At 31.3% G+C, this 70095-nt stretch overlaps 6 protein-coding genes across 6 annotated transcripts; 4 read left to right on the forward strand and 2 right to left on the reverse strand.

The window, feature by feature from the left end:
- The first annotated feature begins 4243 nt into the window (after positions 1-4243).
- On the forward strand, positions 4244-5365 carry LOC114186996 (ethylene-responsive transcription factor 3-like). Its single transcript, XM_028075093.2, has one exon. It carries the CDS (start codon positions 4687-4689, stop codon positions 5308-5310), a length of 624 nt encoding a protein of 207 aa, XP_027930894.2. The 5' UTR covers positions 4244-4686; the 3' UTR covers positions 5311-5365.
- An 8701-nt stretch (positions 5366-14066) lies between these two features.
- On the forward strand, positions 14067-20434 carry LOC114188209 (zinc finger (CCCH-type) family protein / D111/G-patch domain-containing protein). Its single transcript, XM_028076771.2, has 4 exons — positions 14067-14221; positions 16269-16577; positions 18079-18139; positions 19084-20434. The coding sequence occupies exons 1-4, from the start codon at positions 14096-14098 to the stop codon at positions 20076-20078; spliced, it is 1491 nt and encodes a 496-aa protein (XP_027932572.1). The 5' UTR covers positions 14067-14095; the 3' UTR covers positions 20079-20434.
- Positions 20435-29928: 9494 nt separating this feature from the next.
- On the reverse strand, positions 29929-30815 carry LOC114188482 (uncharacterized). The gene is made up of 2 exons (XM_028077054.2): positions 30200-30815; positions 29929-29996 (listed from the first exon to the last, which is right to left on the reverse strand). The coding sequence occupies exons 1-2, from the start codon at positions 30813-30815 to the stop codon at positions 29929-29931; spliced, it is 684 nt and encodes a 227-aa protein (XP_027932855.2).
- Positions 30816-33415: 2600 nt separating this feature from the next.
- LOC114188483 (uncharacterized) lies at positions 33416-34267 on the reverse strand. The gene is made up of 2 exons (XM_028077055.2): positions 34176-34267; positions 33416-34049 (listed from the first exon to the last, which is right to left on the reverse strand). Exons 1-2 carry the CDS (start codon positions 34265-34267, stop codon positions 33416-33418), a joined length of 726 nt encoding a protein of 241 aa, XP_027932856.2.
- Positions 34268-50953: 16686 nt separating this feature from the next.
- LOC114187469 (aspartyl protease family protein At5g10770-like) lies at positions 50954-55880 on the forward strand. Its single transcript, XM_028075730.2, has 3 exons — positions 50954-51194; positions 53986-54423; positions 54547-55880. The coding sequence occupies exons 1-3, from the start codon at positions 51023-51025 to the stop codon at positions 55383-55385; spliced, it is 1449 nt and encodes a 482-aa protein (XP_027931531.1). The 5' UTR covers positions 50954-51022; the 3' UTR covers positions 55386-55880.
- Positions 55881-63280: 7400 nt separating this feature from the next.
- LOC114186936 (uncharacterized) lies at positions 63281-68622 on the forward strand. Its single transcript, XM_028075013.2, has 4 exons — positions 63281-63768; positions 65135-65584; positions 67099-67420; positions 68326-68622. Exons 1-4 carry the CDS (start codon positions 63364-63366, stop codon positions 68460-68462), a joined length of 1314 nt encoding a protein of 437 aa, XP_027930814.2. The 5' UTR covers positions 63281-63363; the 3' UTR covers positions 68463-68622.
- Positions 68623-70095: the final 1473 nt, after the last annotated feature.

Raw genomic sequence — 70095 nt, forward strand, 5'->3', positions numbered from 1 at the left:
AACGTAGAACAACAACGAGAAAAAATTTAGAGTGTAGGAAATATTAGAACTAGCACCAACCAAATCTATAATGAGTTTCATCTTCCATCACTTGAGACTTTGGTTGAAGGGAGGGCTAAAAGGTGCAAGAGAGAACTAGTTTGGATGGTTGATTATGAAAGGGGAGAAGGTCTATCCGACGAAGACGGTCAAGATGCAATGACAATGACAAAAGATGATCGATTGATATTTGCAGAAGCTATCAAAAGTAAGACATGGAGAGATGCAATGGAAATAAATATGAAGGCCATATTAAAGAAGAAAACACAGGATTTAACAAATTTGCCAACAGGAGTAAAGCCAACTGGTGTCAAATGGATATTCAAAACCACACTCAAAGAAAATGGAGAAATTGACAAGTACAAAGCAAGTTGGTAGCAAAGGGGTACGCATAACAATATGGAGTGGACTATATATAAATGTTCACACTGGTGGCCAAAATAGATACCATACCATAATACTCTCGATAGTTGCTTAATAAGACTGGAATATTTTTCAGCTAGATGTAAATAATGCATTTATGCAAGGAGACCTCAAGGAAGAAATATATGTGCAAAAACCTACTAGTTCTGTAAAAAAAGGTGAAGAATAAAAGGTATATAAGCTAAGAAAGTCACTATATGTGCTTAAACAAGCACTAAAAGCATGATACAACAAGATAAAGACATACATCATACGTAATGGCTTAGAAAGGTGTTAATATGAACATACACTGTTTACAAAATAAAAGGGAGGTAACATTTGAATTGTGAGCTTGTATATATATGATTCAATGAAATGATGAGAACATGTGTGATGATTTTAGAAGTTCTATGATGTTAGAATTTGACATGTTTGATTTAAGAAGAATGAGATACTTTCTTGGAGTAGAAATTTTACAAAATACACATAGAACTTTTATGTGTTAAAGGAAGTATGCTCAAGATGTGTTTTATCGGTTTGGCATGAAGGATTACAATGCAGCCAAGAATCATTTTTTTTTTGTACAAAATTGTTAAGAAATGATGTTGAGATCAAAGTGGATGCTACTCTATTCAAACAAGTGGTTGAGAGTCTCATGTACTTTACTGTAACATGACCAAACTTAATGTATAGAGTCAACCTAATTAGATTTATGACCAATCCTACAAAAGATTACTAATTTGTAATGAAAAAAATACTGAGATATTTAAAAGGCACAATCGAGCTTGGTATATACTACAAGAAATAGGAGAATACAAGCATAGTAGCTTATTGATTTTGTCGGAGATATTGAATATAAGAAGAGTACTTATGGGTTTGTATTTTTTCTAGGGTATGGAGTTGTTTCATGGTCTTCTAAAAAGCAACTAGTGGTAACATTATCTAAAACCAAGTTGAATATATAACAACTGCATCTTGTGCTTGTCAAAGTATTTGGATTAAGAGGATATGGAGACTCTCAGTTTCAAAAATCAGAATAACATTATGGTTTTATGTGACAATAATTTAACTATTCAATTGTCTATAAATCTATCCTTTTCATGGAAGGAGTAAACATATAGATCTAAGGTTTAATTTTTTAAGAGACCTTGTTAAAGATGGAAGTATTGAACTTAGTCACTGTAACACTAAAAATTAGATAGTTGATATAATGACCAAGCCATTAAAGCTATAGTAATTCCAAAACCCAGGACCATGTTGGTTGTAATTGAAGTATCAAAAGTAAATTAAATGCTTTCGAGCATCTAGTTTAAGGGATGAAGTGTAGCTAAAATTTAGCTCTCAACCTAGGTAGTTTTTCTAACCCGCGTCTTTCGCGTGAAAGTAGTGGATTTTGCTATCTTTATATTGTTTCTCTAGGCTATACATTTATATTACTTACCAACATTCAATAACACAATTTCATACAAAATTTTTAGAAAATCTTATTTTTGTTCAATAGAAAAATGTATAATTTTTTTAAAAAACATGATAAATATATGTTTGCTATTGTTTGAATTTAAATTAAAATTATATTCATTAAACGTTGTCAAAATAAAAAATTATAAATTATTATCATCGTAAAAATATTATGCTTAGACAGTTCATTTATAAGTATCAATAGAATATTTTAAAATATTTAATATAGATATGTGTCAAATATGAATATATAACTAAAATTAAAATATCAATGCATTTATATATATATATATATATATATATATATATATATATATATATATATATATATATATATATATTTACACTTTTTTTTCAAGTCAACTATCGTGCCATTGAGTTAAATGAAATTAAGATTCTATTGACTCACACAAATTTGGAATATCATGGATTCAACATTTTTTTGAATTAATGTGTACAACAACTTTTATATTGGATTTTTGTTTTCAAATGTCAAATATAAAAACTTGTTATCAATCTTTATTGTTTTTTTTTTCAATATCAATACAGAGAATTTTTAGTTAATATCAACCTAGAAGTCAATACAACAATTTCTTCAAATGATTTTAAACATAATTTCAATCAACTGAAATACATGTATAAAAGATAAATACCACGGACTAATGAAAATGTAAAAAAAATTCTTTGACAAACATGAATTGAAATATTTTAAAGATGTTTGATAGATTAAGATATTATCAACTAATATTTTTTAAATTAATAAATAATTTAATATAAATATTTTTTTGTATTTATTGATGTTCTGGTCTAAGTCCATTCAGATAGTCATCCGTCAGCAACAATCACAACCATTACGTTTCTGAGGTATTGTTTGTTTTGGAACGTGGAGCTCCGTCACAGTTTTGTCCTTAAAAAGCGTCTCGAAGAATGGAAGAAAATGAAATATTTAAACTGCGTTTGTTTCTGACTTACAAGTAACGTGAGATTTATTGGATGTATCGGAACAAAACATAAAAATCAAAATTTAATAATTTGAATTGCTTAACCCATATAAAATATTTTAAAAGCAAACTATTTAAAATAAGAAACAAATTTTTAAATTATTTTGCAAAGAAAGAAATGTATCCAATAATTGTTTGACATGTTATATAAACAGTTTTTATTTTTTAAAATATATAAAATATTGGTGAATGTTGCCCGGAGAAAAAGCTTCTCCGAGAAAAGAGAAAACGTGTTTGAAGGATTTTTTAATAGAACTTTGGTTACGAAAATGATCATCTTTTGTAACATACTACAGAAAATGCATTATTTTTATTATACCCTCCACGGAATTTTCGACAAAGCATGTATTATGGAGAATTTTTTGACATGTGGACATTGTCAACATGTTCATATTTTTATATTTTTAAAATTTCAATTTAAAATCACAATAACCAAAAGGTATATAATTTTCTTTTTCTATTTCATTAGACAATATTTTGTTTGTGAATTTAGACAGAAAGTTTTCATGTTGAGAAAGATACATTATGCAATAAGAAAACACATAATGTTGGTTCTAACCTTATAAGTAAATTCTATATTATTTTATTTTAATCATGATTAAATGTAAGAAAATACTTATTTTTTTTTCTCTTGGTTGAGAATATTCTTGCCTTTACTCTACATTGTATATTCAGAGAACATAATTCATTCATTTATGACTTCCTTTACATGGTTGAAGATTGTTAAATGAAGGATTCACAATAATTAAAAATTAGAAAACGTATTCATGTGGCTGTGAATTTAACTTGATTAGTGTAATGAAAATATAGAAGAAACAATAGAAAAGGCAAGTGAATTCCATAAGGAGAAATATATTTTTATTTATCCTTTTCTTTTCTTTTTATTTATTCTATTTTTTTTATCAAGGAAATGCCGAAGCCTTCTCGTCATTTCACAACCTCTCACATTAAATTCCATTGGTTAGAAGAGAAAAAAAAAAAACCAGTACGTGTCCCAAAAAATATTGAAAACCCACATTCTTTTTCTAAAAAAGGACGAAGAAAAGAAAAGAACCTGCTCCATCGATGAGATGCTATATAGGTGCATAAGTTTAATCGAGATTGAGAAAAAAAATGTTTTTCTAATCCATGGATGATAAATAAGTTTAAACAATTGTTAAAATTAAATTAAGTTTCTATGTTTTGTAAATAAATATTTTCAAAATTGTTATCACAGTTTTGTATAATCATTACAAAAATTAATAGCAATAAAGATAAGGAAGGGTTATTTATTTATATTTATTTAAAAAAAATGGAATGAAAGGTCATAACATTACAACCACAGCTGAGAAACCCACAGGGGAAGGAAAAGAAAGAAAAGTAGAAAACTACACTCTTGAGGTCCATTCTAAATCTTATTAATATATTTTTTTTGGTGTAGATGAAGATCAAGAGAAGGTGTTGTTGTGAGTTGTGTTGTTTTGTGTTGTTATGGTGCCTTCCTTCAACCACATACCCTCTCTCCCTCTACCACCCATTTTCATCTTTCTCTCTCTTCTTCCTCATCTTTCTTTCTCTCATCTTCTCAATCTCATCACCACCATCATAATCTTCTCCAACCTTCAATCCCTCAAAACATCACCCTTTAGGCATTAACCCAAAGGACCCTTTTGTCACAAACATTTCACCCTCCAAAGAAAGGTCAAAGGCTGCAACTTTTCTCTATCAATCTCGCATTTTTCATCGTTTATAGCCCGGTTTTGGTTTCTGGGTTGTCTTGGAATTCCAAAAGATTCGAACTTTGAACATGGGTGGTGGTGGCGCCGCTGGGGAATCCGGTTCAAGGCCGGTTTTTTTCAAAGAACAGAAATACCGCGGCGTCCGGAAGAGACCGTGGGGCCGGTTCGCCGCCGAAATCAGAGACCCTTTGAAGAAAGCCAGGGTTTGGCTCGGAACCTTCGACTCCGCCGAGGATGCGGCGCGTGCGTACGACGCGGCGGCGAGAACCCTCCGGGGACCCAAGGCGAAAACCAACTTTCCCCTCCCTCCGCCGTTCTACCACCCCGATCCGTTCACTGACCACCGGTATTTCGCCGGGCCTGGGGAGCCCTTTCACGATCACCGGCAGCCCACCTCCAGCGGCATGAGCAGTACCGTCGAGTCATTCAGCGGCCCGCGCGCCGCCGCCGCCACTGCGAATCCCGTGACCGTCGCTCGGAGGTACCCCCGAACGCCGCCGGTAGTCCCCGAGGACTGCCGCAGCGACTGCGACTCTTCGTCCTCCGTCGTGGAAGACGGCGACGGCGACAACGCTGCATCGTCGTTTCAGAGAGAACCGTTGCCGTTTGATCTTAACGTGTTGCCGTTGGAGGATTCCGACGTGGGAAACGGTGTGGATAATGATATGTTCTGCACCGTTCTTTGTCTCTGATGATGATGATGTATTGGTTCGTCGAAGGAATTATTAATTTTTTTTCTTCTCTTTATTGATTTTTTTTATCTTTCTCTTTTTCCCCTCTCTTTTTTACTATGCGGAGAAAAATGAAAAAGAAAAAGAAAATTATGATTGATGATCAGTTATGAAGATTATGGTAATATGATCTTAATTTCTGTGAGAGTAAATATTCAAGATATTGTTTTTTTTTTCAAATTTCTTCACTTTTTACTTTATTTGTTTGTTTTAAATTATCTAATGGACGTGGATGATGGATGAGAGGCCAAAGAAAGAAGTGGTAGGAGAGATGATTTACGTTGTTGGTATGGTGTCTCTATGTATAATACGAGTTAAGAACAAAAATTAGTTTTCATTGATGATCAATGATCTTTCATTACATTTAGAGGATTAGTTTCTATTTAAGGCTTGAATCTTTTTGCCCATCTTGAGTTTTACTATTGAATGCAATTGATAGTTAATCCAACGCGTATAGGTTCAATTGAATTTGAAAGATTTGTTTTTTATTTTCTATTCGGAAGAGGGTGTTTTAAAAGAGCAACCATTGTTTCTCCAAATTTATGTATGACTTAAATGGGTGGACAATATAGATTGGTCACGAAAGAAGCCGTTTTTAGGGTTCTATGGCATAGCTTTTTTCCATAACCTGATTTAGGGTTAAAAAAGATATTAAGAAGAAACTTTGTTAGGTGAGAGAGGTAGATGGTGATAATTTCTTGTTTCTTTTTCTTATTCTTATTGTGGGAGCAATGGCGATTTGAAAAAGAACAATCATGGTGCCTTCTTCAACACTCAAAGATGTTTGGCAGGGTGGGTAATCTGGATTTTAGGCGGTGAATGATTAGAAAGAGAGAGAGATGCTCTCTGTTTTCTGGATTTTTAATAACACAAGTGTAAAAAAATTTACATTTTTATGAGACAACATCAGAAACAAAAACTGAGACAATCTAAACGATACTATTGAAACCAATTACAATAGTTTGGCAATTGAAAAACTTTTGTTGTCTCTTTCCCAAACTACATGAAATGGAACTTTCAAGGTAGCCTTCACTAACCCTAACATATATTCATGGTAGACGAAGCATTCGGGGCATTCTCACCTTGGTGCACCTCACTTTGCCACAAGTTGTCTTGTTTGGGTTGTTGTCTAGCACACCTACAAACATTATCTAAATGTGCTAAAATTGAACACAATGAATTGCCATGTATGACTTCTTGTGGTTGAATGATGACCAATAATGTAATGGTGGTTTATTGCTTTGTGCTTTCTCAATCTACACTTGTGCAAATCAAGTTTGTGTGAGGTTTTCTTCGTCGATTTGAACATAAAAGTAAGAAGAAACCCAAAAGAGAATATTTTTATGATGCCCGTCATATTCCTTTGTCTAAATGCTTTGTGATTGTATGGCCACTAGTGTTTTGCTCTAATCTACTTTGGCAATCAAGGAAAGTAGTAAAAAAAAATTAGTGAAAAATATTTTCATTTAATCTAATTATTGTATTTATTTAAAACCATTCTCTCAATCCCACATGCACATTGTATAGCTAGTTTATGCAAAGAAAAAGGGTTTTATTCTCAACGGATTATTTATTTGAACCAAAAGGGTGGGAATCATTTAGTCACAATCTTAGATTAATTAGTGGTCTCTAATCTCGGACATTAAGTAAGAGTTTGAATTTGATTTTTGTCTATATTTTTTAAACAACATTAATTAAAATATTTTTAATTTTAATTTAAAATTCTATTATTATTAAAATGGGTTTTATTTGTTTAAATTGTAAGGATTTTGTGGTTGTGATTAGGGTTTAGTAAATTGGGGTTGGACCACTTAGAAGGTTTAGGTAATTTTGTGTTGGTGTAATAGTTAGGAAGGTTGGGGAGGGGTGAAGAGAGTGTGGTCACAAAAATGGTAAATGTGTTTGTGATCATATCATGGGCTCCATATGCATTTATTGTAAGAAGCAACACAAAATGTGGGTCTAGAAACATGCACCACACAGTATATTGACCCTTGTTACTCAAAAAGTGAAACATTAATTCTTCAAGGGTCACCATGTGTTGGACCAGAGAAAAAAGTGGACAGGGTGAGCCTGCAATCATATTAATGAACAAATAAATAAAAAAGGAGAAAAAGAGAGAAATAGAAAAGACGAAGTGAAACTAACTCAGTGGTGTTCTTAATAGTTGCTATGAAATGATAATTATCTTTGGTAAATATCATACTAATAAGGGATGGTTTCTGATACTAATATTTTGATACACACTGAAAGGAAAAGATAAGGGAACAACATGTGTTTTGGTGTTGCTACAATGGTTTCATATATCAAGTCATATATATTGCTTTCTGATGAAGTTAAAAATACTGAATTTGAATTAGAACCAGCAAAATGTTTAAAGGCTCAAGTAACTTTTTGGCTCAGACATTTAGGAGAATTCAATTTTGGTTTTTATTGAAACGTTTTTTAATTTTCCCATGCTATAAATTTCCGTCTTTTGATAATGTTGGGCAACTAAAATAGTAATAATCAATTTTTGTTGGAGTTATAGTTTTATGTTTTTAGGTCTCTTTTAGAGTTTAGTTTGACTTTTTCTTTTCTTTATTATTTTCTTCTACTCTTTGTTGAATGTGATATTTTCAAATTTCAATCTATTTTTTTTCATTTGTTTAGATATCTTGTAATATTATATCAGTTGAAATTTAATTTTGTTTATGTTTATTTTTTTCTCTTTTTTTTGTTTCTATTTTTTTTACTTTTCACTAAAATCATGGTCGTTTCACCTAAATAATCCCCAATCAAGATCTAACTCACCTTTTATTTTTACATCATTTTAACGGTTCAAAACTTGTTCTCATATCTTAGCCTTTACATCACAACAATTACACCACTTAGAGTAGAGCTATGCATATAGTCCTTTATGTGAAAAACAAATAAGTCTTTATCGACGCCAGTCTTTCGAAATTACCTTCGATCGACGTTGCTTCGGTACTTGGTCACTTTCAAATAGCATTGTCATTTCCTCCTTGTACAACTTTGTTTCTAAGGAGATTATCACCGTCATCCTCTTCGTCACCACAACACAATAAATTTGGGAAGATATGAAGACTAGGTTTTCGAGTAAGAATGACTCTTTTATTTTTCAACTCCTCTGACAACTTGTGTCTCTCCAACCTTAAGTCCATCTGGGAAGAACTTTTGAGTTATAAACCACAATTTCAGTGTACATGTCGTGGTCTTTAACAACTCTAAAACCACACTGACACTAAGTACATTATGTCCTTCTTAACGAGGCTCAATGAATCTTTTTCTCAGATCTGTGACCAGATTCTCCTCTTTGACACTCTTCCACCTATTGGGAAAGTCTTTTCCCTTATTCTTCAAGAAGAAGAACAACGTGAGATTATCAACACTTTTTCATTTGCCCTTCAAATCCCTTATTTTATTTCTTATTTCCACCCACAAATCTTCTGTCGACAATAATAAGAATAAACATTTCAAGAAATCCTAACCCAAATGTTGTCATTGTGATTTTATTGATCATACAAAAGATAAATGTTACAAGATTGTGAGTTATCCTCCAAACTATTTCAGGAATCGCACTACTAATATGGTTAATCAAGATGATTTTCAAAATGAACAATCTTCCATTGATAATTCTTCTTTAACCCCTTGCTCAATGTCAATAATTGATTTAATATCTTATTACCAAAATATCTTTGTTTGATGCTACTTTTGATGCTATTGCTACTAATGTCATAGGTAATAATATAATTTTTTTTTCTGATTCTAACAAATCAATATGAATCTTGGATTTTGGGGCTACGACTCATTTGTTGCAAAAATCTATGTACTTTTTACGTTCCTATTCATGATTCTCATGTTTTATTACCTAATTCCATGCACATAAAAGTTGAAGGGATGTAATATTTAATTATGTAATGACATTTTTCTTTATAATGTGCTTTTTATTCCAACATTTTGTTTCAATCTCTTATCTTTATTGACTTTAATTCCTCTTATGTGTGTACAAATTATTGTGATAGCATCTCCTATGACACATGGCATAAAAGATTAAGACATATTTCTAGTTCTATTTACAAGTTTCTTGCTAATAAAGCTTCTTTGAGTATTATTGATTCTTTATACCATTGTAGCACTTGTCACTTCTCTAAACAGAAGAAATTACCTTTTCCAAATTCAAACCATTTTAGTTCACATTGTTTTGATCTTGTGCATGTTAATATTTGAGGTCATTACTTTAGTGGAGGATAAAAGTCACTCCAATTGGATTTACATGTTTAAATACAAATTTGATGTTTAAATACACATTTGATGTCTTCAACTTATTCCTCAATTTTTCTCTTATGTTGAAAAACAATTTCAAACTACCATCAAAGCTTTATAGTTTGACAATGCAAAAAAGTTTGCTTTCAAAGATCTATTTTTCAAATAGAGGTATTTTATACACATTTTCTTGTATTGAAAGATCTCAACAAAACAATGTGGTGGAAAGGAAACATTTGAACATTTTACATGTTGCTCGCTTTTTGATGTTCAAATCTAATTTTCCTATACAATTTTGGGATGAGTGTATTAAAACTGTTATTTTTCTTATGAACCTACACCCAGTCTTAATCTGGGTAATAAATCCCCTTATGGGATATTATTTGATAAATTGTCTCATTACTCTACTTATAGGACTTTTGGCACATTATGTTATGCTTCCACCATTCTCTCACATACACATAAGTTTAGCTCTAGGGCTACTACAACTGTCTTAATAGGATATCCTCATGGTTATAAAGCTTATAAGCTCTTTGATCTTAATACTAAAGAAGTTTTTTATTTCTATAGATGTTAAGTTTTATGAACATATTTTTCCTTTCAAAAATAGAGACATAATCTTATATTTGTGATATATTTTCTCCTATTTTTGCAACATGATTCATGATATTGTTGCTAATGATAACAATCTTGATAATCAGGTTACTGAGAATAATCCTAGTGATCACAATATCATCCAGTCTTCTCCCTTTTCCATTCACTACACCCTTACAAAACTACTACACCACCCCCCCTATTTATTTTTCTGATTATCACTACTATAATGTCACCTCCAATAATAAAAATCTCTATCCTATTCAAGATAATATAAATTACAACAGGATTTCCCGTTTTCACACCAATTACATATGTCAAATTTCTACAAAATTTGAACCACAATCATATGTTAAAGCTGTTAAGTGTCCCTATTAGAAGGCAAATATAATTGTTGAGCTTCATGCTATGTAATTAAATAACACTTGCTCCATCACTCTTCTTCATCTAAGTAAAAAGCCCATTAGTTGCAAATGGCTTTTAAAATTAAAATTAAACTTTGATGGTTCTGTTGCTAGACTTAAGGCTAGACTTGTTGTGGGTTTACCCAACAATATGGTAATGACTTTCAAAAAACTTTTTCCCCTATTGCAAAGTTACTTCTCTTTGAGTTCTATTGTTTATTTCTGCATCCCAACATTAACATCTTGCCCAACTTGATATTAATAACGCTTTTCTCAATGGAAATGTTAAAGAAATTTTTATGACTATTCCACAAGGTTGTAATCACAATTTTTTCCTCCGATTCTAATAAGACTTTAGTTTGTAAACTTCACAAGTCTATTTATGGACTTAAACAAGCCTCTAGAAGCTGATTTCACAAATTTAGTTCCGTCCTTACTTTTCATGGTTTTGTTTAGTCCAAAAATTACTGGTCACTTTACACAAAAGGAACTAATTCCACTTTCATAGTTATTCTCATTTATGTGGATGATATTGTTCTTACTAGTCCCAACTAAGACTTCATCAACTATGTTAAAACTCTGCTTCAAAACAATTTCAAACTTAAAGACCATGGAGATTTAAAATTTTTTCTTGGCTTGGAGCTTTCCAAATCACATGTTGGAATTTTTATACACCAACACTACTATGTTCTTTCCATACTTGAAGATTGTGGTATGTTTGCATGTAAACCCTCTTCTATCCCTATGACACTGAATCTCAACCTCTCTTTTACCTCTAGTCCTTCTTATCCTAATCTAGGTGTTTATAGACGTTTGATTGAGAGATTAATTTATTTAACTATCTCTAGACTTTATAGTTGTTTTGTTATACACAAACCCATCTCTAGACTTTATAGACGTTAATTTATTTAACTATCTCTAGACTTTATAGACGTTTCTAGTCCTCATACTAAACATATGAATGTTGCTTATTTTCTCCTTAGATATTTAAAATATATAGTGTTGGACAAGGCCTTTTATTCAAAGTAAATTCCAATTTTAAGTTGCATGTTTATGTTAATGAGGATTAAGGTTCTTGTCTTGATAGTATAAAATTTACTACTATTTTTTTTCCTAGGCAACTCCTTAATTTATTGGAAAGAAGAAATAAAAGACTATTGGAAAATTTTCATTTGAAGTTGAGTATAGATCTCTTATTGTTGTCATTGTTAAAATTACTTGGATCTATAATTTACTTTTTGGCTTTCATATTTCTTCCTCCTTTGTAGTAGTTTGTTATGACAATAAAGCCACTGTCCAGATTGCCACTAATCCATCCCACCATGAAAGAATAAAGCATATGAAAATTGATCTCCTTTATATGTCGAAGAACAAATTGCTAACAGAATCATAAAACTTATCCATGTTAGAAAGCATCATCAAATTGTTGATGTCCATACTAAAGCCTTGCCTTGCTATAGTTTTCTTAATATCAATTCCAAGATGGGCATAGACAATATATGCCTCCCATCTTGGGAAGGGGCTATTGGAGTTATGATTTTATGTTTTCAGTTGTATTTTTACACTTAGTTTGGATTTTCCTTTTCTCATTTTTTTTTCTTATCTCTTTGTTGTATGTGACTTTTTCATATTTCAATCTATTCCTTTCTTCATTTTGCTTACTTTGATATCTTATAATAATTTTTAATATGTTCATTAATCTATCATAAAATAGTTTAAATGAACACATAATTGATTATCTAAAAAACACAATAAAAGCTAATATTTTTCTACTTCTTTAAGTATGTGAAAAAGGAATACCTAATTGATCCACTCAACAATGTTCTTCTTATGAGATATACATGATACATGTATGGTTTAACAAAGTGTAAAATTTGAGTAAATGATCGAGATTTGTTTACCACTTATGTATTCCATCTACATTATTTATTATTATCACTTACATCGGAACTAATCACCCCAAGCATTACAAACATACATACATATACAAGTATATTTATATTCCTTTTTTAAAAAAAATTCAAAAAGAAATTTTCATCTTTTTATAAGAAATCAAACATACACATGTTTATCCATATATAGAGATAAACACATACACAAAACATCTAAACAATTATTATTATTATTATTATTATTATTATTATTATTATTATTATTATTATTATATAGTAATTTCTCATATCACTTATGAACTTATCACTGATAAACACTACAAGAGAATTGCATATAATTGCCAGACACAAATTCGTCAGTAAAGTGGGCATCGGTAAACTTGACCGACATACGTAGAATTATAGACAGTTACACATTCGTCGATAATTATTCGTAGGTAAATATATTCTGTAATTACCGATAAATTCTGGTCATCGGTAACACTCATCGAAAAAATGCACAATTGGATCACTTTCTTATTCCTCTTCTTTTTCCTTTATTTCTTTATCTTCTTCCTTCTCTCCTCCTCGCCATTGTCGGCCCGCCATGCACTAGTGTACCTTTAGGTCATCCTCCTCCTCCACGTGAAATAATACTCTTCCTCCTTCACCTCTAGGTCATCCTCTTCCTCCTCTTTCTCCTTCTACTCGTCTTTTCCTTTTCCTTTTCCTCTTCCTCCACTTCTTCCTCTTCTATCTTGTCTTCTCTATTTTTTCTTCTTTATAAATTCAAGAGAAAAATTTATAGAAAATTATTTATTTTTACATTAAATTTTGTGAGACTAATTTAATTATTTAAAAAATTATATTTTATCTAAAAAAATTAAGAGCTTTTATTTATTTTTTATTAAATTATTGTTGATTTAATAAAAATAAAGATATTGTTGAATGACTAATTTTAATTCATGTAGTCAAGGATTTTTGTTGTTGGTATTAATAAATTTATTTTTTATTTGAATATTTAATATTAATTTAATTATGGTTGTAATTATTATTATTTTTTATTTTAATATTAATTAACATTTCTTCGAATAATGTTAAGAGAAAAAAAAACTTTGAATATTAATAAGAGAATGATCTCTTACACAGATTATGTAAATTACATCGTTCGTCCATTTAATAATTTTTCTAACAAAAAATAAAATAATAATCCTCTCAACACAGTTAATATAACAATTTATTCAAAGACTTGTTTTTAGAAAACATATAGAGTATTTACTTTTTGAATTTATGTATAAACAAAGACTACTTGGAAATTATTGTATAGATTTAATCCTTATATTGCAATCACTAAATGTTAAATTTATTTAGATATGAAAAAAGCTCAAAAAATATATATTTTAGAAATTGAAGGATGACATCCATGAATTTGAAAGTATGAGGAAAATAATTACAGAGCCAAAAATATATTTTCTCCTTAATTATTAATATTTTGTATAATAATAACTAGATAAAACTTCACATTTTTTTAACATAATTATATATACTAATAGCAATTTGTGTTCCATTATAATAAGAGCGTGTATAACGTGGTTGTATTTGGGTGTGGCAATGGGTAGCGAAGAAGAGAGGGTTCTTGAGAACCAACTCGAACTTCAATTGCAAGAGCAAAGGGATTCTCTCTCTGCTATCGATCAAGCTCTCCTCTCTGATCCAACCAACCCTGAGCTTCTCGCGGTACCACACACTCTCTCTCTCTCTCTTGTTTAATTATCAAAATTTAATTTTTTCAACAATCCTTGACAATTCCTGTCCCTCTTCGATTTCCCAATTCTTAATTGCGTTGGAATTTTACATTTTGCTGGATTTTCTGATTTTTAGCTCGAGGGCTGTTTGCTTCTGTTAAAGATTGAATCTTTCTGAACAAGTGGGAATGAAATGGGGTTTCTGTATTGTTTTTAATTAAATTTACTTGATATCTTACATGTATATTTGCAATGGTAAATGGTGTTGATGTTTGAGGGTGTTTTTACTGGTTTGTAGAAATTGATATTGTAGTTGGCAAAAGTGGCGGAATATGAAGTTTGGGATATGTGCTGTTTTGAACATATGTAGATTTGTGACTCCTAAAATTTCTATGGTTGTGGTATTAATTAAATCTATTGCTATGTCTCAGACCTGCATTTTCAAGTCGTGCTCTGATAGAGAGAACCATGCTGAGTTCATTGATGTTTTATGTGTATAAAATGGATTGGTGTGCTGTGTAATGTTTGCTACTTTGGTCTTATGTAATTCAATTAGAGCAGAGAGTCTTTATTGTTAAACTTAAAACCCAAGTAATAGGAATAGTCTCAAAGCGAAGTCAGGTGGGGAGGACACCTTGTTTAGGCATTTCTTGTTAAATGAGGTGAATATCACTGTTGTCTTTGGTGCACCTTTGTGGTATAGGTTAGGCTCACCTTTAGTGCGTTAGTTGTTGATGCTTTAGACTCTTAACAACAAGAAGATAGGTATTCTGTACATATTACAGATGTTACATTTGTGCAATACTATACTGCAAACACTCCAATCTTGTTTGTTATTTAAGATCCGTTGATCTGCGTCATTGTAATCCACAAAATTAGTTATTCTAGTGGAACAGTGTCCCGTCCCGAGCTAGTATCCATACAATTGTTGCCAAGGTTGTCAGATTTGTGTATCTTACATTGGCTCCATCTACCTGAGAACAGGTTTGGTTTGAGAATATAGATTTTTTTTTCCACTTTGTTTCTTTCCTATCTCAAGAAGTCCGTGTAGGAAACGGCTTTATTTTGTGCTTTCAGCCTTTTTTTCTATATAAATGTTAGAAAACAGGAAACAGAATGAAAATTTTTCCCTTCATTATCGTTGATGTAACCTTATATTCTAAACAATATATAAAATTACACAAATAGGCCATAGTGAATTCACATTCCTAACCAGTATTTAAGTATGTTCTGTTTCAAAATTCATGATCCCATTTACATAAATATGTTTGGGGCTTCTAGTAAATTACAAGTGAGGAATGACAACACCAAATCATAGGAGAGAAATTGAGCAAACAACCTGCACAGTCAGACAGAGGGTAAGTAGAAATCCCCAAACTCAGTCCAAGTTGAATTGACAAAGCTCAAGGGCCCTGAACTCAGTCAAAGTTGTGTCAATCATCGTAGTTACATAGTGCCATATCTTGGCTAAGGTCGCATTCTGTAGGAGGAAAGTCATACTGAGTAAAAGGAAGATTATTTCAATTGGGTAAGGTAAATTAGGTTTGACCTCACTTGCTGGGTGCGTATAATCTACTGGGAGTGCACATTTACATGTTAGCACTCAATTAGCAGCATATTGACACAGCATATGCCTAAGACGGACTTATTACTGTGTATGTGCTGGTTAGGTTTCTGTTATAACAGCTTTACATTCAGTTATGCAACCATATTATGTTTGAAGTAGTTACTGCAACCATATTTTTGTTGGTTTGTCAGAGAATTCGGTTTCAATATCTTGTAACAGCTTTACATTCAATATCAATGTATTGACTTTTTAGATCAGATAAATTATCTCTCTATCTCTCTCTATTCTCATCTCTCTCAAATTTTTGTGCAAATTGTGTAATTATGTTCTACCTGGGACCAGTGTCACAGAATCTGGTGTAACACATTGAATTGTACGATTCTATGACCTGGGCATGATTTTGACCACAATCAATCTAATATTTGAGGCTAGTTTTATACTTAAGTCTTTTAGAATTTCTTTGATATCACAGGTTCATGAGGAGCTTGTCCAGGCAATTAAGGATGCAGAAGAAGGACTTTTTCACCTAAAACGTGCACGATTGTTACAGGAAGCGGATGCTGTTCTGCATAACACTAATATTTTTGCTGAAGAGGAGAAAGTGGAACTCCTTGATCCCACAGATGTTGAACCAGAGCCGTTGGAGGAAAAATGTCATTCTGTTGGATCTAAATGTAGATTCCGTCACATAGATGGGCGCTGGTACAATGGTCAAGTGGTGCAATTGGATAATTCAATGGCGAAAGTTTCATTCCTTACACCTACGTCTGAGAATATGCTGGTATGTAAGATTATACTGTGCGAAGTATTGCCATGTTTTCTCTTGGTGACATGGTATTCTTATGGTTTTAACTAGTATAGTTTCTCTTCCCTTTATGTTTCCTCGACTATAACTAATTATGAGAAAATAAGGGAGTTTTTATGTAACAACAGCTGCCAAATCTGGAATTGAATTCAATTGAAAATTAAGAAATTAGGCATCAAAGGTTTATCGTGGGCATTAAACTATGTTTTCAACTTTCCTTGGATTTGTGTAGTAGTAGAAAAATAAAACAAATGATAAGGTTTACTGTCTTCAATTACCTCTTAAGTCTTAATATCCCCACATCATGAATGTGATTAGCTGCATGTTGTCATAGTTTAAGCAGAAGTTTTCAGTAAATACCTGTGAATTGTTTGATCTTTACACAATGTACATCTGCTGACATGTGAGTTTCTGAACTCTAATAATGAAACCAACGACACAGAAAAATCAGATAACTGGTGAATTTTCTTTTAAATGGAATTCCCTATATTATTTCTACTATGATGCTAGGACTTCTGCCTCTATATCTTTTCTGTACTTGGTATTTCTTATCCTCAATCATATCTTTGTACTGAAATCTCTTTCCAATGCTACTGCATCTTTTATGATAAAAGGAAACTATATTCCTAAGATTCATATCATAATATGTTTCAGTTGCACTGCTATGTGGAGTTGTGGACAAGTGTTCTTAATTTGATTTGATGTCGGGACAGTTTAGGCTCTTCTCTTCATATTTAAATTTATTTATTAGCAACCCTTTTTTACATATTGTTTATATCATGCGCGAGTGTTGTGTTAAAGGTAGATTGGTGATCATCTTGACACAGCTGAATACGGTCCGAGACTAGGTGTTTTATGCTATTTTGGCTTTCAAATTTTTTTCTAGTGATTTGAAAACTTAACTGCAATATTTAAGACGAAATCATTTTAATTGAATGATTTCCAATTTGTATTAGAGGTGATACGTTATACATCTTATTAAATATTAGACAATTGATATAACATCTTTTTAAAATGAACTCACTTATTAAGCAAATAATATTTTTAAACAAGTTTCATACAATAATCTTTCTATAACGAATGAAACTTTTTTGCTTGAAGTTTCTATCACAGTCAATAAGAGAGTTCTGACTAGTTTACATTGGAAGTTACAAAACCCTTTTAACCTGACATATTTGCGTCCTCTTTCTGCCTTCCTTTCATATCCCTATCTCACCTTCTTAGTTGCAAGCTATCTCAAGGGTTTCAAGTATCCTTAACTACAATTGCCTTATATGATGTAAATCAAGAAAGGTCATTCAGATTGAACATTTTATGAATAAATTTTTTTTGAGTGAAGTGAAGGAATATGAAATTGCTACTCATGTGAAGAAGTTTTCTTTAACATTGTTATTCCGCAGAACTACAGGTTCAGATTATTCAATAAAATCAATTGTTTTTCATGTCATTTTACTAATACTAGAACACCAAAGTGCAGATGTGCAAGTTCTTTTTACAACAACGATGTCGATTTGGTAGTAACTGTCGCCTATCACATGGTAAGCTGCTGAACAAATTGAACAAAATTGTGTTGAGGTGAAATGACATAGACCTCTTTGTAATTTACTGTCACTAAAATTTAGTTTCACTTGCACTTTTAAGTGTAAATATTCAGTGAACATTTGGAACCAGGCATCTTGGATAATTTGTTGAGTCAAGTCCTATTAACATTTGGGACGGTAGTTCATAGTTTTAAATTAGGGATCCGGGTTTTTAATTACTTGAGTAGTCACATAACTAGGCAAATGAGCATAAGATTTTTTTTTTAAATTGTGATTTTTACATTGTGATGCTTTTCCATAACGATATGTAGTTGGCTTGTGTACCTAGAGAAAGCTAGTATATTTATTTCAACCTACAACTACTTTCATTTAGACGTTCTTTGTGTTTGTCGATTTTTCTTTTTTTGAATGAAAAAAATAACAATCATTTCGTGCTTTAATGTTTACGGAAGCTATGTGACATTATTCATACTTCACTCATTGAATAATTTCGAAAGGCACAATAACATACTAACATTGGGGGATCAGACCAAGAAAGCACGGTTAATCCAATTGATTAATCTTTTAACTTTTGTTGAATTTGAAGGGTTAGAATTTCTGTAATTTACTGTTTGGATGCTGACACTCCTGCAAAGCCTTATTTCTACTGTTAGTTTTTAAAATGAATTACAGTGGTACCCCTGAAATTTGATTAAATTACATTTGTACTCTCTGTTTTAAACTCTCTTAATAGGGGATGTAAGTGTAATATGTTTTGTTTAGAAAATAAGTGGTTTGTGTAGAACTTTTAAAAAATTGGGGTCCCAGTGTAGTTTGTGAAAATCTCGGAGGTGTCATTGGAATTTACTCTAGTTTTTATTGTTTCAGCTGATGAGCTTTGTATTCGACAAGCTTGTTTTGTTAAATATGTATGATAACTCATGTTGTGTCTACATGTACAGGAGTTGATGTTCACTTGTCTGCTCTTAAGAAATTTGTCCCTACAATCTGGAAGCAGTCCCTTGTGGGGTCAAGCATATGGGCAGTCTCAACTGCAAATGCAGGCACTTGGAGAGAAGCCGAGCTCGAGTCCTGGGACGAAAAGGCTGGGGTTGGACAAGTTGTTTTCCGAGATGATGGGAGCACTGTGAAACTTGGTGCAGAAGAAATGGCACTGTCTGAGCACGCAGAAGTGAGTGACTCAGAGAGTGATTCCAGCTTACAGCAATCTGAGTCCAGTGACTTTGAGGAGGAGGAGGAATCACAAGGTTTAGGATTTCTGGAGAGTACCAATCTACAGAGAGGAGTTCAAACTGAAACTGCAAAATTTGCCACTTGGGAAAACCACACCAGAGGCATAGCTTCCAAAATGATGGCTAATATGGGGTACAGAGAAGGAATGGGTTTAGGTGTAACGGGTCAGGGAATGCTGGACCCCATACCGGTGAAGATGCTACCACCAAAGCAATCCTTGGATCATGCTCTGGAGTCTCACAAAAGGGAAGAGAATGAAGACAAGGAATTGAAGAAGAAACGGAGCCGAGGTGGCAAGAGAAAACGTGAGAAGAAATTTGCACAGGCAAATCGTGCAGCAAAAGAGGAAGAGGAGTCAACATCAGATGTGTTTGCATTGATAAACAATCAGCTGGCAATGCACAGTGAGGCTTTCGGCGGTGGATCAACAAAGAAGCATCAAAGTAAAGGTTCAGAGGAAGGTAAAAAGGTGGATAGACGAGCACTGGTTGCTTATGAAGAAGATGTGAAGGATTTGAAGATGAGGGTTGAAAAGCTTGAGCAAATTGTGAATTTGAATAAGAAAGAGAAGGCTGTGTATGAGGGTGCTATGAGAAAACTAAATGAAACACGCAAAGCCTTGGCTGATGCTGAAGCAGTTCATGCCTCTGCTTCAAATGCAGTTGTTAGCAAAGAAAAAGAGAAGAGATGGCTCAAGTTTTAGTTAGGAGTCAATACTCTGCTGTGTTTAAGTTTATGTTGACCTAAAAGTGAAGAGAAAAAGGAAAGAAGAGGTTCAAAATGTGTTATCACAATGCCAAATTCTCTGCAACTCTCATCAAACACTTGCATGCAATCCGGGAGAAAAAACTATATTCTTTTAAGTACTTGATATATTGTTTTAAGTACTAGGTTCCTAGAACAGAAGAAATGAAGGAAGAAAAAGAAAAAGATAGATGGTGATGTAGGTTATGTTTTTTGTGGAAAACACCCCACAACTTCTAAGTTCATCTCTCTCCTTTTGTTTTCAAACCTAAAGTTCTAGGTCCACCGTAAAGTCCAAGTTTATTTCATTTACTACTTCTACATCTTAATTTATATTTTTACCTTAAAACACAAATTGCATACCTAACTAAAACCATTTAAATTAAATTTAACTATCACTTGTAAATTATTTCCTTTACACATATTTACTTATACCATAGTTAAAAAAAAATCATGTTCACACATTTGATTTTTTATTTATTAAAACTCCATAATATTTTTTATATACTAATTTAATGTTATTTATAATATTTAAAAATTAAAATTCATCTTAAGATTAAATAAAACACGGAAAACTTCCATAACTTTTTTCTATTTTTTAAAATTATTTATTATTTTTGTCTTTATATTTTTTTTATCTGTCCTCATAATTTTATATTCCTCTCATTAAATGTGGTTAAGATTACAAGGATTTGTAACAGTGGAACTCAAGAAAAAAATTGAATTAACAGTTTTAAAAATTAAAATAAAATTTATATAAAAAATTTGTATAAGTTAGTACATTTAATTTTTTTTATTTTTTTTATAAGTAACTTAGAAAAAAAATCATCTGAAAATTTTTAACTTCTGTTTTGTCTAATAATGGCATGGACATCGATGTTCTTTGCTCCTTGGATGTTTGAATGCAAACAAAAACAAACCTGCGGAGTCACGCAACCTTGAATTGACCCATGGACCACCATGTTCACAACATGATATATGATGTGTTTTACATTCTTTTAATTATTTATAATTATTATATGAATAAGAGAAACAAATTATTATTTTCTTACAAGCATTTCATTAATTATAATAATAAAATTTCTTTTGACCACTTTTATAAAAACAATGCACGGGTATAGGTACTACTTTATCTGCAAAACTCTAACTTATTATACACTCATAGATTTTAGATAAAAATTTTTGGTTATTTTTAATCGAGTCTTATTAAATTTCGTTAAAAATTTAATATTCTTCAGCCAAGGTTATTGTTTTCTTTTTAACTTTTATATTTTTCAACTAAGTTTATTGTTATTTAATTTTTATCCATTAACCGAGTGAAATATTTATTGCGATCTTTTATATATATATATATATATATATATATATATAATATTTATAAAGTAAAAAATATAAAGTTATGTATTTAATATAAAATATTATAATTACAATAAAATAATAGTAATTTTTTTATTAAAAACATATTAAATAACAATTAAATTAAAGGTTATAATGATAATTCTAACAGTCACATCAATTGTGACTATAGTAACAATCTTTTAGTCCTTTTAGGTGAAAAACATGACAAATTTCTATTTTTAATAAAAATAATAAAAATTCATTAAATGATAATATCATTTTAATAATAATTTAATCGAAGATATATCTTTCCAATCGAATACATCCTCAAGAAAAGTTAATAAGTAAATTTTAAATTTTATTGGACCAAAATTTAGTCTAATTTGTAAGATTAGATTTATATTCGTATATTTACTTTAAATTATTTTTAATATAACAAATAATACATAATTTTTTTTTAAAAGAATAAAATGTTACTTTCTTTAATACATATAATTTTTTCTAATAATTAAATAAAATATTAATAAAGTATAAGTCTTTATATATATATATATATATATAAAGACTTATACTTTATATATATATATATATATATATATATATATATATATATATATATATATATATATATATATATAGAAGTAAAAATTTAAAAAATATCTTAAATATGGTATAACAAAATAAAACCTATAAACACTAAATCATCCCATGTATACAACAGCTACTAGTTATCCTGGCTACTTCACTTCTCGTTGCTCAAATTAAATATTTGTAGTCACAATTTTTATTTCATAATAAATGTTAATATATGTACCAACTGTTTACTTTAAAACTTTGTGATGAAAGTTTGCAAAATATATTATCTGAATAAAAGTTTTCAGAAAATAAACATTAGTGCTTATCTTAAATAGCATCATGTAAAAACCGTTGATGAAGATTTTAAATTAATCTTATTATAAAATATTATACGAAACTATCATATTTCAAATTTAAAAGTTACATATTTTATTGTATCCAAATGAAATTTTCGTAACTCAATCTTAATTTTTAGTATAAAAAAGTGATACATGTTTAAAAATAATAATTATAATGCAGTACAAATAAGAGTTTTACTTTTTGCTATAAACTCATATAATACTTGGTGCAATAAACTCATTGATCCTCTCATATATATATATATATATATATATATACACGTTAAATTTGACATTATTTTAAAATTTACTTTTTCAGCATATATTACATATTAGTTGGGTTTGGTGTGATAAGATGGAGATTAATGATTTACATGATTATATATGCGCTAACATAACAGATCGATGCCTTTGCTCTTAAGGAGTGAACATGTTCAAATAGGAAAAAAAAAAGTTGATAGAGATAGGTTGTTAGGGATTTATAATTTGCTTACTCTTTTGGGTAAGGTCAAAACTATGTACATAATTTTTTTAGAATATTTGTTTTTTATTTGGTTAAACATAAGAACTTAAAATAATTTAAATTGGATCATGTAAATAAATATAAATAATACAATAGTTACTATTATGTTAGATTTTATTATATTTTGGGATTATATATTCATTATTTAAAATTTAAATATTGTTTTATCATGAACTTTCACGTGAAATTGGAATTTGTTCTTATATGATATTTTGATATTTTTGGTGTCAAAACTTTACCAATGAATGGATATAGTTATTTTAATACAATTACCTTCGGTCTGAGATGACCAATCTCGACCTTCGATTCGAGTTGACCTGTCCCGACTTTCAATCTGAGTCGACCTATCTCGACCTTCGACTTAGGTTTTCATGTCACGACTTTTGGCCCGAGTCGGCCTGTCTCGATCTTTGGCTTGTGCGGGTCGGTCTCGTCCATTAGTCCAGACCAGTCCGTCTCAATCTTCGGCTTGGGCTAGTCCATCTTGACCTTCAGAACAAGCTGATCAGTCTCAACCTTTAGCTTGGGCCAGTTTGCCTTGACTTTCGACTCGAGTCATCTTATCTCGACCTTCGACCTGAGTCGACCTTTCTTGACCATCGACCATTGACCATCGGCCCAAACTGAATCATCTTGGCCTTTAGTTGGGATAACCTGTCTCGATCTTTGGCTTAGGTTGACACGTCTCGACCTTTGGCCTGGGCCATCATGTGTTGACCTTCAGCCTGGACCGACACGTCTTAATCTTCGGCCTAGGCTCGCTCGTTTCTACCTTTAGTTTGGGCCGACCTGTCTCAACCTTTGGCCTAATCGGTTAGTCTCAATAATAAGTCTAAATCGGCCCATCTCAGCCTTCGACAAATCTCGACGTTCGACCCACTTTGTCTAGTCTCGACCCTTGGTCCGTGCTAACACTTCTCGACCTTCGGCCCGGACTGGCACTTCTCGACCTTTGGCTCGGACTACCACTTCTTGACCTTTGGTCTGACTCGTCTCGACCTTCGGTCCCTACCAACCCGTCTCAACCTTCAGCCTGGTCTACCCATCTCAACAGTTGACCTAGATCGACTTGTCTCAAGCTTCGACACGGACCAAAATGTCTTGACATTCGGCCCGCGCCAACCTGTCTCAACCTTCGGCCCGGGTCGGTCTCCCTCGACCTTCGGTTCAGACTGGCCAGTCTCGACCTTCAGTTCAGGCCGACCCGTCTCAACGTTCAACCTCAGCCGACCCGTCTCGACAATGTGCTTAGACTTACTTGTCTCAATCTTAAGCTCAGCCTGGCTTGACATGACTCAGCTCGAACTTTGACTCAAATTTAAAGTATTAATTTTAAGAGTTAATTAAAGTCTTTCAGTAAAAACACATTAGCCTTGACCTTAACCTACTTGAGAGGATGTTTTGGTTTGAGGTTTTTTTTTTGCCCCCTCATTTGGGACCTCCTAAAAGAGGAAGTTAATGAAGGGTGTGATTGAACTAGGCCATGGGCCATTGACCAAATATGTCACTTTTAATTTCAATATAATGGAATAATGTCCCAAACAACTAAATACCTCATATTTTAAAGAATAAATATCATAATGTCATCAAAATGATGGAAAAAATAAAACAACTATGAAAATTAAACAAAAAATTATGGATAGTTAAAATTTGTACTTTATAAATTTATAGTTTTGCAAGAAAATAACTAAAAGTGGTCTTTTATAAGTGAAACTTAATTATTTTATTAATAAAATTTGAACTTATAAATAATAGAATGAGTATAGTTTTATTTTATAAAAAATACTACATCTCTAAAATTATCTATTTTTTTCTTTCGTCTACATACTAAGTTTGTGATTTATATGTTAATCTCTTTGAGCGTTAGAGACCGTCATAGGAATTTTGATGTAGAGTAGAAGTTTTTTCTTCAATAAGAATTTTCACCAAAGTAAGTTCATTTTTGTCATTTTCTTGAGTCATTTTGGAAATTTGCTTGCATAGGGAGAAATGTTTGCATGTGACTCTTTTGGGTTTTAGATGAATGCTTGTCTGTCCATGATCACTAGGATGTGTTTAGATTATTAATATGAGTTTTTTTTTGTACAAGTAGAGTATCATGTGAGAATTATATTCCTTGGAATTTAGTTGAAATTAGGATTTGATCCATGTAAGAGAAATTAGTTATTTTCTCTTAGTGTTTTGATGAATGATCTGATGGTAAAGATATTATGATAATTGCTTTTGTCATAAGAAATGTAGCTTGTTAACTTTATTGTTATAATTGAATTATCTTTGAGTTTGTTGAGAAATTTAATATTGAGGTGTTGGTATGATTATGAGAGTATTGATAAATTGAGATATACCTTTTGAGTCGATTGGTTCTATATAAAGTCATTTTTTCAAATAACTAATTATTACCCTTTTGGAAATAAGCATTAGGCAAAACACTCAGTTTGAACCATATTGACCATCTAATAAAATATGTGATGTTTTTAAATTATGCAGACACACCGAGTGAGTCAACCAAATGCTAAGCAAAAGTAAAGTTTTATGAATCTAGAGTGCTCAAGTCGTTTTACTTATTGGGCGAGTCAATACTTGTTGGGCAAGCCTTCTAAAAAGGCTCCCTAAGGGTTCTCTGTCTATACGTGTGTTTGTGTTTTTCATTGTGTGTGTTTGTCTTCTAAGATGTGTATTGAATGGTAATTCAATATATGATTATTCTAACTCTGCACTAATATCATACTTACATTGCCATAGAGATAGATATTTAAGTGGTGAGGATCGATGAAGGTTCTTATATTTGGAGTGCAGTATAAAAAAAATCATATCATGTAGGTAGCAGGGATTTACCCTGTCATATAAGAAAGACTTAGGTTCTGATATGTGACTATATATGAGTGGCAAATCATATGATAGGTGCAGAATTTCTCAGTCTATATAATACACCACTCTTCTAGAAGTAGAGTCAAATTATTGGTAATGATATAGGTTTAATTTGAATTGCATTGTGAGATTGATGGATGCGATTTAAAGAAATATGAATTTTGAAATGTTCAAATTATAAATGGTTTTTTTATTTTAAAATATCACAACTTATCTTGTTTTTTTGTGTGATTATCAATTATTATGATCACGTATTACATGAGAACAAAATACCTAAATTGAGATTGAAAAAATATATAGTTGTGTAAAAATATTTAATTCCTCTTAATAATATATATATATATATATATATATATATATATATATATATATATATATATATATATATATATATATATATATATATCCACACACTTTTAACATACGTAACATATTAGCATTACTTTATTTACCTTATTTATATGATTTTTAATAGTTTATTTTATGCATTTTGTTGGTTTCTTTTACTAATTTATTTGTTATTTTGTATTTTTAATTCTAAAAACATATTTTTGCACAATATCAAATAAATCCGATTACAATACTGATATCTTTATTTATAAAATATTCGTAAACCATCAATTTATAAGATTAATCACATGTCCATAACAAAGATTTATACGGAATGAAGTGTTTTCAAAATAAGTAATATTTTTTTACCTCACATAAATATTGGATTTCATTTTTCTTTATCTATTAAAAAATAGAGATGTCAAAAAAGATTCATACCGCATTTAAAAGTCACAGAAAGAAAATGAATATTACAAATAGATATTAGCGGATAACATGTACAATTACGGGTACCTTTTATACTCACATGTTAATGGAGTAGATACAAGTATCATAGTATCCATATCCTAGATACGAGTACCCACTAAACTATATATATATATATATATATATATATATATATATATATATATATATATATATATATATATATATATATGGAGTTTTTCGTCCTTGATGCACAATATGAGAATGGAAAATACCATGCTTAAATCAAGGGTTTGAACCATAATTGTTTTTTCATAAGATGTGATAAAAGTTAAAACCTTGATTTTGAATGAGTCATTTTTTATTAATTAGTTCTATTATGTAGAATGTCGTTTAATATTTGCTTTTGTAATTTTATTTGAATTTGTATGAATTTGAGTTTATTTGAATTTTGTTTGGAAGGTATGATAGTGATGTATTATATTTTATTTGAATTTATGATTAAAATATGTTAAATATTTTTAGATTTTTTTTAAAATACTTATAAAAACCCACATATATTACAAAAATATGCGGTATCTGCATAAATAAAGAGACATATACGAGATAAATATTTATCCAACAAATAAAATATAAAGAAACTATTACTCATATCCTATCGGTCCCGATGATATTCCTATTCAAAACAATATCCCTAGTAAATTTTGTTGAATAGAAAGTAAACAACATTTACAAATGCCTAAGATAAACTCAAGTAAAATATTCTCATACCATTTACTTTTATAATTTTTTTATTAAACAATATTACTGCCTCGAAATTAAGTAAGTTTGTAAAAGCTTACTTTATGTAAATAGCAAAGATATTCTATAAGTTTTAATTTCCTATTTTCTGAGTTTCAATATACACTACGCCTTTTTTTTATAATGTTTACTTTAATGTAAAAATGTGATAAAACACACATTCTAATTAACATTTTATTTAACTGTTGGCAATATGCTTCTAAAATAGAAAAAGTATTTTTTTTTATAATCCTTTTGTCATATAATCCAATAAAAAATATTTACCATAAAAAAGTCTTATAAGACTGAAAATACTTTTAGAAATGTTTTTGTAACATCCCATTTAATAGTCCTTTCAGCTATTAAACAAAACATCATATTATGATAGAGCAAAGCAAATCGACAGAAAGACATACAAAAGTTTAATACAGTCGTCCCAAAAATAATCTATTTTCAATCCTTGTACTACTATCAGAAGCAGAGTTAAAGAAAAGTACGACTTATACATTCCAAAATGCTCTATTCTAAAAGCACAAGTCCATAAACAAAGGAACACTAGGAGTCACTGATCAGGTCCGGTCTGAGGGAGACGTACCATCACCTGTATTCTTCTCTGCTCACACCAAGTAGTAGGTGGTCATCGCAAAAGAAGATATTCAAGGAAAAACATGCCAAACAAGAAGGGTAAGCTAATAACTCACATAAAGAGCGGTGAAGTCACATAAAAATATATATATATAATAAACAAACAAATTTTACACACATTGTAAATTAAACCAAGTCGCTACTACAATACATACAAGTACCCGACTCTAACTCAATATCCGGATTATGTAAGCAAATTGGATCTCTTGGTAGCTTGCACTTGTGAAGGTTCCTAAACTCTGCAGAGTTTAGGCTCAAGGGGTTATCACCCAACCACTCCCAAGGTAAGTCCCCTTCGCGTCTATGACTGATCGGGTCCATAGACTAGGACTTCTTGCTACTCCTCACGACATAACCCACTATGCTCTACATGAGTCTTAATGGATTATTGGAGCGTCAGGATGCCAACCAAAAACGAGTAAATGCTTACACACACTAAGTACTTTGCCTAGGAATTCCCATGAAATCCTAGTTCATCTCATCCCTTCACAATTCTCATTTCACCAACTTTCATCATACAATTATATGCATACACTACAAATCATCAACATCCAACACAATGGCAGACCTAGGTTAGGACAAAGGGGAGCCATGGCTCCCCCAAACTTTTAATTTTATATATATATATATATATATATAATTTCTAATATTTTTATTAAGTTATATATATTATATATTTTTATTGTTTAAAAAGTAAAATAAAAATTAATGTAATGGATTAGTAACTGGATTAAAGAGATTAAGGTTTTATATCTGGTTATAAGGTTTATCCACAACAAGTTATAAAAAAGTATGAAATAAAAGAAAGACAAATTAGGAAAAAGAAATTGAAGAACAGAGATAATAAATATGCATACTCACACGATCTCATGAATAAGTATCCTAATATGATATATGCATGTTAGATTTATGATTCTTCCATTACAATATTTCTCCCAAATTAAGTTTCCCCAAATTAGTATGAACCCTAACTATGATTTTAGGAATTTTTTGTATGAAATTGGCATAAACCTTAATTATATTTTCTCAAATTAGTATAATCCAACATTATAAAATGTTGATATTTTGTATTTTCAACTACATACAATGAATTAGTTGAATACTCTTGAATTGAAATAAAAAATAGAATACTCATTTATGTGAATTCAACAAATTAAAAAAATTAAAAATTGAAAAGTTTGAATTGCATGATTTAAATAAAGAAAATAATTTTTTTAATTAAAAAAATTATATATAAAACATCTAATTTGGCACCCCTACATATTTTCTTCAAGTTCCGCCACTGATCCAACATACTGTAAGCAAACATTATTTATTTTCCATCCATTCAACCATCATTCATTTAAAACAGGGAAGAAAACATAACTCTGCAGTACAATTCGCCTAAGCTAGCGAATCTCGCCTAGGCCAAGAAGTAGTCTCGCTTAGGCGGGCTACCCTCGCCTGGGCGAGACCCTTTACAGTGGGCAACTCGAACACCTGAGTGAGTTCTCGCTCAGGCCAGGCTGGTTCGCTTAGACGAGGAGATATCTTGCTGAGGCGACCCCAGCTCGCCTAGGCGAGACCTCGCGCAATAATCAGAGGCAAATTCCATGATATTCTCGCTTAGGCGAGAGTCACTCGCCTAGGCGAAATGATCAGGTTTTCCACACTGTTCTACACATGCAAGGTTACGAAATTCATATCACAATCCAATTACACATCATAAGCAGTTCAAACATGAAATTAAGCTAAGAATCATCCCCTCCAAACATACCAAGCTCCTAATTACTCGAAAGTTTAGATGATAGTTAGCTTCCCTTACCTCTTTTGTTAAGATTTGAGCTTGGTGGGGTTGAAATAGGCACCAAGGAAGCAGAGGTTTCAAATTAACCTAGAGATTCAATACCAAGACATAGAAAAGATGGAATCTTATAATTAACTCCGAATTCAGGGATGAGCAGATGAACTCTAGCGGAAATTGAACCAAAACGGAAAATTGGAACCTACTGAGGAGGGTGGGAGCTGAGGGATGAAGCATTATAGGGTCCAGCTGAGTCTGATCCTCCAGAATCTGGTCACAAAGAATTCAGGGAACTGGTGAGGGGATTGAGTAACTAGTAAAAACAGGAGGGGAGAACTTGGAAGCAGAGAGGGAGAGTGGAAGTTGTGTTCTCTGATGGTTTTTTTGAGAGTGAGAAAAGGTAGTTTTTAATTTTAAGGGGTTTCACATTCTCCCTAACATCAAAAATTTTCGTCCTGAAAATTAAGGCTTACCTGCAAACATGTGGGGGTATGACCTTCTCACATCCTCTTCTAATTCCCAAGTGGAATCGCCCGTTCGTTTGTCCCATATGACTTGGACTAAGCTGATGAACTTTCCTTTTAGTTGTCTTGTCTGAAAATCACCAAGACCCATTGGATGAACCTCTACTGAAAGATCTCCTCTAATCTGTAAATCTTCTGCTTCCAGTACATGAGAGGGGTCAGGCACGTACTTCCTGAGTTGTGAGACGTGGAACACAGAGTGAAGGTTGGCCAACTGAGGAGGCAGGGCCACCTCATAAGCCACTGGTCCAATCTTCCTCGAGATTTGATATGGACCAATGAACTTAGGAGATAGTTTTCTCGAGCGGATGGCCCTCCCTACGCCAGTAGTCAGGGTAATTTTCAAGAAAACATGATCTCTAGCTACAAACTCCAGAGGTCTCCTCCTCTGATCCGCATAGGATTTCTGTCTGCTCTGAGAGGCCTTCATCCTTTCTTGTATTAGTTTAACCTTCTCAGTAGTCTGCCTTAACAACTCCGGACCCACTACTACCGACTCCCCATCTTGGTACCAGCACAGAGGGGTTCTGCACTTCCTGCCATAGAGGGCCTCATAAGGTGCCATGCCAATACTTGCATGGAAGCTGTTATTATAGGTGAATTCAACCAAAGGTAGGATGTCGTCCCAGGCACCTAGATGATCTAGAATGCAAGTCTGCAAGAGGTCCTCGAGAGACTGAATTGTCCTCTCGGACTGACCATCTGTCTAGGGGTGATATGCTAAGCTCATAGCCAATCTGCTGTCCAAGGCACTCTACAAGGTCTGCCAGAAGCGGGAGGTGAACCGTGGGTCTCGATCCGAGACAAGCTAGTTGGTACTCCATGTAATCTCACTATCTCGCTGATATACAGTTGGGCCAACTTTGTCATGGACATCCTCAGATTTATAGCTAGAAAGTGGGCGCTCTTAGTCAGACGGTCCACTATAACCCAGATGGCATCGTGATTCTTCACAGTCCGAGGCAAGTGGGTAACAAAATCCATGGAAATGCTATCCCACTTCCATTCTGGTATTTCCAGCTGTTGCAACATTCCCCTAGGCCTCTGGTGCTCTGCTTTGGCCTTTTGACAGGTCAAGCAGGATGACACAAAATGAGCGACATCTTGCTTCATGCCCGACCACCAAAAAGACTCTTTCAAATCATGGTACATTTTGGTCATGCCCGGGTGCATATTAAAGCGGCTTTTATGGCCTTCTTCAAGAATCATACCCTTCACCTCTAAGTCTTCAGGTATGCAGACTCTGCCTCTAAACCTCAACACCCTATCAACTCCTACTGTGAAGTCCTTGGCCTTTTCGGTGCCAAGTAGTCCCACGGTCTTCTGTAGCTTAGGGTCAGATAGCTGCCTCTCCTTTATCAGAACAAGGAAATCGTTAGACACAGTTAGATGATTGCATCTAATGACTCCCTCCCCTAGGACTATCTGTATCTGCATATCTCTGAACTGTTCCACTAAGCCCATCTCCTTAATCATCATATGAGCTGCATGAACCGTTTTTCTGCTCAAAGCATCAGCCACCACATTTGCTTTCCCCAGGTGGTATAATAGCTCAAAGTCAAAGTCTTTAAGAAACTTCATCCATCGTCTCTGCCTCATGTTTAACTCTTTCTGGTCAAACAGGTATCTCAAGCTCTTGTGGTCGCTGAAAACCTGAAACTGTGCGCCATACAAATAATGTCTCCAGATTTTTAAGGCAAAAACTACCGCTGCCAACTCCAAATCATGAGTGGGATAGTTCTTCTCATGGTTCTTTAGCTGTCTCGAGGCATAGGAAACCACCCTCCTGCTTTGCATCAAAACACATCCTAACCCCTGATGGGAAGCATCGCAAAACACCTCAAATGGTTTACTAGCATCTGGAATCACTAACACAGGTGCACTAGTCAATTTTTTCTTCAATTCTAGGAAGCTCTCCTCACAACGGTCAGTCCAAGCGAAAGGCTGATCCTTCCTAGTCAGCTGTGTCAAAGGTGCTACCATTTTGAAGAATCCCAAAATGAATCTCTTGTAGTAGCCTGCTAGCCCCACAAAGCTTCTTATTTCTGTCACTGACTTAGGACGCTCCCACTTTAATACCGCTTCCACCTTGGATGGATCTACAGATATGTCCTGAGCTGATATAATATGCCCCAAGAATTGAACTGTAGACATCCAAAACTCACTTTGACAGTTTTGCATACAACTGCTTTTCTCTCAAGATGCTCAAAACTGTTCTCAAGTGTTTCGCATGTTCCTCATAACTCCGAGAGTATATCAAGATGTCGTCAATAAAAACCACCACAAACTTGTCTAAGAATGGTCTGAAGATTCTGTTCATATAGTCCATGAACATGGCAGGGGCATTAGTCACTCCGAAAGGCATTACTACGTACTCGTAATGCCCGTACCTGGACCTGAAAGCGGTTTTCTGAATATCATCTGGCTTGACCCGAATTTGATGATATCCCGATCTTAGATTGATCTTAGAAAACACCGTGGCTCCGTGTAATTGATCCATCATGTCGTCTATTCTCAGCAGAGGGTACTTATTCTTGATGGTTAATTTATTTAGCTGCCTGTAGTCCACACAGAGTCTAGAACTGTCGTCTTTCTTCTTAACTAGCAACACTGGCGCTCCCCAAGGTGACACACTCGGTCTAATAAACTGTTTCTCAAGCAGCCCTTCAATTTTCTTCTTCAATTCCTCAAGCTCAGTCGGAGCCATCCTGTATGGTGCCATTGATACTGGCCTTGCTCCTGGCACAAGATCAATAGAGAATTCTATTTCTCTAGGAGGGGGTAAACCAGGCACATCTTCAGGGAACACGTCTGGGAAGTCCCTCACTACAAGTGTCTCAACACTCCCACTTCCCCCCTCAACGGACAAGTGAGTCAGAATTATGAAACATTGAGATCCTTCCTTGATTGCCTGGTCACCTGTTGTGAGGATATCAACTGATCTTCATCTTCCAAGCTAGGAAACACCACCCTCTTCTCGTTGCAATCAATAAGAATGTGATTAGTAGACAACCAATCCATCCCTAAGATTACATCTAGCCCTTCTAGGGGTAAACAAATAAGGTTCACTCTGTATTTGCGCCCCTCAACCTCTATCAAACACCTCGCGCACAAGGTCGAGGTCCTGACTATCCCAGAAGCAGGCGTGGATACTACCAGGTCAAACTAGAGCTCCCTCACCGGAAGACCCAACTCAAGCACTTTAGACTCCGACACGAAGGAATGCGTAGCTCCCGAATCATACAAAACGCATAAACTCCTACCAGCAATCATACATGATCCAATGATGAGGTTACCTGATCTGACCGCCTCTGTACCCGTCATAGTATATACCCGACCGGCTGCTTGAGGTATCACACCTCCCCTAGACTGCTGCGGCTGAGACTGTGATGAAGGTCTCGACAATGCATTCCTGCTGGTAGGACAATCCCTTATGAAATGACCCTCCTTGCCACACCCGTGACACGTCCTCCTACTAGAGATCCGAGGGCAAGCATTCTTCATATGGGGTCCTCCACAAAGAAAACATTGTGCCCTATGAGGCTGAAACTGCTGAGGCTGGTGAGTAGGCCTCCTAGGCCCCTGAGGCTGAGGCCTGGAGTATGGTTTCCCCCTGTCCTCATGTCTGCTCATGGACACTGATGATCCTCCCATCTTCTGTTGGGGTCGCTGCTGTGCTTCAACCTCAGCCTTAAGCTTTTCCATCACTTGTGCCTTCTCCACCAAGGCCGGGAATTCTTTAATCGAGAGTGGGGCCACCATGAGCTTGAGATCTCCTCTCAACCCCTTTTCAAACTTTCTGCACTGTCAGTCTTAAGCCATCTTCAAGGTATGAAATCTGCCTAGATGTTTAAATTTCTCAGCATATTCAGATACCGACATGTCCCCTTGCATCAGTTGTAGGAACTCAACCTCCTTGACATACCTCACACTATCAGGGAAATATTCAGCATAGAATTTCTTCTTAAACAGCTCCCAAGAGATGGGGTCCTGACTATCCTCCAACATCATCTTCATGCTAGACCACCAATGAACGGCCTCCCCAGCAAGAGGTACTTAGTATACGCCAATCTGTTTTCTGCAGGACACCGCTTGGCATCATAAATTCGTTCCATGTCCCGCATCCACTGGTCGGCTCCATCCGGGCTAGTCTTGCCATCAAAGCGGGATGGATGATGCTGTAAGAAATCCTCCAAACTCCATTCCTGCATCCGGGGTGGTGGAGCTTGAGATGAACCGGCTGCCGAACGGTTTTCCCCCAACTGGTGTAAGGCCTCTAAGTGTCTCTGTTGAGTTGCCTCTACTGCTAGCCTAGCAGACTCCATTTGTTGCGAGGCTAGATTCTGCTGATTCATCATATTGGCGTTTTGTTGCTGCATGGCTGCAATCATTCCCTCAATCGCTCCCACCAAGTGAGGAGGGTTTGGAATAGGAGGAGGAGGAGGTCTAGGTGCCATAGCTCTCTGGCCACACAAAGATGGAATCATTAGTCTCACTAATAGATACCACAACCATGCCACAACACTAAGAAGAACATACAACGGAAGCTAAGCAAGCTCACACCTACAGATCCTAAAGGAACCACCGCTCTGATACCAAAAATGTAACATCCCATTTAATAGTCCTTTCAGCTATTAAACAAAACATCATATTATGATAGAGCAAAGCAGATCGACAGAAAGGCATACAAAAGTTTAATACAGTCGTCCCAAAAATAATCTGTTTTCAATCCTTGTACTACTATCAGAAGCAGACTTAAAGAAAAGTACGGCTTATACATTCCAAAATGCTCTATTCTAAAAGCACAAGTCCATAAACAAAGGAACACTAGGAGTCACTGATCAGGTCTAGTCTGAGGGAGACGTACCATCACCTGTATTCTTCTCTGCTCACACCAAGTAGTAGGTGGTCATCGCAAAAGAAGATATTCAAGGAAAAACATGCCAAACAAGAAGGGTAAGCTAACAACTCACATAAAGAGCGGTGAAGTCACATAAAAATATATATATAATAAACAAACAAATTTTACACACATTGTAAATTAAACCAAGTCGCTACTACAATACATACAAGTACCCGACTCTAACTCAATATCCGGATTATGTAAGCAAATTGGATCTCTTGATAGCTTGCACTTGTGAAGGTTCCTAAACTCTGCAGAGTTTAGACTCAAGGGGTTATCACCCAACCACTCCCAAGGTAAGTCCCCTTCGCGTCTATGACTGATTGGGTCCATAGACTAGGACCTTCTGCTACTCCTCACGATATAACCCACTATGCTCTACATGAGTCTTAATGGATTATTGGAGCGTCAGAATGCCAACCAAAAACGAGTCCTTAAATGCTTACACACACTAAGTACTTTTCCTAGGAATTCCTATGAAATCCTAGTTCATCTCATCCCTTCACAATTCTCATTTCACCAACTTTCATCATACAATTATATGCATACACTACAAATCATCAACATCCAACATACTGTAAGCAGACATTATTTATTTTCCATCCATTCAACCATCATTCATTTAAAACAGGGAAGAAAACATAACTCTGCAGTACAATTCGCCTAAGCTAGCGAATCTCGCCTAGGCCAAGAAGTAGTCTCGCTTAGGCGGGCTACCCTCGCCTGGGCGAGACCCTTTACAGTGGGCAACTCGAACACCTGAGTGAGTTCTCGCTCAGGCCAGGCTGGTTCGCTTAGACGAGGAGATATCTTGCTCAGACGACCCCAGCTCGCCTAGGCGAGACCTCGCGCAACAATCAGAGGCAAATTCCATGATATTCTCGCTTAGGCGAGAGTCACTCGCCTAGGCGAAATGATCAGGTTTTCCACACTGTTCTACACATGCAAGGTTACGAAATTCATATCACAATCCAATTACACATCATAAGCAGTTCAAACATGAAATTAAGCTAAGAATCATCCCCTCCAAACATACCAAGCTCCTAATTACTCGAAAGTTTAGATGATAGTTAGCTTCCCTTACCTCTTTTGTTAAGATTTGAGCTTGGTGGGGTTGAAATGGGCACCAAGGAAGCAGAGGTCTCAAATTAACCTAGAGATTCAATACCAAGACATAGAAAAGATGGAATCTTATAATTAACTCCGAATTCAGGGATGAGCAGATGAACTCTAGCAGAAATTGAACCAAAACGGAAAATTGGAACCTACCGAGGAGGGTGGGAGCTGAGGGATGAAGCACTAGAGGGTCCAGCTGAGTCTGATCCTCCAGAATCTAGTCACAAAGAATTCAGAGAACTGGTGAGGGGATTGAGTAACTAGTAAAAACAGGAGGGGAGAACTTGGAAGCAGAGAGGGAGAGTGGAAGTTGTGTTATCTGATGGTTTTTTTGAAAGTGAGAAAAGGTAGTTTTTAATTTTAAGGGGTTTCACAGTTTTAACAACAATTCAGAGTCCATATATATTGTTAATATAATCTCATTTTTTTTTTTATCTTGTTAAGTAAAAAAATCATTAATTACTTTTTTTTCTAAAAGTGTTAATATAAATTAGCTTCTTCGCCTTTAACACAACTTTTTGGCTTTGATCATACATTAGGTTAGGGAGATGATCACGCCACAATCAATGGCTTACATTACATACATGCTTCCAATAATCCATTTCGTTGTTTTCCATATTCTTCAAAACTTTCATTAGTTCTTCATTGATAACAAGTTTTTTCAGCCATTAACATCACTTCTTAGAAGTTTCTTCGGGATTGAGAGCAACAATATAGATTAGTATGATGAACAATAAAACACATTATAATGGGTTCCTTATATAAATAAAAAGGGTAAATAACCAACTAAATATCTAGGTTAAATTCCACTTTTTTTTTTCACTTTATCATTTTATTTTTGTTTCTAATTTTTAGTAGTAATAAACCTTTAAAAATGTTGCAAATTTTACTCTCCTCACAATTTTCTTAATTTATTTATAATGGCTGTATACCATTTTCTAACAACTTTTAATCATGAAGCATATATTTACAGTAATAGCTTTTAATAACCACTATTGATAAATTTTGTTATGCTTTTAAGAACCATCCACGTCTAAGGTCTAAGTAACACATAAGAATCTTGTTATTTTTTGTTTTGTTTTAGGTTATAAGCTATTTTTTTGTCTAGGGTTATGCAATGAGTGTAGGATGCTAACTATATAACAATATTAAAAATATAACTATTAATAGTGATGATTAAAAGTCTCACAAATCAATCTATTTCAATGTGAATGTGAAGTTTTGTTTAGATTCCAGCTTTCTTCCACTACTCCAATAAGGTGTATATTGTGGCCAACATCCAAACAAGTCACATCAATATTATAATAATAATAATAATAATATTATTATTATAAATGTTTGAAGAGATTGTGGTTAATTTGCAGTATTATTGAAAGATGGTGGTAATTATGGTGGTCCACAAGCAAAGAAAGATTCCAATAAAATATATATAGTTAGCAGAAGCATGCCCTACTCATCAGAACACCATGTTTGGTAGTTGCTGGCCAGTCACACATTAGGGTGTAGATAATGACAACTAAGACACAGGTCTTACAAACTCTCAACATCCATTAATTTAGAATTAAAACACCAACAAAATATATATATATATATATATATATATATATATATATATATATATATATATATATATATATATATATATATATATATATATATACTTCCAAAAATAATTAAAATGCTTCAAAATATCATTTTAACAGAAAAGAAAATAGTCAAAGTTCTCATTTTCAATTTGGATACATTACATGAATCATAAATTTTCTTTTAGCGTTGTATTTAAGGACAAATCTTAAATATTGATTAATTTTATTGACTAAAATTATTTTTATTATAAATTATTATCTAAATTATCATTAAAATTAGTTAACAATGGCTATTGATCTTTAATCAAGAAACTGATCTTTAATTATTTTTTTATCATGAAATTATTTAAAAATTTTCTCGGAGAGGCGTTGGTGGAGAAAAGAAACATGACGTTATTATTATTTTTATCAAACTCAGCATAATCAAATTTAAAAACAAATTCATAACAATTTGAAAAAAGTTGATTATACTAATCTGGATGATTTAAATATAATTTATTAGTTTATGTTTTTTTCTTACTCTATTTATAATATAAATAATATAAATATAAATTTTGAGTGTGAATTGTAGTATCGTCATGACATTTTTTTTAACAATATGAATTTGTCAAATTATATTTCGAATCTTGAGACAAATTTTGATTTAGTTTCCTCATTGAATTTTTTCTTTTATATTATTAAATTTTTTTAATTCACAAATGTGAAAAATTTCCTCCTTGTTATTTTGAATTTAGTTTTATGTTAATTCCTATTTTGTATATTTTTTTATTAATATTACGTTAACCCTGGTGGTGGACGACAATTAATTACGTAGAATATTTCCATTTCAAAAATATGATAGATGACATATATATAGATCATGATGGAATAACATCTTCTTATTAAAAATAAAATACAATTATTAAAATACAGTATATTATAATAACATTATTATTATTAAAGTAAAATCACACTATGCACTATATATGAAATGGACTTGGCACCAACATGATTGGATTTAGTGGAAGAACTTTAGCAAGAATTAAGAAGTAAACTAGATTCTTTAAATTGTGTTTATCTTAAAAATAATCTTAAAATTTATATGACCAAGATATCAAAAGTTTATTTTTAATATGCGTCTTGTTAAAGCTAAAAAAGTTGTTCTTTATCAAATTGCTCAAACACAATTATGAAATAATGTACATTAAATATTAAAGAAAAATAACTGAAAATGTGTTCACCCAACGGAGAGACAATGACATGATGTGTATCACTATGATTTCATAGTATGAATCCAACAATAACTAATTCATTATCAAACAAATTGAGAGGAGGCCGAATAATTACTTTTATGTTTACCTAACAACTATATAAGACATGTTGTATTATGTTTTAGGAAATAAGAATAACTTTCTCTCTAATATTTAGAATTATAGAGTTCTATCTTTCCATGTATTTTCTTAATCCACACAGTAAATATTGTGCCAGAAAAAATAAAATTTATAAGATGGACAGTGACGGAACTTGACCAAAAATTCTAGGGGAGCCAAATTATATTTGTTATATATAAATTATTTTTTTAATTAAAAAAAATTAATTTCTTTTAATTAAAAAAAATCAATTTCCTTACATTATTTTTTTTATTCAAAATAAGCACTCATGACAATAGAATCTAAACAATATAACAATGGATAATTTTCTAAACACATTTGATATGGATCCCATTTTGGATAAGCCTTTCGTACCTCATCAAATTAATTTGGTGGGTATTGTCAAATTTGAAGACGCTTTCCCGGATCACGTTCTAAAGTATTTTCAAATTCATTATATGTAACTTTAGGAACCTTAGAGAGTTGTTTTTCGTTTTCTTCAATATTTGGATTCTCATGAAGTTTCTCAATTTTAGATGACAGATGCATTTTTTTCATCTTCATCACAAGCCTTCCTCTTGAAAAAAGAATCAATTCTTTTACTCTTTATCATAATTTTTCTAATATAAAATTTTCACCTCTCACCTATTTACAAAAAGATAAAATTATGAATAATTAAATCTTAAAAGCAAGACTCAATATTTAAGAAAATTAATAATTTCTAAATGATTAGCTTCCCTTATCTTAGAGTAGATTCCTAATCTTGTTCTTCCCTTACCTTAGAGTAGATTCTTAATCTTGTTCTTCCCTTACACAACTTCAAAGCCTAAAATAACTCTATCTACACAAAGAAGAGTTTGATCAACAATTAAAGCATGATTTTATGATCTCTAACAGATAGAGATATGCCTAGAGTGTAGAAAAGCCACATACAAGAAAGAAACATATTGCTTCAAAAATAAAAAGGAAAAGATGAACTTACTCAAGAAATTGTTCGGTCCAAAATGTACCTTAACTCTTCAATTTTGTCGTAGTGCAATTTGATTTTGAAAATAATAAGAAATTGATGGTGAAAATTGAGATGAAAATAAAATGGGAGAAAGAGATGAAGGCACGGAAGAAAGAAACCAAATAAAAAAATTTTAAAAATTATATTAGAAAAAAAAACATAATTTTTAAATTTTAAAAAAGATTTTTCAAACTAAATTAAGGTAACAATATATAAATAAGTAATAATATATAAATAAAGTAATAATATATAAATATTTTTTAAAAATATATAGAAAATAAAATAAAATAAAAATCAATTAATATAAATAAAATAATAATTTATAAAAATTATTTTTTAAATATATAGAAAAAAAAAATTAAAAAAAATTGGTTGGGGGAGCCGTGGCTCCCCCTATCCCTTCCTACGTCCGCCATTGAAGATGGACATGTTATTTGATTAACCAAAACTCAAGAAATTAAAACGACTTAAAGAGTTTTTTAAATTTGTAACGATATTTTGACATAATTTTGATTTTTTTAGTTGGTGACAAAGGCAATTTTTGTCCATGTTTGCAAATGACAAAGTAGAAATCATTAATAAATGAAAATAAGTCTCTTTTTTTTTGTAATAAAGAGGTTAACTACTTTCATGAGTTACTAATTTGCAGAAAAATAAGCTTATTAGGTATGACCTAAAACTAATATCACTAATGTGACTATAATTGACAAATAACAAGGTTAACTACTTCCATTCGGTCACTAGTTTGCAAAAAATAGGCCTACCAAGTTTGATACATAACTGCTACACACTACATGTCGAGCAACGTTGAAAGAAATTTTTCTTTAAACATAAAATACAATTCATTACAACTTAAATTTACATCTTGTACAATAGACATTACTATGTTTGAATAAATAACAATCTACCTTACTAAGGTGGAACAAATAAATCTAATTCTTGAAGCACTGATTCCCTCAGAGTATTGTCTTCATCTAGTATCCAATCACACACATCTCCACTACAATTTCTACATTCTTCAACTACTTCTTGATGTCAAGTATGGGCCTTTCATTATTTTTCACTTTATTGATCCGCACTTCCTTCAAACTAGAGTTAACATCATCCTTTGCTTCTTTTACCACTTCTTATTCATCAATATGCAAAGCACCACGAACAATATCATTGGCCTGATCCTCTTCTCTTAAAGACCAATCCCAACAAATCTAAAACCATGCACAACAAAAAACAATTATCATAATCACATCATAAAGACAAATTTACCAACAAATTACAAACTAAATTGAATTACTTGGTTGTTATCACCCATGGCTTCTACAAATCTTATTCAATAAGAAACAATCAACCTGAAATAAACAAGACAGTCAAATAACAACATCGTTCAAAAAAGAAAAAAACTTTTGCATACCATGTTTATTGTATAAAAAAGACTTAAAGCATGAAACCAATTAAACTACAAGTACTCAACGTTTCAGCCTGTTTGAAACTTTATTCAACTACAATCCATCATCACAAACACAAACTGAAAATCAACAATTACTTAACACTTCACCCTATTTGAAACTTTCTTCAACTACAATACATCAAAGTCACAAATACAAACGAAAATCAACACATTCATGTATCATTAACAAATAAACCATTACAATCATAATAGTGAAATCACCAAATATATCCCAATCTCAATCCCAAACTTAACAATAACAAAAAATCAGTCTTCTTTAACTTAACAATAATAAAAAAATTATAACTATTTATCACCAAATGGGTCATACACATCTTACTTGCAATTACTTAAATTTACTTTGCTAACACGAAGACCATATACAGACAAAGGGAAGAAGTACAAAACAATTGAAGGAAGGAAACGAAGGCAAACCCAACCAATGGACCGAGAGCGACGACAACGGAATGCAATGAATGCAAGGAACCCACAAGAAAATAATGGAGCCACGGCGCGAGCTTTCAAATCCGGGGAAAGCAAATCAAAACAATGGAGCAAAACGGTAGGCTTTTGTATTTTGGTTCAAATGTAGTCCGCCATTCAAATTTGTCATTTGCCAACATGGAGAAAAAACATCTTCGTTACCAATTACAAAAAGAAAAAAAAAGAAATTCAAAATTGATTTAAAAAAAGTTAAAATGAATTTCCTTATAAATAAAAATTTACTTATAAATAAATTAATTTGTTGAAGTTTTTGTATAATTTATGTGAAAATAAGGTTGAATGTTTCTCTCATTTGTTCTTTCAAGGTTTTATTGTTATGTGATTATGGAAATAATTAAAGAGAGATTTTTAGAATTTGTAGTTCTCGTTTTTGGACTTGTTTGTTTAGTTTATGAAGTCTCCATCTAGTTCTTTGCATGAAGTGATTAAAGTTATTGTCATTATGAAGTCTCCATCAAGTTCCAATTGTTTTTATTTCAGTTATTTTTCAAATTAAGGAGTTGGTGTATATGACTTAAAATAAATATAAGAAACATATGAATAATATTGTCTCTGTTTTTTAGTGCTGAAAATTTTCAATGTTCAAACTAGGGAGGGTAGGGTGGTTTCATTAACAAACGTAATATGACAAGTTCCATCTGCCTTAAGATGAATATTGATGCTGCAACTAGAGGTTGTTCTAGCTTAGCTACATCTAATTGTACTTTTAGAGAATGCCAGGATATATATATATATATATATATATATATATATATATATATATATATATATATATGGGTAGTGTTTCAACCTTTTTAGGTGTGCCGACTTCTATTTATGTTGAGTTTATGAGGTTCCTTTATGCTTTGAACCATGTTTGGATGGTAGACTTTCAGAGGCTTTGGTTAGAGAGTGATTCTACTTTAGTTTGTCATGATTTCTTATATTAACTAACGGTTCCATGGAGTCTTAGAGGAAGATGACGCACAATGCTTATATTTTTGTAAGTATATATATTTCAAAGTTTCTCATGTTTTTTGCGTGGAAAATCATTGTGGAGATAAGTTAACTAATTTGGTTTTTATCCACAAAAGAACCATATAAGTTATTTAGATTTTTCTCATAATAGGTATAGTTTGTCTATGTATCGGATAATGGGTTTGGTGTGGTCCTTCATGCTTTGTATTCATCGATGTTTTTTTTTCTTTTTTTTTTTTATTAATTTTTCATGTGAAGGGAGATAATGGATATATTTTGAGGTATTAACATAAATAAGATGTCAAAGTTTATAGTAATATCTAACATGAATTTGTTTATATATTTTTGTATAATTTCTGATTTTTCATTTTAATATAGAAAGAAACTACATTTACTCACTTTTAGGTTATACTAAATAATACTGACTCGTTTTAGTTTTAAAATAGACTTAGTTATAAAAGTTAAATTTTTATATAGATAAAATTTGAAATAAATAAATATTTGAAAATGTGTAAATACATTACAATTACAAGAAAACGTCTTATTAACAATTAATTTATATATATATATATATATATATATATATATATATATATATATATATATATATATTCAATATTATTTTAAAGACATAATTTCTCTGGATTTTGTAATATATTATATTTACATATAATGCATAATGAGTATTTTTCTATACACAATATTTTATTTTTTATATTTGTAACATTTTATTTAATTTTTAATTAAAATGACATTTTTAAATAAAATAAAGATTTGACTCTTACTCTAATAATAAAAGACGGTAAATATTATTTATTGAAAATATAAAGAAATTGAATGTCTATTTAAAAACAGAAAAGATCAAAAGTACTCTTTCAAAAAAACAAGATAAATGAATTTTTTTTAAATTAAATGAAATACAAATACAGTGTAATTTCTGCTTAAACTTAAACAAAAACAACTCCTTCGATCTTTTCCTTTCTATTTTTCTATTGTAAAATTACTCATGAAGAAAATTTCATAATACCAAATAAAATTAATGAAATATAGATATGTACTTAGCTAGAATCTTACCAGCATGATGTATAATCTTAGAGCTTTAGTGGCCAAAGATTGTAGGCGTGTAGAGTGAGATTGTCTTTCATTGACGTTAACATGCGTCACTCTCATTAGCAAATATACTAGGATCACTTTTTAGTAAGTAGTTTTTATTTGTGGCTAGCATTTTAGCAGGTAGTTAAGATTATGAAACCCCTTTTCAAGTTCTTCGTTTCCAAGTAGGTTACAATAATCATGAGTATTTATTATACTTGTGAAAACGGGTTATTCGTTCTGTTCAACCTGGTCATTTTGGGTTGATCATTTAGTTAGTCAATTTAATCTGACTTATCTGTTAGTGGATTAAATAGATTGACTCACTTAATTAAAAGAAAATATTTTTTTTTAATTTAAAAAAAATTATAATTGTGATTAAAATCTAAATAAACTTTAATATAATCCAAAATAATGTTCAATTCTAAATATAAACCAAAATCACAAAAATATTATGTTTGGATTTGCCAACCCAATATGTTGGCTAAAAAAAAAAACAATCCAACACAACCTAAATACAAAAAAATTGTGTGGTCTTTTGTCTACGGGAGGGTTGGTGAGTCAACAGTTCAATCCGAATGAGTTGAATTCTTGGTGGGCCGGATCTAAAATTGACCCTACTAAAATTTGTAAAAAAAATCAACCCAACCCGATCCAAACTCATGATGAGTCGGGTTAATCCACGAATTTTGACCCACTCTGACAACTCTAAGAGCCATGCAGCTCAGATCTTGTTATCTGTCTAAAGATTTTGATAAAAACAAAGTGTATTAAAACAAACTTTACAAAAATTCATCTTTAAAATCACTTTTTCATCTTACAAATGATATCAATATTTCAACTTCAAGTATGTGGACAAGAACACATTTTGAAACATTATTTTCACACTTAAATAATATGATAAGTTTGTCAATTTATTGTATTCATCATTTTTATCTAATTAAACAAAATAGATTCATCGATCTCAACTCATTTCACCATTCTCATTTAATTATTTTCTTGATTAATCTCCAAACTCATTAATCTATGCATTAAAGTAAAGAATAAGAACATCTTGCTATGGAGCTCAATTCCTTGAAGGTTCATAAAAGTGGGAGATGAAAATTAAGAATAAACCAAGCCCATTGTGTTCAAAATGATAATAATAGTTTCGAAGAAGCTAATTATTTAATAGGGTGTTCTTTTGTCAATATCTCTCCATTCTCGTGAAGGTAAGGCAGAAAGATAGGGTGATCACGAGTGATGCACTCCCATTCAACAAAGTGGATTCTGCGTAGGACAAATAGGTTTCTATATTAGCAACCCAATTACTTAAAAGAAAAGAAGATAATAATTACTATCTGGATATTATTATTTTTTTCCTACGTTATGCATGTGCACATCAATTACTTTTATTATTTAATTAAAAATTGTTAGTCAGAGTTTTCACACACAAATTCCGGTTTGTACTCAGAAAAGACATATATGGAGTTTGTTTTAATGATTGAAATTATTGTTAATGTTTATACCAATTAAAGTGCTAGTGAAATAGAATTATTGATGTGTTAAAAAACATCACTTGTTTTTTTTTTTTTTACTTTTTGTAAGCTCATGTTTTTAGGGATATTAGGCGAGAATGTTTAAAAGTTTTAATCTTATGAATTGAACAATAAAAAGTTTTTTTAATTCATTCATCTGTATAGGATTATTTTTTCAAATTTCTTTTTAGAAGTATAACGAACTTTTCTTATGTTTTTTAAGTAAAAATTTAGCTTAGAGCAAACATGGTTAAGCTTATAACAGTAAAGGATCTTTAACAAATGTTTTGAGATGTCAAAATTTTTTATGTATATATAAAAAAAATTTAGAAGGTCAAATATATAAAATATATTAAATTTTAAAAAAATAAATTATATTAATTTTTATATATATATATATATATATATATATATATATATATATATATATATATATTAAAAATATTTATGATGGTTAAGGTTATCTAAGTCACCATATTAAGCTCCGCCACAAGTTGTGAGAACTTCATTCAAGCTAAATTTTTCTTTTTCTTTCAATCTTAAATTTTTATTTTTTATTTTTTGGTTTGCATGTGGGATTTGGATTGAGAAAAATGTTTTTCCTTACTTACATGTAAGGTTTAAAGTGAAGAGATGTTTCATGCGAGACTAAAGTTGATAGGTTGTATTGTTTCTTAGGTTTGATTACTTAAAAAATATAAGTTGAATTCTTTTGATTCTTGTTTTTGTAAATAGTGTCAAATTAGTCTTTTGGATTTTTTTTTCTCAATTTCATCTTGGTTTTTTAAAAAATATTCAGTTTGATCTTACCATTAATTTTGACCAAATTATATTAAAGTCAATGTCATGTGTAAATTTTTTATTTTTTTTATTTTTTTTTAAATTTTTTAAACTTATTTTTTAAATTTTTTATTTTTTTACACATGTCACTTCATAGTTGTGTCACATATCAAGAAGTCTCAATTTAGTCCCTATATTTGATTTTAGTTTCAATTTAATTCTAATTTTTGTAAAAATGAAGCAATATTGTCTCCATTTAAATTGAGACTAAATTTAATTTTTGTATAAATCTTATAGTGATATTCTTATTAAAATTTACATTTTTATTAAATATTTGTAGAAATATTTTTAAACAAACTTTAAAATCTATACAAATATTTTAAATCCATATCAATTCACTCATTTGAGTTATCCTAAATATTTTGTATAGACTTTAAAGTTAATTTAAAAATATTTTCAGGAATATTTAATAAAAATGTTAATTTTAGTAAGAATATCACCGTAAGATTTATACAAAAAGTAAGTTGAGTCTCAATTTAAGGAGGAATAATATTGCTTCATTTTTACATAAATTGAAACTAAAAACAGATATAAGGATCATATTGAGACTTTTTGACATGTGATACAATTGTGAAATGACATGTGTACAAAAATAAATAAAATTAAAACAAATTAAAAAAACCATAAATTGACACGTGAAATAAACTTTAACACCATTTGATCAAACTAACGACAATGATCAAATTGAATCATTTAAAAAAAACAAGACTATGACCAAATTGAGACAAGAAAAAATTGAAAAAAAACTATGATCAAAAGAATAATTTAACTAAAAATATATAAAGGATATCAAGCATTTTTTGACTCATCGATTCTTTCGACATTTCTTAATATTACTCCAAATAAAGAAAGTTAACATTGATCTAATTTAAATTAGATTAAAAATTTAGGAAATGATTTAAATTGGTGACAAGACTAGCAAATGAATTAGGACTTTATTAAATTGCGTTTCCAATGTGTTATGTTTCTTTTATTTTTTTTATCAAGAAAAATGCGTTATGATTTTTATCAACAATAATGCGTTTTGATTCTTAACTAATTTAATTGATAATATGACTTATCTATGAATTATATGTGATGGTTTAAAATTTGATTACTATCATGTTAGAAGAATTACTAGTTGGACTCTAAAAATAAAATTCTTGTGTTATTATTTTGACTCGGATAATGATATTTTGACTCATTTTTTTTTTCTACTATTCCAATCATCCTTCAATTCTCTATTTTGATTTATTTATTATTGTGATGTGATAATCTAAGGGTGATTGGAGTGATGGTTTAAAAGTGGATAATAAAAGTAGGTCAAAATATCATTATCCATTTGATTAAGTGGTGGATACGCTGAACTAGAATTGTATCATGTAATAGTTGATTTGACTTAAGTTTTGAAAATTTTGGACCTATTTATATCAAAACAAGTCATATGAAAATAAGTCAAGATTTGGTATAACATCTCATTTTAATAGTATAATACTACTAAAATAAAACATTCCATTATGAATATTAAGAAAACAGGTAATCCAATGTATATCGTATATTAGTGCATTCTCAAGCTACTATACTATAGTTATATTACAAGACTATACCTATCACGATCTAACATAGTTCAACCACCTAGACAACTGACTCCTCAACTTCTATACCTGCATCTCCATCTGCTCACACCGATAAAGTATCATTGCAAAAGAAAAACACAATACATAACAAACAAAAACAAGAGAGGGTAAACTAATTTACAAAAGGAATATCATATATTAATAAAACATGTTGTATCACAATACAATGCACTCCAACCAACCATGCAAATATAAACTATATAATCAAATGTTCTTCTAGACTCAATTATCTAGATATGTGCACTTGAGTCAGACTTGTGAAGCCCTACACTTGTGGTGGAAAAAAAATTGTTCTACCGAGCTACCACACATAAGGTTAGTCCCTGGCACGGTCATAAGAACCCTAGAACCGTCCTTATGACAAGAGCTTCTCACCACCTAATCATTCTCCTCTATTTGAGTACAAATGACTAATAGAGTTCAGGATAGCTACACAAAATGGAGTAGTCCTTGCCTCAAGGCAAACCTTAGTGAATCACACATAATTTTTTATTTATTTTTTAAATTAAAAATTTGTCATTTGTCAAGCTAATATCATTCCATGGGGTAATAATAGTGTGATGTGACAGTGAAAGTGTCATGTGTCACTGTTATGTCAAGTGTCATTTTCTCATTCTCAATTTGGTCCATATATTTTTACTATATTTTAATTTAGTCCAATTTTTTGTAAAAATTGAACAATTTTGTTCATTTTCAAATTGAAACCAAATATAATTTGTATACAAATAGTATACAAATATTTTTTTATTAAAATTGATATTTCTATTAATTTTTAACAAGATTAAGTTTATTTAAGTTTATATTTTACATTAAACTTTATTTAAAATTGTTTTAAAGTTGTTAATAGAAAATAATGCTAATAAAAAAATAATTAAAAAAAATTGTATTGTTATTTTATTACATTATATATTTTTAAAATGTATAAAGTTCAATAATTTTTATACAAATGTTTGAGTTGGTGTAAAAATAACAATTATATAAATTCAAACTATTCTACTAACGAAAATGACTTGATTGCATAAAATTTTTTAAAATAAAGATCAAATTGAAATAAATAAAAATAAAGGGATCATATTAATATTTTTCTACGAAAATGAGGGAGAAAACATAATTTAGGATTAATTATATTTACAATAACTATTATATATTTACGTTAAACTTAATTCAACATTTCGGTTTTCCAATAATTATACCCGAATGTATATAATCAATATATTGTATTATTAAGCCCTTCAACAACAATATATTTCACCCATCTAATTCAATATACATAATTGATCAATTGCACAAAATTTTATCCCTACATAATTATCATCTCTCAAATAAAAAAAATCCAAATCAAAAAAGAAAAAAACGGTTAAATCAACACTAAAAAACTATAAGCTTAATCTAATAAAAAAAATCTATTTATCTTAATCCACTCGTTGTTATTTTCTCAGGGACATGATTTATTATAAAGTCAAACGAAAAAAAAAAAGAGAAAAACTTATGAAAAATGTATAAAGAATTAAAATTTTAGGAAAAATTAAATTTCTTATAAAATAAATAATGGACTATTATAGCTTATTTATAAAAAATTCCTTTTTTATTCATTTTAAAATCATATTATATTATATATATTAATGAATACTAAACAAAATTATATTAATATAAAAGTTCAAAGATATAATTTATACAATAAAAAAAAATTCAATCTAATAATTGTAATTTAAAAAGAAATCCAATAACTATATATACATGTTATAAAATTTGTGGGGATGTAATATTGATGCAACAATTTATGTAGATTTGAATAAAAAGTGGTTGATTTAATTTTGAATAAGTCATAGAGTGTTATTTAATCCTAAGAGCAGTATGTGTCTCTATGGAAATAATTAAGTGTGTGACTGGCATTAATGTTCTTTTCTTTTCACCAAAATTATTTATTAATCCCAACTAGACACACCCAATGTTTGAACACTACAAAATTTACCAAGCCAACCCCACTCAACACCAAACATTCATCTTCTTAATTCATTATTTCCATCATCATATGTATAAATATAAATTAGGCAGGCCTCAAACAACTTTAAATCACAAAAAGCCTCTATTTTTGTCTGGTCGATTTAGTCAAATGTTGTCTGCACCATGCTTCACCATAACAGGGAAATTTTATACTTGTAGATACAGAATAGTCATTTAGTTTTTGCTTACAATCATTAAAAAATTAATTAATCATTTCTAGCGAAATCTTTTAGTCTAATTATTATATTTTTTTCATTAATGATACTAAACCATGAAATCAAGAAACTGAGATTTATAAAACTCCAACCTACCTTATATAAGTAATAATATTAATTTGTCTCTATTTTTTTATAATCTTAATTTAATTTCTATTTATGAAAATTGATATAATTAATTTTGTCTTAATTTTTGTGAAAAATTAATATAATTTGATCATTTTGATTAAATTTTTTGAAATATCTGATGAAAAATTATTTATTTGTTTCAAGAAATTTAACAAAATGACTTAAAATTGCATTAATTTTTTACAAATAAAAACTAAATTAAATCAATTTTTATAAATTAAGACTAAAAAAAATTAAAAAATCAACTTGATTTATTTTTAGAAAGACAGGAACCAAAACTAATTAAACCTATTATATTTAACAAAAAATAACCTATCTGAATAATAATAATAATATATATTAGCCGGTGACGTGCAAGAATTGATAATGTATAATTTATTGGACCCCCCATTGACAGAAAAATGGGTATATATAAAGGGCAAAGCTTGAGACAGAGTGAAAGTGTGTTACCTAAGTTAGCTTTCTATCCTCATTTTTTCTAACTTCTTTCCATGGCCATTCAAATGTCTTCTCTCACAGTTTTTATCTTCTTCTTCTTCTTCTTCTTCTTCTCCTCATTGGAGAAGAGCTTTGCCTTTGAAGCAACTGCAGAAAGCAACAATCTTCATCTTCTTCATCTCAACTCTCTTCTTCCATCATCCTCTTGCAGCTCTTCCACCAAAGGTCAATTCAATTTTCCTCCTCACATTCATTCAAACATGCTTCTGCATAATTAAGCTTCTCTAATCATAGTTAATCACAATTTCCTTTATCTTTTATCTAATAATTGCCTCCATCATCATACCAAAATCAATGGTTTTCACCATACCTTTTACCTGCATGCATGATGTCAACTTTTTATATGTTTATTATAAATTATAATAACAATAATGGTGTGATGTACATAAAACATTCTATTCTATGGTATTATAGTGTTAAGAGAAGTTAAATCCTGCAATTTCTTGAGTTGAAAATGGAAATTTTGAAGGAAAGTGAGAGGAAATTAATGATTAATAGTGACAGGTAAGTTACTGTATTTTACTTTGTTTTTTCCTTAGAAATCACATAATTGGTACAGAATATTCACATGGAACCCACCAATACCCTATAATCACATATTCAAGATAGAAGATAGAGAGATAAAGGAAAATAAAAGCCACCCACCATTCACTCACTCACATATTCTTTAATACAATAATAAACTATGAGATGGGGAATACTTTCATATATATATATATATATATATATATATGATAGGAGCATTTATTTTTTTAATTTAAGGGAAATTTAAAAAATATACCAAAATATTATATCTTAAGTTTAGTGTGAAAAAAGAGATTTTAAAAAACATGAAAATAATTTTGAGAATTTTTATTTGATGCAAAAGGGTTTCTAAAATGAATTAATAATTTGGTTTTTGAACTGTAAAAACAATATCTAAATAACAATAATGAAAATATGCGTCATAAGAAAGACTACGATATATAATGGATGCTCTTGGAAAATAAAGAATCAAATTTATACTAAAATATTAGTATTGAAAAACTGTTTCGAATTCCTTAGCTTATTATATTATTAATACTTAAATATTCATATCTCCTTTTGTTTTACAATATAAAAAACATAACATGAATGTGTTTATATATGGTCGCATTTCATTTAGTAAAAAACTTAAAATAGTATTATCTTTATAAAAGGGTAAATTATTCGAAAAAACATGAAAAGTGATTGAAAATACACATTTACAAAATTTCAAGTTATATGATCAAGTAATTTAAAGTGTCATTTTAAATCTCTCTATACTTAATTACCAACTAGTTCAACATTAAACTTTATCATATACTTTTAATTCACCCAATTGATTTATCAATTTACATCTTAATTTTCAGCTAATAGATTTTTCAGGTTTCAATTAATTTTTCTCCTGGTTTTTGTAAACATGTTCTACACATTTAACCATTCTTACCCATTGGAAAGTGATGTTTATGTTTTCCCCTTATTTCCCTACTTTTATTATTTTGGTACGGACAAAGTTTGGTCTATTCTCACGGATCATATATGAATGATAGGACTTAACCTTATGACTATGAGACTCATATAGTCACGGGTTTGAAAATATTAATACTTATCCTTGTCACTACGAAATACTTGAAGCAATTTCCTTTTCAACAATCAAAATTTTTTTGAAGAACGTAGTTGAATTCGTTTACTTTGAATTGTGTAGTTTTCTTTACTAGTCTTCGAAGAAAATACTTTTCATTCACCTCCAAATCCTTTATAAATTAAAAAAAAATTAATAATAGTGGAAATTTTTTCTCTTAATTATGAAAGAATGAAATGGTTTCTACCCATATATGTCAAACATTAAGGTACAAAAAGTCGTAGGCTTTGTACTAGTGAAGAAAATTGATAAAACTTTGACATATATAGACTAAACTTTTCCAATTTCAATATAAAGAAAATAAAACAAAAAAGTTTTGTCAATTAGTTCATTAATGGTGGGGACATATTTGTTACACATAAGGGTGATTGGCTTTTGCTTCATTTATCTTATTTGGATCTAACTTTAATTAAAAAAAGAAACTCTATATAAAAGTATATCAACTTGAATCTATTTTAATTCAACCATATATTTCAAAAAATGACAACAATCATTTAGCACTGCGGTAAATGCTTGTTTTAAAAGTACAACAAACAAAATATAACATGAGCAATATATGTTGAAAAATTACTTAGGCTTCAATTATAAGTGCACATGAATAATATCAATTTAGGATACCACCTCCAAAAAAAAAAAAAAACAATGATTAACCAAAAAATTAGGTGATATGTAACTATCGGATAATTCATAATAGGTTTACTTAGACGTGTAGCACTTGTGACCCACAAACTTCTTCAATTATTTAAAGAATTTAACTATATTTCATTGATCATTTCCAACAATAGAAAACATGTGTGAACAAGATACCTAAAAATTAGAAAAGAGTTTTTCTTTTTCTCTCTATTTATGCAAAAATTCATCTTAATTAAACCGGTATTTTACTATTTTAATTCTATGTGCAGCTGTACCTAACTAATAATAGAAGAAAACACTTTGCATGGATATAAATAAAATATACCCACTAATATAGTGCTTCTGAGCCAACCAACCAAAGATAAGATCTTGACATTCAAGCATTACTCCCAATACATGCAACTTTTTTTCAAAGTTATTCCAATTTCATTCCCATTTTCACACACACACTTACACTTTCATCCACTATTTTATAACCATGGATTTTTATTTTATTTTTTAATAGTGAGATGAATCCAAACCAATGATTATATAATTAATAAAAAACCCTCCTTTTAATTAGTTTCTTACTCCATAATTATGAAGCTTTCCACCACAAGTAATTTCTCACCCCCATGATTAGTAGTTTCTCTCTTATCAAATCTTAATCATATTCATGCAACACCACTTGTTGTTATTCAGGTTCCAAAAGAAAAGGATCATTGGAAGTGGTGCACAAATATGGGCCATGCTCACAACAGAATGATGGAGAGAGAAAGGTTACAGACAGTGATATTCTTAATCTGGACAAAGAAAGGGTAAAATACATTCATTCTAGAATCTCCAAGGAGTTAGGTGGTGATGACAGTGTGAAGGAACTTGATTCAGCTACCCTACCAGCTAAATCTGGTACCCTAATTGGGTCTGGAAACTACTTTGTGGTGGTTGGTCTTGGAACACCAAAGAAGGACTTGTCACTCATTTTTGACACTGGTAGTGATCTCACCTGGACTCAGTGTCAACCATGTGCTCGTTCTTGCTACAGCCAACAAGATCCAATCTTTGATCCATCAAAGTCTTCAACATATGCCAACATCACATGCACTTCCACACTCTGCACTCAACTCTCTTCTGCCACAGGTAAAAAAAAAACATTCTCAAATTTTACCACAACATCATGGTTAGTTAGTTAGTTATGTCTGTTATGTAAGAATAAGAAACATTGTAAGATTTTTAATTGTTGATTATTGTTATGTTTTGTAGGAAATGATCCTGGATGTTCTTCTTCAACAAAGGCGTGCATTTATGGCATTCAATACGGTGATCAATCCTTCTCCGTTGGCTACTTCAGCCGTGAGCGTCTCACCGTCACCGCCACCGACGTCATCAACAACTTCCTCTTCGGCTGTGGCCAGAACAACCAGGGTCTCTTCGGCGGCTCCGCCGGTCTCATCGGCCTCGGCCGCCACCCCATCTCTTTCGTCCAACAAACCGCCTCAAAGTACAACAAAATCTTCTCCTACTGCCTCCCTTCCACCGCTAGCTCCACCGGCCACCTCACCTTTGGCGGCGGCGGCGGCGCCTACCGCAATCTCGTCTACACCCCCTTCTCCACCCTTTCTCGCAGCTCCTCCTTCTACGGTCTCGACATCGTTTCCATCACTGTCGATGGTGTAAAACTCTCTCTCAGTCCCTCCCTCTTTTCGAGCGGCGGTGCCATCATCGACTCCGGCACCGTCATCACGCGCCTCCCCCCCACTGCCTACGCCACTCTCCGCTCCGCCTTCCGCAAGGGCATGTCCAAGTACCCCACCGCGCCTGAGCTCTCCATACTCGACACGTGTTACGATCTCAGCGCGTACAAGGACAAGGATATTTTCATTCCCCCGATAAACTTTGTGTTCGGTGGCTCTGCGACAGTGAAGTTGCAGCCCCAAGGCGTACTCTATGTGGCCAGCACAAAGCAAGTTTGTTTGGCTTTTGCTCCAAATGGTGATGACAGTGATGTCACCATTTTCGGAAACGTGCAACAGAGAACCCTAGAGGTTGTGTATGATCTTGGAAGTGGCAAGATAGGGTTTGGTGCAGGTGGGTGCCAGTGAAAACACTAGTTTTTTTTTTTTTTTGTGCTCCAATGCAATCTCTCTTTTTCAACCTATATTTGATACTATTAGGTTGTTCCAATGGAATGTTTCATAGGTGGATTGACCTAATAAAAAAGAAAGTGTAGGTTGATGTTGGTAGGGTAAAAGGAAGAAAACAAAAAAGTGAAAGTAATTTAGTTAACTAAACAAGTTTTGAGCTAGTTGGGGAGAAAGAAATCCTAATTGGCTCAAGCTTTTATGATTGTTATGATTAGTGTTGTTGTGGGAAAGTTTGATAGTGATAGGGAAAAGAAAAATAATGTGGGGGAGATAGTTATTGATTGAAGATGTAAAATAATGTGTAACATGTTGTGTTGTCTTAACATTTTCAAGTTGTGCGATTGCTTGCAATTGTACATATTGGTCATGGGTAAGGTGAAAGAAAGTGTAAACTTGTTCTTGCTATTAATTAAACCTTTGTTCAATAAAGACAAAATGTCTTTTGTTTTGTTACTTAGTTTGAGATAACTAATGTTTAAGATGGTGGTTTTTATCCTTTTAATTCATGTGCAATGTGTATCAATGACAAGATGGAACTCAGTGATGGATGTCAATTTCACTAGTTTAGAGTGACAAGAACTAACTTAATTGATCAAATCAAAAGTTAGTTAACATAAGTTTTTTGTTAATTACATTTAATTTTAAATTTCTAATTAATAGTAATTTTTTTCTTTATTCTCTAAAGTGTATTATTGTCATTTTAGAAGGTTCAAAATCCAAAATATGTTTACTATGTCAAGAAAACCCATTTAATATTGATTATTTGAAGTTTCAACCTCTTTACCATAACACATGCTAAATGAGGTGTCCTTGAATGTCAAAACAAAACCTTTTATTTTACATCGATTACTTTACAACTAATATAAAAAAAAAAAAAACTGAAAAAATATTGCAAATTTATATGAATCATATTTTTACATCCGTTATTATAACTATACCAAATTAAATAATCAATATCAAAGATTACCAATAAAAGCTTTTTAATGCCCGATATTAAGATAATGCAGTAAATTATATCAAGCATAAATTAAAATTGTCAATATTTATTTGTTAACGATTTTAGTGCTAATTCAATAAAATTATTATATTTTTGAATTAAAAAATTGATTAAATAAACTCGTGAAACTAATTAAATAAGATACATATATAATTTAAAATGAAAAGTTAATTATGCCTTTAGTAAAGAAAGATCCTGAGACAAGCGATTAACAATTTTCCGAGGCTGAGATTTTAACGGTATGTGCCATTGGGCTTCTGAATGTAATATTATATATACCGATATCACTTTTCAATTTGGGCCACTATATAGAGAATACTATTGGCACCACCAATTATTCAAACCCCACCTCTTTCTATAAATGATTTTGGTGATGGAAATACCCGATGTTGGACGTATGTATAACACAATATGCATGATTTTTTTAATGTTTATACATAATAAATTTTTATTACATAATAGTGTATTTCATTATATATATATATATATATATATATATATATATATATATATATATATATATATATATATATATATATATATATATATATATATATATATATATATATAATATAAAACAAAAACATGAGGAAAAAAATGTATTATCTATTTTTTAATATAGTATTGGCTTTTTTATTTTCCAAATTTTGTTAAACTACTTTATCATAAATTGGCTATAATATAGAAGAAATAAATTAAAAGTCATAAAACATACAATTTCTACTCTTGTTTAGGTTGACAAAATGCTTACTACATCAAATGTGGCTTGGCACTGATAGGGAATTATATATACTAGTTTAGGTTATGGATGTCAAAACGGGTCTCATTCGATTGACCAACCCGTTAACTAGACGGTAAAAAGGCAAGTCAGATCACATATTTCAACATCGTATACATAAAAAAAGAAATACCTACAACAAAAAAATTAAGAAATATACATAGATGAAAAAATGTAAACCAATGCAACATCAATAGAAAATTAAGCTCAATAATTAAATTCTTCGGCATATTAAACCTGCTCACAATCCACAAAAACACCTTTAAAACTTATTATAGCTTTTAAGAAACATTTGCTTTGGAAGATTTAGTTTTGACTTTCTTTGGCCTATCTCGATCAAGATTCCTTGTAGTTTAAATTGACTCATCATCTTCCTTAGAATTAATTTTTTTCTCTCATCAAGCATATTAGCCTCATTTAGAGGTTATTTTCATTTCCTCTAGAAAAGGGCTTCCTTAGACATGAAAAAATTAGGAACTGCATCAAAATTACAATAAGGTTAATCTAAATGTTGTAAATCCTACAAACTATCGATAGTGGGAGTAACATCTGCCAAATAAGGCATATCAACCAAGGAATCAGAATCCACCAGTACACCACCACCACCATGAGAAAAAAAAACCATATCTCTTAACAATAGGAGATCCATGCACAACATATTTTTCCTCAGCCTGTGAGCGAGCAACAGTATGTAGCATAGACTCACCCACAAGATTCACTATAGTGTCCACCACAGAATCCACCATAAGCTTAACCATAGGCTCCTAAATAGGTTCCACATTAGGCTTCAAAATAGGCTCCAGAACATGTTTCACAACAACCTCCTCAAGCTTTAAAACCGAACATGGAGAGCTCTTATTCCCATCATGGGCACCAACCACCTTAGAACAATAAAGTTGTTGTATGTTTGCGTAAACTTTTTTCTCTCCACCAGAAATTACATTGGCATCTTGTTGTAATAATCTACAATTAGATAGATCATGACCAATCATTTTACAATTTGAACAAAAAAGAGACAATTTGTCATACTCTACATCAGTAATAAATGCAAATTATGGCCTTTTCGAAAAAATTTAATTACTTAAATCAGATAACAAATCAACATCAACCAAGACACATGCAAAGAAACCTTGAGACTTATTCTTCGTGTAATCATCTAAAGATAATGGTATGCCAATACCACACACAATTGAGAAAATCGCCTTTGATTACCAATATTCCAAAGGAAGGACATGTATGCACATCAACATTGGGTTTTCAAGTGCTTTATAAAAGCAGGAACAAAATCTTTAGTCCAAACAAAACAACAAAGGATTTCAGGAGATAAATTCCAAACTCTAACCGCCAAAACCCTTATCATATCTTCAAGCGTAGAAAAGGCAAATTCATAGAACCCTTTGCCAAGAGGAATCACTTTTCCAAGAAATCTTAAAATTTACTGATGGATATTTTCATGAGTAATGTATTTGATAGTTAATTAAGTTGATGAATTTCGTCAATATTTTATAATTTCTATTACTGATGGATTTTTCCATTAGCAAATATGTTTGTAAAATAAGCAACAAATTGTTCACGAAGTTTGAAGAGATTTTTTTTTTATATATTAAGGAGAGATGACTGAGAAGAATAAGAGAATGGAGAGGATGAGGAAGATAATGCAGTGGTTATGATGCAACAACGGTGGTTGAGGCACAGATGTTGGCTACCTCCTCTTCACCATGAAATCAATGACGCCCCTACACCATATAGCCACCATCACACTATAATCATCATCATGATCACACATATATCACTCTCTTCATCTTCATTTGTCCTTGTATTTTTTTTTTTAAATATGATGAAATTTCTTTTGTTGTGTTTATTTATAATTATGTTTCTATTTTTATTTAAGGTTTAAACAATATTTTGGTTCTTGTTTTGGTTCAATTTGGTTCCTCTCTTCTTTTTTTGTATATTTGGTCCCTATTTTGTTAAATTATGTTCAATTTCATCCTTTTCGTTGACGCCGTTTAAATTGATAACAATAGAGTGTACAGGACGACATTATTCACAATATATGAATTGTTTTAATTATGACTTGTTTGTGTTTTATTCAAATAATTTTCTATTTTAGTTAAATTTGTTCAATTTAGTCCCATCCTTCACTTCATCTCTCTCACTCTTTATTTCATAATCCTTCACCATTTCATCCTTCACCACTACCTCCACCACCACTGTTGTCATCGCTACCATTGCCAAACTAATTATTATGTATTCAAACCAAAATGTATATAATTATTATGTTTAACTCAAATAGATTTTTAATAGAAAACCAAACCAAACCCTACGACAATTATCCTACTCCCATTGGAGAAATCAAGAGGTACAAAAAGAATGAGCACCCTAAAGCTTTCAATGCTAATTTTTTATTGGTATTGGGCTAGCTAGGATTGTGGTATGGGGGTTTCTCCCTGCACCCCCAAACCTTCTCTTGTACCTCCAATAATTACCCTTTTGACCTTAATCAAAAGTATGAAACGGATTTCGAAATCTTTCATAAATTTTCATGTTTTTTTATGAAACAGATTTCGGAATCTGTTTCAGAAAAGTATGAAACGGATTTCAAAATCCGTTTTTAGAAAAAAAAATTAAAATTTGTGAAACGGATTTCGGAATCCGTTTCATAAAAGTATGAAACGGATTCTGAAATCTGTTTCATAAAAAAATAATTTATGAAACGGATTTCGGAATCCATTTCAGAAAAGTATGAAACGGATTTCGGAATCCGTTTCAGAAATGTATGAAATGGATTCTGAAATCCGTTTCACAAAAAAAAAATTAAAATTTGTGAAATGGATTTCGAAATCCGTTTCAGAAAAGTATGAAACGGATTTCAAATTCCGTTTCACAAAAAACAATTTAAAATTTGTGAAACGGATATCGGAATCCGTTTCAGAAAAGTATGAAATGGATTTCCGTTTCTAGAAAAAAAAAATTAAAATTAGAAACGTGGTTGTCATTGATGTCGCTGAGGGAGGGGTCGAAGGTAGTGTCAAACTCGACGGCGAAGGAGGTTGAGGTGGGGGAGGGTTGCGGGAGGCCCATGGAAAGGGTGGGGAAGTGGGTGGAGGAGGCGATGAGGAAGGCGAAGCCTTCGCCAGAGGGGCAGGAGGGAGAGGAGAGGATGGAGAAGGAGGCGGTGGAGTTGGTTTGGTGGTCAAGAAAATAGATGGTCAAAAAGGTAATTATTGGGGGTACAGGAGAAGGTTTGGGGTGCAGGGAGAAGCCCCCTTGTGGTATACCCAAGTTGCTATGCAACTTTCAAGCTTGGCCATCTATTTATAACTTGTTGATGCCCAAAATAAATTCATTTCAAATAAAAGAATTAATATCAAAATAGTTGAATATATTTTTAGCTACAAAATTTTGACATAAAATAAAATTTATTTGTATTATAAATTTTGATATATTTTGGTTCCTAAATTTTTAAAATAAATAAATATAATTTTTTAATTTAATTTCGTTAATTTTTTTTAACATATTAAACATATTTCAAGATTACGTTTAAATTATTTATATTATTTTGATAAATTTTAACTCAAATTTGACATTTAAAATGTTATTTAATAACTTCAAAAAAGTTAATATTTATAGGTTAAAATAATTATAATTAATTTTTTTAAAATTTGAGAACTAAAATATATTAAAATTTGAAATAAAAATGAATTTTAATTTCAGCCGTAATCTTTCCTCGGTTGATCTCAGTCTCAAATTAAAAGAAAACGTGCAAGTGGAAAACTTGAGAGCAAAGAATGTCCATAATTGTTTGTTTCAAGTCTTTATAATACCACACTTAACTTTTTTTGAGGTACAATTATACCTAGATTTTCCTATTCCCATATAATTACAGGGCTATTATTAACTTTAAAGTTAACTAATATGTATTATAGAAACTATTATTATACTCTAAAAACATACACAAGTTACAACGAAACAATACATCCACATGGCACAAGAGTAACCAGCAAAAGTAATCCACAGTTTAACCTTGGAAAACAATCCCCATCATATCTTACATTTGGAGTAGGTAGTAGGTTTTCTTGAAGAATTTTTTTTCCTAAAAAAATATATATATATTTATTATTATAATTTAAAAGCATATGATATGATGCAGTTATGGTAGGTGCCAACTTATGTGTGTCTGGTGAGCACGACAAGCACAGCAGAGTTGAGAATCAGAAAACGGCTCTAACATGGCACTGTAGCAACTAATCATTCACATTATAAATAGTTTTGCAAATGAGCATGATCCAAGTTTCAACTTGATTGGTTTGTTTATTGCTTGTGATTTCATGGTTTGTGCAACAAGGAATCTCAGCTTACACGTATCAATGTTTGTATCCAAATGGGTGCAATGCATTGGTTCTCCTCACACTTACTCTACTCCTTTCCCATGTTCCGGTCCCACCACCAGCTGGTTACTTATCACTTTCTCACTACAAAATTTCTGTCTTTCCGATGATTCAGGAATACTAACCATATCTCAAACCTACATTCTCAAACCCACATCATCTCACAAAACTAATCATAGGCATAATAAAGTAATGTTTCCAAGTATTTATATGTTTCTGTTTAATATGGGTTAAGAAGTAAATTTTCAGATGTAATTCAATCTTAAAATATTAATTTATAGGATAAAATTTATATCTATTTATACCAGGATTAATCATTAATGTTTAATCTGATAATAATTTGAGTTTAACTATGTCAAGTGACATTATTAGATGTATTCAAAATATTATTCGTTTTGGAGTCTATATTCCGTCACGATTTTATTTTTAAAAGATATATTAGACAGTGAGAGGAAAAAAAAATATTTAAATCACCTTATACCTCGACTTTTGAGCAATGTATCCTTAAAAGACATATCAGATAATGTAGAAAGAAGATGTATTTAAATTGTTTTAAGTCTGAACTTGTAAGTAATGTGAAACTATTAAGTGTGGTAGGAATACATATAAAAAGAAAAATACATGTATTATGTTTACATAGTAAATATTTAGAAGAAAATTGTTTTTTTTTTTATAAGAAGAATCGAAACACTTTAAAATAAAATCGTTTTTTTTAAATAGAATTCTCGAAAATTTTGAAACTTTAATAATTTATAGTTAGTTAAGTAAGTATTCATATATTTATTTTTAATGTAATAAAAAAATTATAATTTTAATACATCAATTTTAATTTCATTAGTTTTGTTTGAATTCCATTAGAGAGAACTAACTTTAATTTTACTTTCCTTTTTACTTTATCAATTTAAAATTTGAAGTGTTTTATTTTATATTATTTGTATATTAATATTAATTTATTTAATAAACATACATGACAATTACTTGAAATAAAATAGAGTTTAAATGAAATTAATGTTTTTATTAAAATTATAATTTTTTTTTCATTATACTAAAAGAATAAATATATTAATACTTATTATACTAAACTTACTACTTATCCAATTTTATAATAAAAATTTAAAACTTTTCACACTTTTTTTTTTTCAATCATAGACTTCAATTGAGACATCATCAACTGATATTATAATTTCATCCACTCAGTATTATCTTCTTTTAGTAACACAAATCTAAGTTTTTTTTTCTAGTTAAGATCATAGCTAATATTTCTTTACTAATATTTACTAATTATTTTTAACTGATGCTAAACATAAATTTTTAACTTACATCAACTAAATTTATTTTTTAATTAATATAAGTTAAAATTGTCTTTTGACCAATGTTTATAAAAATACACGTGAGTAATATTTCTAAACTAATGTTAATAGAAATTTTCAATAAAGGTCATTAGATTTTTTCAATCAAATGTAATAATAATTTTTTTATTAATACTTAATCTCAACTAAATATTTTAAAATTAAATAATTTAAAATCGTTAACAATTCAAATTATTCCCAGATTTATTTCAATAACTTGAATACTACAAATCCATATGAAAGAATTACATAACTTATAAAAAATAATTCATATAAAGAAGAATACAAATAAGACCTCGGTCGATTCCAAAAATTGGCGTATAAAACCCCCCCTGCGTTGAACTCCAGCGAGCCAAGCTATTTATTCTGCTCTTTCAACTTCCCAATTCTCAACGCCACAAACAGACAAAAACCACTTCCGATGAGCGACACCGCCGCTACGGCGCTTTTGGACCGCCGCGGCAAGTACAATCGCTGCGTGTCGCACGTGAACGATGAGTTCCACACGTTCCGCTCCTACCTGCGCTGGATGTGCGTCGATCAGTCCAACGCCTTCACGGCGACGCTCTCCTGGTCCGTCTTCCTCCTCCTTGCCGTCGTCGTACCCGCGGCCTCTCACTTCCTACTGGCCTGCCCGGACTGCGACGGCCGCCACTCGCGGCCCTACGACGGCGTCGTGCAGGTCTCTCTCACCACCGTCGCCACCCTCTCCTTCCTCTGCCTCGCAGGCTTCGTCCGGAAGTATGGTCTCCGAAGGTTCCTCTTCTTCGACAAGCTCTGCGACGAGAGCGAAACTGTGAGAACCAACTACATGGCGCAGCTCAATGTATGTCATCTAATCTCTCTCTCTCTCGTTAATTACTTTTTAACCAATTAATTCCCCCTACTAATTACACTTTAATTCAGAATTGTTAATTATTTCAAACTTCGTTCTGTTAATTCTCGCTTTCTGCATTTCTTGTTTGTGAGATGTTTTTATGATTTTTTTTAAAACTTGTTCTTTAGATTCGAAATCTTTACTTTCTATGCTTTTTTCTTGCATTACGATGAATGAGTCTGATTCTGAAGCATCTAGAAGCGAATGTTTACTTCTGAAAAACGCTTTTTTACTGTACGGTGTTTATTCTGATTTTTTTTTTTTTACGAAGAATCATTAAAGCATTATAAAATTATTCTATGGAAACTTTTATTCCACTTTTTTTTTTTAATTCAGTTCTCAACTCGTAAGAGACAAAATTTGTCCCTTTGTAGTTTGTTTTTTCTTAACATGTAACTATTTAAAAAAATATATTACTTAGAATTTATGAAAAGAGTGTTATGTATTTTATTTAAAATATCTTACTGTCTTTGAATTTGAAAAAATAAAACAAAAAATCCGACCCAAATTCATAGCTACTTTATTCCGTTCTTTCATCTGTAACTAAATCTTTCTACGTACTCTGATCATTCATTATGTACTAAAATTTATTTATTTTTTTAATGATGCATAACTATTTTATAAATTATGTATATTATTTATAGTGATGATTTTTATTTAATTACAAGTCACTCATGCTTTTTCTGGTCACTTATGTTTCAACAATAATATTTTGACATGTCAATTGCTTCATATAATCGATTAGTATTTATCATTTCCACTTTTTAATAATCAAAAAGTTTTATTCTTAAAAAGTAAAGTGTGAGGTGATTATTTATGCGATAAATGAGTTTTTCCTTCATGTTTGTTTTATCTTTGTCGAAATTAAGTTGAGGAAACAGGAACATGCCTTTTGATTTTGTTTTTTTACGGTTTGTAGATTTTGATTTCGGCTTCTTAGTGGAAATTTCAATTGGTCACGTAATTTAGTTCCATGTCAACCCTTACTTCATTTCTCAACCATAATTGACAGTAGCGTATAATGGAAATTGGGGAACTTTTTTTTTTTTTTGAAGACAGAAACAGAATTATATAACTTCAACATCACAGCTTGAAAAATAATGTTTTCGATTGAACTTTGATGGAAATAACAGCTTTAATTCTTAATTATTAACACCTCATCATCTCAAGTTCCTCAACTTGAAAAGATATGAACCGGATTAATAATAACAAAAGGGAACAACTGGAATGTTAATTAATTATTCTAGCTTCAAGAATACACATAATCTTGTAGATTAAATATATTTTCAATTAACTTTTTTTTTTCTTTTGACAGAGATCACTGAAGATCCTTTCGGTGTTTGTGGGCCCTTGTTTTGTGGTGGAGTGTGCATACAAGATATGGTGGTACGCTTCTGGAGCCTCACAAATCCCATTTCTGGGTAACGTGTACGTGAGCGATGCGGTGGCGTGTATATTGGAACTGTGCTCCTGGCTGTACCGTATCACGGTGATTTTTCTGGTATGCGTTTTGTTCCGTCTGATCTGCCATCTTCAGATCCTCCGACTGCACGACTTCGCAGGGTTCTTCCACGTGGACTCGGACGTGGCGTCGGTGATGTCGGAGCACCTTAGGATCAGAAGGCACCTGCGAATCATAAGCCACAGGTTCCGCGCGTTTATTCTACTCGCCCTACTATTGGTCACTGGAAGTCAGTTCGCAAGCCTCCTTGTCACAACCAAGCATTCACGTGATATGAACTTATACATGGCCGGTGAACTTGCGGTATGTCCTTCTCTTCTCTTTTCTATAAAAACAAAAAATAATATTTCTACTTTTTAATATCATAATAATAATATGATTTTTCAATTTTGAATTTTAATTGTGTGAATTAAATCTTCAAAATATAACTAATATAGGATCTTATTTTATCAAAGTTCACATTAATTTAATTAGATTTTTCGGTCGTAATTATGTTTTAGCCTTTCTAGTTTTCAACCAATAAATGGAATAAAATTATCTTAATATAATATTTAAAAAAAACTTTGACAAAATTGAAATATAATAGACTAAAAAAAATCACCATGGTTGTTGTGAAAAAAATAACATCAGAAGGTAAAATTGTATAATTACAAAATTGGTAAGAAACTATAAATGCAACTAAAATATCAACATTTATTGAATATATAACTTATTTAATTTTTTCATACAAATTAAATAATTTAGTGGTAACTCGTTATAACTATGACTACTTTAGTGAGGTATACATTTAGGAGCTTATTTTTGTATGTCTAATGTCTTTTACTTATTTTGAGGTAATACCACTAAATGATAATTTTAAATTTTTATTATAATTTTTATTTATAATAATAACTATTTTAATAATTAATAATTTTTTATTTTATAAATTGGTATTTAAATTTTTCACTATAATGACTAATAATTTTTTATCTAATAATTTTTTATCGTTAAAATTGGTGGTTAATAAAATATTTTTTTGTAATTAATACTTCATCGGATGTTTTATATTTTGTTTGACTAAATAACAATTTAGTCGTTTAATGATTATAGCTGTAAAACATTTCTTACGAGAATAAAAAGATTTATTATAGTTTCTAAATGTGTAAAATATCTTGCAATTGTATTTTATTGTTAAGTTTTATGAAAATTTATTATTTAAAATGTAATACTAAGAACTAATATAAAAATAAACTAGGGACTATTTTATCATTAAATCGTAATATTAACAAGTAATTTTCTTTCTTTATATTTCAGAAGTTATATACATTTTTTCATTATGATTAAATTAACAACATCTTGATAGTTTACTTATTTTTTATTATCTTCTAATATATTTATAAACTTACTCATACATGTCTCCCTCTTAGCTCTACATACGAAAATTTCTTAAAGTTGGACAAATAAAAAATCATATGATCGAAATCATTTGAAGTATGACAGCGACATGTCCAAATTGATTAAATTGGAACTTCCTCCGCGTTCCTTTCTTTAAGTTAGTCAGTCATTACCCTATTATTGATTTCTTGTTCCTTCACATATCTAGATCATAAAATAATACTGAAATAGACTAACAAAAAAGGACCAAAACATTTACTAATCTACCCAATCAGGGAAACTAAATTGGACCGACCAATACATTTATAACAATTCATTACCGAATGAATCTTTGGTCTGTCGTGTTCAAGCATTAATTCTAATGAAAAAACATTATAAATAATCAGTTAATTTTTTTTTTATTAAATAAAAAGTAACTTGTTAAGGGTTTTATTGTTGTGCAGCTGTGCTCAGTGACACTCCTTTCTGCGCTGTGCATATTGCTGCGAAGTGCCACAAAGATAACACACAAGGCACAAGCGATCACAGGGCTTGCTGCCAAGTGGCATGTGTGTGCGACGTTGGATTCCTTTGACGGAGCGGTGACAGATGGTGAGACCCCAATGGCTCCTCAGAGTTCCTGTGAAACAGCGTTTCCTAACGTGGGAACAGATGGGGAATCAGATACTGACGAAGCAGGGGATGAAGAAGATGAAATTAATACTACTAAGTTCATCCCATCTTATGCTTATAGCACCATCTCATATCAGAAGAGACAAGCTCTTGGTAACTTCTTTTCCGCGCCTTATTTTGGGTTAAATATATTTTTTTTCAGTGAATTTTAAAATTAATCAATTTCAAAACTTTAGATCAATTTAGTCATTCATCTTTTGAAATAGGTAAAATTAGTCATTTTAATCAAATTTTGTTAAGTTTGTTTGACATTTCAAACGCGTTTCATAATAGTATTTGACTTAACATTAAAGTAAAAATGTGTCAAAAATACAATCTTGAAATACGTACGAAACATCAAATAAACTTAACAAAATTTGATCAAAATGATTAAATTCACGTATTTTGAAAGATGAAAAATTAAATTTGTTCAAAGTTTTAAAATTGACTAATTCTAAAATTCGCCGAAAATTAAGGGAAGAAAAACATATCCAACCCTTATATTTTCTATCTCTTGTTACACTAACAAATCATCCTTCAAATTATTGCTTCAAATTTCTTAAAATCAAAAATTTCAATACATCTCACTTCTAAATCCGAATAGAGGAGTTTCAAATTTTTTTGTTTTCAATAAATTTCAACCTGTATTAGAAAAAGAAAAATTACAGAAAATATATATTTATGATAAATTTGCTAACTTTTATGATAATTATAATTAGATGGTAGTGTAAAATAATTTTATTCCCAATTACATTGACCACGTCATGAAAACATTATAGTCTATATATTGTGTGATCTGTTAGCGCGTTGACATAATACATTAATTAGTTTATAATATGGAATGCCAACTTATCAACCACTCATATATATTGTATAACTTAATTACTTTCTCCGACAAGCATCCTTAGGCTATTGTTTATGTTGGTTTTAATGAATTAAGGTAAGAAAAGAAGAGGCTAATTCATTATGATGAATATTTGTTAACTGATATTATACGATGGTTTGACCTGTTTTTGCAGTAAATTACTTTGAGAATAACAGGGCAGGGATTACGGTATATGGATTCATGTTGGATAGGAGCACCCTCCACACAATATTTGGGATTCAACTCTCCTTAGTTCTTTGGTTGCTTGGAAAAACCATAGGCTCCTTTTGACCGATCTTATTTTATTTGTTTTATTTCATTGTCATGTCTCAATCTATTGCTCCCAATTGCCAGCTGCATGCGGCTGTTATTTTAGATTGTATTGTAGTTAATTATTTATAATAATTCTCATTTTTATTTTCAAAAAATGAAAAAAAAAAACTAGTGAAAATATATAGAATCATTGGGTATACATGAACAGAAAATAATTAACAGATCAAAGACATTTTTCCTATCCGTGACCATGAGACCCTCCAAACAACATGTCTTTGAAATCATTCAAAGCATTACCTTCCATTAATCACTCTTTTTTTGTCCATTTAATCACTTTACAGCTTGTATAAGAAATTTGAAATTTCACTTATTTTCACTTTACTATCACATTAAGTCGAATTACTTCAGGCTGAAGGTTCAGTCAAGTTAATCCGAATTGAGGGAGAAAGTCAGGTCAGTCTAGGTTAAATGTCGAGTTGGTCGATTGAATCGTAGGCTAAGCAAAATTGGCACAGGTTGAAAGTCAAGTTGATTTTACACAAGTCGAAAGTCGAGTCGAGTTTTGTCAAAGGTCAAACTGAGTTGACCTATGTTGAAAGTTGAGTTGAGTGGTCTTGGACCAAAGGTCAACCCGAGTTGGCTTGTTTCGAAGTTCAAGCCGATTTGACTCACACTAAAGATTAAGTCGAGTCAACATGAATTGAAGGTTGAAATCAATCAACCTCAATTAATGGTCGACATGAGTCAATTTAGGCTAAAGATCAGACCTAGTCGATCAAAGTTGAATCTTTTGGAGTCAACCTGGACCGAAAATTGAAATGAGTCGTCTCAAATCAAAGGTCAAGCTTTTCTGCATAGATAATGGAGCGCAACAGAGAGTTCAATAACACTAATTACAGAAAGACAAATTAGGTAAAAACATCAAGGGCAACAACGAAAATGGAAAAAACACAATTAGTGAAGACTTACACAGTCTTAGTCTCAAACAACATATTAAACCAAATCAAAGTCCCAATCTTGAGAATCCATTACATACTTAAAACAAGAAAAATCGAAAAAGAAAAATGAGGAAGGAGAGGCGTACCTACAGTCACCAAATTTCACAATGATTTGGACTTCTCGTTGCACTCACAATTGTCAGTGCACCCACTATTGTCGAAGAAGAAGAACGGTAATGATTAAGTTAGGTGGTGCCACCTATCTTTGTGTTATTCTGACTTTGCCCTAACCTTTGATCTAAGAAGATGTGATTCATCTGTTTGAAGGTTGGTGGGATTAACCGTCAAATCGTTGATCTAAGATGAAGGTGGATGTTGGGGTTTGGGTTTGCTCTCTCTCGCTTGCCTCTTCATCTCTTTTGCCTACGTTTTCATTGATCCCGCTTGCATCTATTGTGTAGTGCTGCTAGGGTTGGGTTGAGACAAAAACAAAAGTTGGAAGGTTTCTAGTTATTCGCGGGTTGGTGAGCTGACTCAACTTAACCCGCTTTGTAATCCAGAAGGTTAGCGGGCTAGGCAGGTCGGGTCATGTCGGAATGGTGGGTTTAAAAAACTAACCCAACACGCTTGAATGTAATCGGGTTGGTGGGCTGACCCATTGGGTCCAACCAACTTTGATCCTTAGAGTTGAGTGTGCCTCAAAATAAAAATTA

Source organism: Vigna unguiculata, chromosome 6, assembly GCF_037176805.1.
Source record: "Vigna unguiculata cultivar grain cowpea cultivar isolate G323 ecotype 2 chromosome 6, ASM3717680v1, whole genome shotgun sequence".
NCBI classification, from domain to species: Eukaryota; Viridiplantae; Streptophyta; class Magnoliopsida; order Fabales; family Fabaceae; genus Vigna; species Vigna unguiculata.

What these genes read in the sequence shown, in the direction of transcription:
- LOC114186996 (XM_028075093.2), top strand. Translation starts at nt 4,687, where the DNA reads ATGGGTGGTGGTGGCGCCGCTGGGGAATCCGGTTCAAGGCCGGTTTTT.
- LOC114188209 (XM_028076771.2), top strand. Translation starts at nt 14,096, where the DNA reads ATGGGTAGCGAAGAAGAGAGGGTTCTTGAGAACCAACTCGAACTTCAA. An exon ending in CCAACCCTGAGCTTCTCGCG is followed by an intron (nt 14,222 to 16,268) that starts GTACCACACACT and finishes TTGATATCACAG; the next exon opens with GTTCATGAGGAGCTTGTCCA. An exon ending in CTACGTCTGAGAATATGCTG is followed by an intron (nt 16,578 to 18,078) that starts GTATGTAAGATT and finishes ACCAAAGTGCAG; the next exon opens with ATGTGCAAGTTCTTTTTACA.
- LOC114188482 (XM_028077054.2), bottom strand. Translation starts at nt 30,815, where the DNA reads ATGGCACCTTATGAGGCCCTCTATGGCAGGAAGTGCAGAACCCCTCTG. An exon ending in ATACCCCCACATGTTTGCAG is followed by an intron (nt 29,997 to 30,199) that starts GTAAGCCTTAAT and finishes CTTTGTGACCAG; the next exon opens with ATTCTGGAGGATCAGACTCA.
- LOC114188483 (XM_028077055.2), bottom strand. Translation starts at nt 34,267, where the DNA reads ATGAAGATGATGTTGGAGGATAGTCAGGACCCCATCTCTTGGGAGCTG. An exon ending in TATTTCCCTGATAGTGTGAG is followed by an intron (nt 34,050 to 34,175) that starts GTATGTCAAGGA and finishes CTGACAGTGCAG; the next exon opens with AAAGTTTGAAAAGGGGTTGA.
- LOC114187469 (XM_028075730.2), top strand. Translation starts at nt 51,023, where the DNA reads ATGGCCATTCAAATGTCTTCTCTCACAGTTTTTATCTTCTTCTTCTTC. An exon ending in TTGCAGCTCTTCCACCAAAG is followed by an intron (nt 51,195 to 53,985) that starts GTCAATTCAATT and finishes GTTGTTATTCAG; the next exon opens with GTTCCAAAAGAAAAGGATCA. An exon ending in TCAACTCTCTTCTGCCACAG is followed by an intron (nt 54,424 to 54,546) that starts GTAAAAAAAAAA and finishes TATGTTTTGTAG; the next exon opens with GAAATGATCCTGGATGTTCT.
- LOC114186936 (XM_028075013.2), top strand. Translation starts at nt 63,364, where the DNA reads ATGAGCGACACCGCCGCTACGGCGCTTTTGGACCGCCGCGGCAAGTAC. An exon ending in ACTACATGGCGCAGCTCAAT is followed by an intron (nt 63,769 to 65,134) that starts GTATGTCATCTA and finishes TTCTTTTGACAG; the next exon opens with AGATCACTGAAGATCCTTTC. An exon ending in TCAGAAGAGACAAGCTCTTG is followed by an intron (nt 67,421 to 68,325) that starts GTAACTTCTTTT and finishes CTGTTTTTGCAG; the next exon opens with TAAATTACTTTGAGAATAAC.